The sequence below is a fragment of the Neoarius graeffei genome, chromosome 13 (assembly GCF_027579695.1).
Source record: "Neoarius graeffei isolate fNeoGra1 chromosome 13, fNeoGra1.pri, whole genome shotgun sequence".
In the NCBI taxonomy this organism is placed as follows: domain Eukaryota; kingdom Metazoa; phylum Chordata; class Actinopteri; order Siluriformes; family Ariidae; genus Neoarius; species Neoarius graeffei.
In genome coordinates this window covers 39,915,412-39,987,500 of record NC_083581.1, presented here as the reverse complement: position 1 = coordinate 39,987,500, position 72,089 = coordinate 39,915,412, and the positions used below count along the sequence as shown (strand labels likewise).

General features: G+C 40.5%; 1 protein-coding gene across 1 annotated transcript; it reads right to left on the bottom strand.

Moving 5' to 3' along the window:
• Positions 1-34,883: 34,883 nt before the first annotated feature.
• On the bottom strand, positions 34,884-63,063 carry stk35 (serine/threonine kinase 35). The gene is made up of 3 exons (XM_060937715.1): positions 62,420-63,063; positions 56,873-57,621; positions 34,884-37,753 (listed from the first exon to the last, which is right to left on the bottom strand). Exons 1-2 carry the CDS (start codon positions 62,928-62,930, stop codon positions 56,906-56,908), a joined length of 1,227 nt encoding a protein of 408 aa, XP_060793698.1. The 5' UTR covers positions 62,931-63,063; the 3' UTR covers positions 34,884-37,753; positions 56,873-56,905.
• Between the last annotated feature and the right edge of the window lie 9,026 nt (positions 63,064-72,089).

Genomic DNA, 72,089 nt, shown 5'->3' with positions numbered 1-72,089 from the left:
GGATAAAGCGGCTAGAGATAATGAGATTAGATGAGATAATTCCATATATGTATATTCCATGCAGGGCTTTGAACCGGAATTTTTTTCCTATTGGTTCGTTCCGAACAGAAACGGAATTTTAACGTTTCCCGGAACGGTTAATTACGTTCCCTCTCAGCTGTTTAACAAATGGCTATAAAATTATGTCTCTGTCTCATCCAGCTTAAGCCAAATGTAGGCTAATTCTATTACAACCTTCATTAAATAAGACAAGAAATAATTCAAAATTATTATTTCAAATGTTGGCGATTTGGATTCTCAGTATGTCTTCCCATCTACACAAACAGAAAAAGTGCCAAAAATGAAAGATAATTCGTTTAGTGTGTTACCAAAGGCTAGTCAGGCCCTATAGAGGGCTACCGCATGACGTCACCGCGCCGCGAGATTTTGTTAGGCGCCATATTGGAAGACCAAGTACACATCTATGCAAGTACATACATTCATAAAACAAACTACACCTGAAATGTAGCCAGGGCCGGTTCTGCCCTAATCTGGACCCGGGTGCAACATCGCGCAACCCCCCCCCAAAAAAAAAACAGTCTAAATCAGGACAACCATCACATAACTATAACTATAAACATTTTATATCAACTATTTTAACTAAATGGGCTATAATAAATAAGCCTGCAGGCAGCCACGGCGGGCTGCCTCAGAAAAGTAACCATTCAGTGACACAACTGAAGGCCTGCAGCCACGGCGGGCTGCCTCAGAAAAGTAACCATTTGTCCTACCTTAAAACTCGTTTTGCATTTTCTGCCTCCTTTTTTGTATTTTCGACCCTCCGTTTATTTTCTTTCCTTTTCTGAAAACCCGATTTGTGTCCAGACATTTTGTTCTGCTACCAACGAACTAACTCGTCAGGTCTCGTCTCTCGAGCCCGCGATGATTCCCGTGGGAGGGGCAACAATTGATACATTTTTACAAACAGCCAATAGGGAGGTTGCAACGTTCAGGCTCTTCTTTGCTCAGACACTCAGTAATGCATTTACTCACTAGTAGTCCACCTTCCCGCTCTCTCCATTCAGTCAGCGAACGTCACACAGGAAGTGAACCCCAGCGGGTCATAGAAACTTGCGCAGGAGAAGAATGACTATTTGTAGGCTACAGAAACTTTGAGGAACGAAATAAAAACCGGTATTAACCGGTTACCATTATTTTTAATAAGCGTTTCTGTTCCGGAACATAAAAAGTAATAAAGTTTCTGGTTTCGTTTCTGTTCCATGTGAAATAGAAAAAGTTCCCGGTTTTCGTTTTCGTTCCTTGAACCGGTTCAAAGCCCTGATTCCATGTGTTATTTCAATTAAATTCAATTCAAGTCAATGATATTGTCATATGTACTCGAGACAGTGTCACACAGTACAATGAAATTCTTATTCTGTGAGTCCTCAACATTACCTAAACACAAATAAAGACATTAAAAACGAGATAAAGTTATTAAAATTAAATAATAAAGTAATTAAAATGGGCGGCACGGTGATGTAGTGGTTAGCACTGTCGCCTCACAGCAAGAAGGTCCTGGGTTCGAGCCCCGGGGCTGGCGAGGGCCTTTCTGTGTGGAGTTTGCATGTTCTCCCCGTGTCCGCGTGGGTTTCCTCCGGGTGCTCCGGTTTCCCCCACAGTCCAAAGACATGCAGGTTAGGTTAACTGGTGACTCTAAATTGACCGTAGGTGTGAATGTGAATGTGAATGGTTGTCTGTGTCTATGTGTCAGCCCTGTGATAACCTGGCGACTTGTCCAGGGTGTACCCCGCCTTTCGCCTGTAGTCAGCTGGGATAGGCTCCAGCTTGCCTGCGACCCTGTAGAACAGGATAAAGCGGCTAGAGATGATGAGATGAGATGAGATGAGTAATTAAAATAAAGTAATTAAAGAGATAGCAAATAATTAAAAACAAGGACATGAAATAGTATAAAAAAGATGCAGCAAAGTGTGTAAGGTGTCAGTGCAAATAAATAAGTAGTTCAGTACAAACTCTACAGGACTTGGGGGAGAGGCAATGGCCTGATGGCATGGGGAAAAAACAACAACTGTCTTTCAGCCTAGTTGTTTTGGCTGCAATGCTCCTGTAGCGTCTCCCTGATGGCAGCAGCATGAACAGTTTGTGTTGTGGATGGGTGGTGTCCTTGATAATGTTAAGGGCCCTCTTGAGAACTCTGGTGTTATAAATGTCCTCCGGTGCAGGGAGTGCTGCAGTGGAGGACATTTATAACACAGTTATATTTATATTTCCTAGTGTTTGATGTCTTCAGTACTGTTCTACAATGTAGAAAAAAGTCACAATACACAAAAACCTATGAATGAGTAGGGGTGGCCAAACTTTTGACCAGTGGTGGCTGGTTCAAAAAGAAAAAAAAAAGAAAGAAGGAGGGGGGAGTTATTGTAGGTTTGAAATTGTCATTAGTTTATATGATTGAGTCTTTCAATTTGTTTTTTTTTATTTTTTTTATTTCAGTCTAGTTTTAGGAGTGCATAAGTAGTTTTTATTTTTGAGGAATCAAGAGCCAGTTTTAGTTGAGTTTTTATTTAGTTTGTGTTAAGAGATATTCACATTAAGAGGAAAGCCTTTACTTAAAGAAGCCAAAAAAGTTTGGATGAAAGAATGGATGCCATTAAATATGATCTCCAAAATCTACATCATCACATTCTTCATCATCATGACACGCATAATCGTGAAGCATTTCAATTTTTTTTTGGTGGCACGGTGGTGTAGTGGTTAGTACAGTCGCCTCACCGCAAGAAGGTTCTGGATTCGAGCCCAGCGGCTGGCGGAGGCCTTTCTGTGTGGAGCTTGCATGTTCTCCCCATGTCTGCTTGGGTTTCCTCTGGGTGCTCCAGTTTCCCCCACAGTTCAAAGACATGCAGTTAGGTTAATATGGGATGGCCTTGGGCTGAGGTGCCCTTGAGCGAGGCACCTAACTCCCAACTGCTCCCCGGGCACTGTTAGCATGGCTGCCCACTGCTCTGGGTATGTGTGTGTGCTCATTGCTCACGTGTGTGAATGTGTGTGTTCACTGCTTCAGATGGGTTAAATGCAGAGAGGAAATTTCACAAGTGTGTGATGAATAAAATTGTGCTTTCTTTCTTTCTTTCTTTCTTTCTTTCTTTCTTTCTTTCTTTCTTTCTTTCTCGCCAGCTCCATTTGTCATAACAAGAGAGGGAGGAGCCTCGAGTGCAAACCTGCCCCGTCACCTGCCTCTTAATGTTTAAACTGGGTTAGTCCAGTCCAAGCTCCTTTATTGGCTTTTTTTTTCTGGTTTCATGAGAAGTAGTGAGTGACAGCCGCAAATATGAAGGAACGTAGAAAACTGTCCAATCATGTGACTTAAAAACAATTTCAATTGGCTGCTCATGAAATAAGGCGTGTCTGGGGCGCACTTTGCTGTGCTCCTGGCCAAATCGTGAATCCGCCAATTAAAATGCAGTCTTGGGTCATCTGATCTCCAAAAGTTTGTGTTGCCACATACACACTCATTCAGTCGGTGCCCTGGCAGGCGGAAGTATACAGTAAGTGTAGGTGTTCACATAAAATTTAAATAAATCCAGTTTGAAAACGAGTTAAAAATAATTAGATGGATACAGAGTGAAGGAGGTTGAGTAAACAATTTTGACTTAATAAATACTTTTGTTTAATTAATTTATATTTAATATCACATAGTCTTTCTCATCTGGATAATTAGAAGGTGGACGGCACCCCAGTGCCCCTTATTGACCAGCCGCCACTGGCTGGCATGCATCTATAAAATGAGACCCATGTAAACACAAACAGGCACTCTGGACCAGAAGACAGTTTTTAAAAATAGTTTTCTCATCCACGTAATACACTTATGCTGAGGATAGGGCTTAAACAATGTTTCTTTAATCATGTATTTTATTAGGTCATTTATAGTAGTAAGAAATAAAAAAAAATGTATTGCAGCTTTAAAGCAAGCTGTAAGTGAGCAGATGAGCGCTTGACCAGCTTATTGGATAAACCATGTTAATTTTCTTCAGAAATTCAACTTAAGTATGTGAGTAACCCATCTCTGAATAAGAGTAATTTAGTCAGAGAGCAAACATGTTTTGACAGATTGACTACGTTTGGAGAAAATGATATCAATTTAATTTCATTTTTGTCCGCACTATTCCTTTAAGTCCATTTTACACAGCAGCTACAAATCCAAACAGTGAGTTTGTAGCTGCTAGATGCATTCTTAAGCTTCACGGAGTTCTCCATCATAATTCTTCTTTGTTTTATAAGCGCTGAGTGTTTTGACACCTCGGGGTTGTTGGGTTGCAGTGCGTGGGTGTGTTGGTGTCTCAGTATACACACACGACTGATGTTCTGGCATTTAGAGAGCTGTGGGACAGATCCGAGTCAGACTCACAAAGGGAGAACTCACCTCAGTGAGAATCATAGATCAGACCTCATCCTGAGGCCTCGTGCTGCGGCTGTGACATCATCATCAGCACCAGTACTACATGATGTTAAAGATACAGTATTATAATGGCAACTCATCACATCAGTGTTGGAACAACCCTAATTTCAAAATGCTTGTAATTGTGCACATTTGCTATACTACAATTGTTACCATTTAATTAAAAAATTAAATACTTGTATTGCAGATAAAATAAAGAAAGTCAGACTTGGTTGCATCAGGAAGTTTAAATAAGCAATAAAAAAATATTAACTAGATAGAACTCGACGCCAACGGCGTCGATGGGGATGCCTCCACCCGGTAGACTACACGCCTTATTAAGCTGTGATTTGGGGATGGACATTTGACCTCACAGTAATCTTGACCTGGTGAAATAACTTGTATTAGCCTTGGAAATAGTGTGTTCACAAGGTTTTCGGACAGACATTTGACCTCACAATGACCTTGACCTTAGACCTTTTGATCTCAAAATTTAATCAGTTTATCTTTGTCCCCAAATGCACAAATGGTGAAAGTTTGGTGAAATTCCTTTGATTTGCCTTAGAGATATTTTCACAAGGTTCTCGGACAGACGTTTGACCTCACAGTGACCTTGACCTTAGACCTTTTGACCTCAAAATCTAATCAGTTTATCTTTGTCCCCAAATGCACAAATGGTGAAAGTTTGGTGAAATTCCTTTGATTTGCCGTGGAGATATTTTCACAAGGTTTTCGGACAGACATTTGACCTCACAGTGACCTTGACCTTAGACCTTTTGACCTCAAAATCTAAGCATTTTATCTTTGTCCCCAAATGCACAAATGGTGAAAGTTTGGTGAAATTCCTTTCATCTGCCTTGGAGATATTGTGCTCACAAAGTTTTTGGACAGACATTTGACTTCACGACTATGGAACCAACTGCCAGAGGACATTAAAAATGCTCCTGCTGTTGGCAGCTTCAAATCTAGGTTAAAGACCAAGCTGTTTTCAGATGCTTTCTGTTAAATAATTAATATTTTTACATTTTTTATAATCTTTACTTTCTCTGCATGTTTTAAATTTACTTTAACTTTATTCTATTTTATTCTGCTAGTTTCTTTTTTTTTCTTTCTTTCTTTTTCTCCTTTTTCTTTTTGGCATTTTAATATTTTATTTCTACTATTGTTTTTCTTATTATTTTCTTTTAATTCTTTTAATTAATTATTTTAGAATAAAGATAAAATTATTTTATGTAATTTTATTTCTCTATTGTTTACTGTTTTTGTTTTTACTTCTGTAAAGCACATTGAACTGCCATTGTGTATGAAATGTGCTATATAAATAAACTTGCCTTGCCTTGCCTTCACAGTGACCTTGACCTTAGACCTTTTGATCTCAAAATCTAATCAGTTCATGTTTGTCCCAAAGCGCACAAATGGTGAAAGTTTGGTGAAATTCCTTTCATTAGCCTTTGAGATATCGTGTTCACAAGGTTTCGGGACGGAAGGACGGACGCACGCACGGACAGACGGACAACCCGAAAACATAATGCCTCCTGCACCTTACGGTGGCAGAGGCATAAAAAGATGACATCACTTTTCAATATATTTTAAGTACTGTAATTGGAAAATTGCAATAAATCACTTTGGCACATGCTGTTGTAAGAAAATATTTCATGATGGACTGGTGTGATGAAGCAATTACCAACATGAAGTTAATTATTTTCCAACAGCAGCTTGTCTATTCTTCTCATACCACAGCAACTTGGCAATTACAATTTTTTATTTATTAAGAAACAATATTTCATACCTTTGACCCATTTATACTGTAGTTACATTTAATGTTCATGAAATAAGTTAGTTTCTGTTCTCACTGATGTTATAGCAACTATAAACATTTCTTCACTCACCAGCTTGTCATGTTACTAAGAAACCAAAAAGCATAAACTCCTATGTTGAAAAAAGTGATTTTTACAAAAATGCTTATAAAAAAGTCTCCTTGCAGAACACTTCACCAGTCATCTAATCTCATTATCTCTAGCTGCTTTATCCTGTTCTACAGGGTCGCAGGCAAGCTGGAGCCTATCCCAGCTGACTACGGGCGAAAGGCGGGGTACACCCTGGACAAGTCGCCAGGTCATCACAGGGCTGACACATAGACACAGACAACCATTCACACTCACATTCACACCTACGCTCAATTTAGAGTCACCAGTTAACCTAACCTGCATGTCTTTGGACTGTGGGGGAAACCGGAGCACCCGGAGGAAACCCACGCAGACACGGGGAGAACATGCAAACTCCGCACAGAAAGGCCCTCGCCAGCCACGGGGCTCGAACCCAGACCTTCTTGCTGTGAGGCGACAGCGCTAACCACTACACCACCATGCTGCCCACTTCACCATTATTATTATTAAAAAATAATACTTTTTAATATAATGTGAATAATGGCTCAGTTTCTTGTGAATGATCTGTTACTGTAGAAATGATAACGTATTACAACGAAGGCATTAATATAAACCTGTCAGAGCTATTGTTATAAAAAATGAATCAACACCTTCTGACCAATCAACACCGTGGTGTAAATGTTAATAGGCAGTTCAGTAAATGCTATGTTCTACTAACAGCATGGTGACAGGCTAATTCAGCTGTCAAAATAATCGCGTGTAGTTACTGAAATCGAAACTTTCTTGACATTAGGTGTCATTCCTCTTGGTCACCCACCCGTTAATGATGCACAGTGGATTATGACATGCATTCATTAACAACGCTCAGCTTCACAGTTATGCAACTCATGAGACATAATCTTTTCTTATTGTTATTGCTCTCTCTCTCTCTCTCTCTCTCTCTCTCTCTCTCTACCTCTCTCTCTCTCTCCCTCTCTGATTCAGATCCTATGCTATGACTCTCAAACTAAGTGCATCCTTCAAATGTTCAAAAATTACAATTAAAATTAAAGTTAACATGTGTTAAATCCAGTTGCTGTTGTCCATATTTAATATTTAAACCCACAACAGCTGATGATGCTGGAAATAAAAAAAAACCCTGAGAACAAAATAATCACAGCAGAAAACCCTCAGATGTAATACAATTACATTATTTCATGGATTTATACTAGACCTTGGGATGTTTCCTATATGATTTCATTACCTTAACTGATGAATAATGTCAAAAATAGTTATTAACAGAGATTTACTCCATTCATATAATATATTTTACATTTTATACACAGTGGTGCTTGAAAGTTTGTGAACCCTTTAGAATTTTCTATATTTCTGCATAAATATGACATAAAACATCATCAGATTTTCACACAAGTCCTAAAAGTAGATAAAGAGAACCCAGTTAAACAAGTGAGACAAAAATATTATACTTGGTCATTTATTTATTGAGGGAAATGATCCAATATGACATATCTGTGAGTGGCAAAAGTATGTGAACCTTTGCTTTCAGTATCTGGTGTGACCCCCTTGCGCAGCAATAACTGCAACTAAACGTTTCAGGTAACTGTTGATCAGTCCTGCACACCATCTTGGAGGAATTTTAGCCAGATTCCTCCATACAGAACAGCTTCAACTCTGGGATGTTGGTGGGTTTCCTCACATGAACTGCAAACTGCAAGCCGTCCTGGACAAGATGCAGCAAAATGAGCCCAAACCATGATACTACCACTACCATGTTTCACAGATAGGAAAAGGTTCTTATGCTGGAATGCAGTATTTTCCTTTCTCCAAACATAATGCTGCTCATTTAAACCAAAAAGATCTATTTTGGTCTCATCCGTCCACAAAACATTTTTCCGATAGCTTTCTGGCTTGTCCACGTGATCTTTAGCAAACTGCAGACGAGCAGCAATGTTCTTTTTGGAGAGCAGTGGCTTTCTCCTTGCAACCCTGCCATGCACACCATTGTTCAGTGTTCTCCTGATGGTGGACTCATGAACATTAGCCAATGTGAGAGAGGCCTTCAGTTGCTTAGAAGTTACCCTGGGGTCCTTTGTGACCTCGCCGACTATTATATGCCTTGCTCTTGGAGTGATCTTTGTTGGGCGACCACTCCTGGGGAGGGTAACAGTGGTCTTGAATTTCCTCCATTTGTACACCATCTGTCTGACTGTGGATTGGTGGAGTCCAAACTCTTTAGAGATGGTTTTGTAACCTTTTCCAGCCTGATGAGCATCAACAATGCTTTTTCTGAGGTCCTCAGAAATCTCCTTTGTTCGTGCCATGATACACTTCCACAAACTTGTGTTGTGAAGATCAGACTTTGATAGATCCCTGTTCTTTAAATAAAACAGGGTGCCCACTTACACCTGACTGTCATCCCATTGATTGAAAACAGCTGACTCGAATTTCACTTTCAAATTAAGTGCAAATCCTAGAGGTTCACATACTTTTGCCACTCACAGATATGTAATATTGGATCATTTTCCTCAATAAATAAATGCCCAAGTATAATATTTTTGTCTCATTTGTTTAACTGAGTTCTCTTTATCTACTTTTAGGACTTGTGTGAAAATCTGATGATGTTTTAGGTCATATTTATGCAGAAATATAGAAAATTCTACAACCCCGATTCCAAAAAAGTTGGGACAAAGTACAAGTTGTAAATAAAAATAGAATGCAATAATATACAAATCTCAAAAACTGATATTGTATTCACAATAGAACATAGACAACATATCAAATGTCGAAAGTGAGACATTTTGAAATTTCATGACAGCAACACATCTCAAAAAAGTTGGGACAGGGGCAATAAGAGGCTGGAAAAGTTAAAGGTACAAAAAAGGAGCAGCTGGAGGACCAAATTGCAACTCATTAGGTCAATTGGCAATAGGTCATTAACATGACTGGATATAAAAAGAGCATCTTGGAGTGGCAGTGGCTCTCAGAAGTAAAGATGGGAAGAGGATCACCAATCCTCCTAATTCTGTGCCGAAAAATGGTGGAGCAATATCAGAAAGGAATTTGACAGTGTAAAATTGCAGAGTTTGAACATATCATCATCTACAGTGCATAATATCATCAAAAGATTCAGAGAATCTGGAAGAATCTCTGTGCGTAAGGGTCAAGGCCGGAAAACCATACTGGGTGCCCGTGATCTTCGGGCCCTTAGACCGCACTGCATCACATACAGGCATGCTTCTGCATTGGAAATCACAAAATGGGCTCAGGAATATTTCCAGAGAACATTATCTGTGAACACAATTCACCGTGCCATCCGCCGTTGCCAGCTAAAACTCTATAGTTCAAACAAGAAGCCGTATCTAAACATGATCCAGAAGCGCAGATGTCTTCTCTGGGCCAAGGCTCATTTAAAACGGACTGTGGCAAAGTGGAAAACTGTTCTGTGGTCAAACGAATCAAAATTGGAAGTTCTTTATGGAAATCAGGGACGCCGTGTCATTTGGACTAAAGAGGAGAAGGACGACCTGAGTTGTTATCAGCGCTCAGTTCAGAAGCCTGCATCTCTGATGGTATGGGGTTGCATTAGTGCGTGTGGCATGGGCAGCTTACACATCTGGAAGGACACCATCAATGCTGAAAGGTATATCCAAGTTCTAGAGCAGCATATGCTCCCATCCAGACAACGTCTCTTTCAGGGAAGACCCTGCATTTTCCAACATGACAATGCCAAACCAAATACTGCATCAATTACAGCATCATGGCTGTGTAGAAGAAGGGTCCGGGTACTGAACTGGCCAGCCTGCAGTCCAGATCTTTCACCCATAGAAAACATTTGGCGCATCATAAAATGGAAGATATGACAAAAAAGATCTAAGACAGTTGAGCAACTAGAATCCTACATTAGACAAGAATGGGTTAACATTCCTATCCCTAAACTTGAGCAACTTGTCTCCTCAGTCCCCAGACGTTTACAGACTGTTGTAAAGAGAAAAGGGGATGTCTCAGTGGTAAACATGGCCTTGTCCCAACTTTTTTGAGATGTGTTGTTGCCATGAAATTTAAAATCACCTAATTTTTTCTCTTAAATGATACATTTTCTCAGTTTAAACATTTGATATGTCATCTATGTTCTATTCTGAATAAAATATGGAATTTTGAAACTTCCACATCATTGCATTCCGTTTTTATTTACAATTTGTACTTTGTCCCAATTTTTTTGGAATCGGGGTTGTAAAGGGTTCACAAACTTTCAAGCACCACTGTATATGGTGGCACGGTGGTTAGCACTGTTGCCTCACAGCAAAAAGGTTATGGGTTCAAACCCAACAGCTGACAGGGCCCTTTCTGTGTGGAGTTTGCATGTTCTCCCTGTGTCTTTGTGGGGGTGCTCCGGTTTCCCCCACAGTCCAAAGAAATGCAGGTTAGGCTAATTGGTGGCTGTAAATTGACCGTAGGTGTGAATGGTTGTTTGTCTCTATGTGTCAGCCCTGCAATGATCTGGTGACTTGTCCAGGGTGTACCCCACCTCTCGCCCATAGTCAGGATAAAGCGGCTAGAGATAATGAGATGATATATATATATATATATATATATATATATATATATATATATATATATATAAGACATTATGTTTAAACATCATTTCTACACAAATGTGGTAACGTCTGTAAATATTTTAAAATATTTTGATGTGATGTTATAAGTTTGTAAGAGGTTTTATTTAAAATGACTATTCCTTTGTTTCTATTTATTGTCTTTATGTTAATAAAATACAAAAACAAAGCCTGACTATAAAAAAAGCACTAAAATCTATTTGCATATAAAGTAGAAATATTTTCTGCTGTGGAAAAAAATCCTCATTTTATTGATGAAATAAATAAATTTGCTCAATGTAAAAGATTCCTGCACTCAAGGCCAGAGGGGAAAAAACCCCACAGTCAGGCAGCAGATATTCTCACAAGAAACAGCACCTCAGTGTAAATGCAACACACAGAACGGATCGGATGGCTGTATGAACAGATAAAACATATTTATTTAGTCGTAAAGATGACTGCATTGCATTTCCACATGGAGAAATACGCTAATCCGACATCGTAAACATGCCACGGAATTAATTCTGCTGCAGGGGGAAAGATATAGCTCTTGTTGGATGGAGGAAAATAAAAGACAGGGGGTGTTTGGATGGATGAAATGTTACAGATGGTGTGGTATGGTAAGAGAATCTGAAATAAGAGATAATTGCGGCAAAATGAACATCATTTCTTGAAATATGGTGTGAGAATTTAATTCCAGGCAAGCTGACTTTCTACAGAACAAAGCAAATGAGAGAAATCATGTTTTAGAGTTTATTTTTATGAATTTCTCTGAGCGAAGAGCTTTGTTTGTTTGTTTGAAACCAAGAGTCAGCAGACACTTTTATCAAAAATGAAGCAAACTCCAATTCAAACACTTTGGGTTTTTGCTTAGGGCAGCACGGTAGTGTAGTGCTTAGCACTGTCGCCTCACAGCAAGAAGGTCCTGGGTTTGCGGCCATAAATGGTTAAATACAGAAAACATGTTGGACATATTTTGGGTGCTATAGTCATGATAGTAAGTATATTTGTTTTCAATACTCATACACCAAGTTGCCAAGTTTTCCAATATATTATTATTTGTTGATATTATATTATGGTGCGGGGCGGCACGGTGGTGTAGTGGTTAGTGCTGTCGCCTCACAGCAAGAAGGTCCGGGTTCGATCCCCGTGGCCGGCGAGGGCCTTTCTGTGCGGAGTTTGCATGTTCTCCCCGTGTCCGCGTGGGTTTCCTCCGGGTGCTCCGGTTTCCCCCACAGTCCAAAGACATGCAGGTTAGGTTAACTGGTGACTCTAAATTGACCGTAGGTGTGAATGTGAGTGTGAATGGTGTCTGTGTCTATGTGTCAGCCCTGTGATGACCTGGCGACTTGTCCAGGGTGTACCCCGCCTTCCGCCCGTAGTCAGCTGGGATAGGCTCCAGCTTGCCTGCAACCCTGTAGAACAGGATAAAGCGGCTAGAGATAATGAGATGAGATATTATGGTGCAGGGGCGGCACGGTGGTGTAGTAGTTAGCGCTGTCACCTCACAGCAAGAAGGTCCGGGTTCGAGCCCCGTGGCCGGTGAGGGCCTTTCTGTGTGGAGTTTGCATGTTCTCCCCGTGTCTGTGTGGGTTTCCTCCGGGTGCTCCAGTTTCCCCCACAGTCCAAAGACATGCAGGTTAGGTTAACTGGTGACTCTAAATTGACCGTAGGTGTGAATGTGAGTGTGAATGGTTGTTTGTCTCTCTGTCAGCCCTGCGATGATCTGGCGACTTGTCCAGGGTGTACCCCGCCTCTCGCCCATAGTCAGCTGGGATAGGCTCCAGGTTGCCTGCAACCCTGTAGAACAGCATAAGCAGCTACAGGTAATGGATGGATGGCTTTTTGCTTCACTATGCTTTGAACTGAGAATCTTCTGCTCATAATTAAGCAATTTTCATGTCAGTGAATTTTAAAACCCAGTGAAGGACCAGTAAACCCTACCTCCATCTCCACAAGGCACTGCACTGCAAAACAACTCTCTCTCTCTCTCTCTCACTTTCTGTAAGCTCTTTATTCTGGTCAGGGTTGAGATGAATCCTTAGAACATGAGGCAGGAATACATCCTCACTGAGATGCAATTTCAGTGCAGGACATCATACACATTCACACCAAGCAGCTAATAAAATGACTGGCATGTTTTCGGGAGGTGGGAGGAAACTGGTGAACCTGGAGGAAACCTATACAGACACAGGGAAACACACAGGAACTCGAGCTCAGGATTGAACCTTGGATAAAGAAGCTTTGTGTTTTATTTTTCATGATCTAAATACTGTATAATAGCTTTTTTTATTATTGAAATGATCCAACAGTATGATAGACAGCAGTGACAAGCCACGAAAGAGAAAAGAGAAAAAAGAAAATAAGATCAAACCAGTAAATATGATGAACACCCTCTGTGGTAGTTTTGAGAAGCTTTGAGTCTCTAAGGGGCGCTGTTGCACTTGTCTTTCTTTCTTTCTTTCTTTCATGCTCAGGGACGAGTCATGCTCAAGGCTCAGGTCTTCAGATGGTCATGTGAGGGAAGTTCACTCGTCAAGATATCACGATTTTCTTTGCTTGGAGAGGTTTTTTTTTTTTTTTTTTTTTAATCACAACAACAGCATCACCTTGAAATCAGTGTCTAGTCCTCCCACGAACTGATATTCCTTAAAGCCAAGTCAGAGTCATGGCTCAGAGAGATGAAGAGATGCCCCAAGTCTGCTGTTTGGAGCAGAGAGGAGAGGAGAGAAGAGGTGGGTGGAAAAGGTGATAAAGATGGCAAATATGGAGCTATGGGGCAGATGTGTAACTGCAGGGTGGGGGGCATGAAGCCTCCTACAAGTGTGAAAGTGCTAAAGGATTCAACAACACAGTGGAGTGACCCTCATCAGACCATACATATTACATACAACCTCACTGTCAAAGCAATCTCTCATACGAAATCACAACAATACACTGTACTGTTACAATACAGCTTACACATAAATGTATTTGTTTAATATCTAATTACTTATCAATGTGTTCAACATCCATCCATTATCCGCAAGCGCTTATCCTGTGCAGGGTCATGGGCAAGCTGGAGCCTGTCCCAGTTGACTATGGGTGAGAGGTAGGGTACACCCTGGACAAGTCACCAGATCATTCATATATATATATATATATATATATACACACAGTACTGTGCAAAAGTGCAAAAAATCTTAAAGGTCCCATGGCATGGTGGTTTGTTGATGCTTTAAATGGGCTCGTGGAGGTTTCCGGATGTTATATCCGCAGCCTTTCTCAAAATGAACCCTCGGCACGTAGATATAGCCTCCTGGGAGAAAGCCCCATTTCAGCGCTTTTCCCAGTGTGTCGTTTTGCTAATGAGAAGCAGGAGGCGGGGAAGGGTAGAGGGTGGGGGCGGGTCTTATCATTAATATTCATGACATGTAAACGTGTTACCTCTGATTGGCTAACAGCACTGTGACGCTACCTCCAGTGGGTCAGAACAAGCGGATGTGGGTGTCTTACTATGGCGAGAGAGAAGGAACAAACTGCGAAGGGAAAAATACCGCACGCTGACGTAATTAAGGTGCGACACGAGGAAATAAAATAAATTCAACAAATGTTTGGGTTTTTACTGAACAAACAAACAAATAAAATGAACGAGTGACTTTAAAAAAAAGAATGTGGGTGTCTTTGTAAAAACTGTTTTGATTGGCTATTATAACAGAGCATGCTGCATGCTTTTTGGTTTTGTAGCGCAGATTACCTGGCTAACTGCAGGAAGCGGTTAGCTGCACAGCTAATGTAGCCATTGCAAGGCTAACGTGGCACCGATTTTAAAACACGGCAAAACATAAACTCATAAGTTACAGTCAATTTCCAGACTAAACTCAGTTTAACAGAGCATGCTGCATGCTTTTTGGTTTTGTAGCGCAGAGTACCTGGCTAACTGCAGGAAGCGGTTAGCTGCACAGCTAATGTAGCCATTGCAAGGCTAACGTGGCACCGATTTTAAAACACGGCAAAATGACTTAACAGTTATACACTTACTTGTTCGGTGTTTGTGGCTGATGCGGCAGGGATGCTTGGTACGGACCCAGGCTTCAGTGACAGTTGATGTGCAAAACCTGCCCTGTACTGTCCCAAGTTGTGGAAACATTCATCAGGAAAATGCTTCTGACAAACATACACCGTCTTAGGTAGACTCGACGGCGTATTATTGAAGTAAATAAAATTAAGCCACTGCGTCTTCAGGGGCTCTCCCGTCGGCAGTAAAACCAGACTCCTTTCTGTGTTGTCACATCCATGTACAGCGCAACTTCCATGTTTGGTGGCAACTTTTGAGCTGGGCGGGCAATCCATACAGTGGGTGGGAATCCAGAGGGGGGCGTGGGGATCATCTCCCTTGCTGACGTAGGCAAGGGAAGAGTTTATCAACGCGCCGTTTTGACGCGCCATTCTCAAATGTTGGGCATAGTTTGGTTTACACATTATGAAATTTCTAGCCACTGGGGTGACTTAAGAAGGTCAGAGGAACTCATTTTAACATTAAAAAACCTCAGAAAGTGAAAATTTCATGCCATAGGACCTTTAACAATAATGAAATGCCTTAACAATAATGAAATTATAAATGCCATAATAAATGAAACAAAGTCAATATTTGGTGTAAGATGACCATTTGCTTAAAAAAATAGTGTCACATACAATGAGTGCAGTTTTATAAGGAAATGAGCTGTAGGTTTTATTGAGCATCTTACGGAATCTGGCTGATTCCGTAAGATGCTCAATAAAACCTACAGCTCATTTCCTTATAAAACTGCACTCATTGTATGTGACACTATTTTTTTAAGCAAATGGTCATCTTACACCAAATATTGACTTTGTTTCAGTTCTTCTGGACGCTTTGTCACACTTGCTTCTTAATTTTGCACCAAAACCCAGCAGCCTTCATTATGTTTTCTTTGTAATCTGAAAAGTGCTCTCTTATGTAATATGCAAAGTTTGTATGAAAAAATAGGGTGCCTAAGACTTTTGCACAGTACTCTGTGTGTGTGTGTGTGTGTGTGTGTGTGTGTGTGTGCGCGCGCGCACAAAACCACTGCTATGGTCATCACTGTCCTCTTGCAATATAACGGCAAAAACAGTGCTAGCAGTACTTTAAATTTAATTGGAATACAAAATTATCTATTCATCATGCCAAAGGGGATAAAAAGAAAAGTTTTGAGTGAGAAAAAGAAGGGTTCAATTCTGGTTTTACTGGCAGAGGGATACAGTGAGTGTAAGGTTGCTTCTATCCTCAAAATTTCAAAAATAAGAAGAAGGTCAAGCAGCAGACATTGGAGACAACAAATTTACAGACTGGCAGAGGGCAAAAATGACTCTCCATTGACTGGGATGATCGTCAATGCCTTTGAAAGTCACTCAACAACCATAGAATGACATCAAGTGACCTACGTAAAGAATGGCAAATGGCAGTTGGAGTTAAGTACCTGGCAAGGATAGTTTGAGACAGGCTCCTCCATGCAGGGTTGAAGTCATACAAAGTGAGAAAAAAGCCCTTCATCAATGAGAAGCAAAGCAGAGCCAGGCTGAGGTTTGCTAAGACCATAAGGATTACACCGTAGAGGACTGGAGTAAGGTCATCTTCTCTGATGAGTTCAATTTTTAGCTTTTCCCATCACCTGGTCATCTAATGGTTAGACAGAGACCTGGAGAGGCCTACAAGCCACAGTGTCTCGCACCTGTTGTGAAATCTGGTGGAGGATCCATGATGATCTGGAGGTTCTTTGGCAAGGTTGGAATGGGGCAGATTTTTGTTTGTGAAGGACGCATAAATCAAGCCATGTACAAGGTTATCCTGGAAGAAAACTTGCTTCCTTCTGCTCTGACAATGTTCTCTATAACTCTGAGGATTGGGTTTTCCAGCAGGACAATGCTCCATGCTACACAGCCAGGTCAACCAGGTGTGGATGGAGGACTACAAGACCCTGTCATGGCCAGCCCAATCTCCAGACCTGAACCTCATTGAAAACCTCTGGAATGTGATGAAGAGGAAGATGGATGGTCACAAGCCATCAAACAAAGCTGAACCGATTGAATTTTTGTGCCAGGAGTGGCATAAAGTCACCCAAGAGCAACATAAAAGACTTGTGGGGTATACCAAGACACATGAAAGCTGTGATTAAATGTCAAGGTTATTCCACCAAATATTGATTTCTGATTCATCCTAAGCTCAAACATTCGTATTGTGTTGTTTAAAATTGAATATGATCTTGATTTCTATGCATTATTCGAGGTCTGAAAACACTTCTTTTTTTGTTATTTTGACTGTCTGTCATTTTCTGCAATTAAATGCTCTAAATGACAATATTTTATGTGGAATTTGGGGAAAATGTCGTCAGAAGTTTATGAAATAAAACAAAAATATTCATGTTCGTCAAACACATAGCTATAAATAGTAAAACTAGAGAAACTAAATAATTTTGAAACTGATAATTTTGTAGTGGTCTCTTAATTTTTTTTCTAGACCTGTATATGTATGTATGTATGTATGTATGTATGTATGTATGTAGTCTCTCCTTCAGTTTGGCTGTATCCAAATAAGCATACCTCCATACTATTAATATGCAAAAAGCACTATGTAGAGTGTATGAATACTTAGTAATCAAATGGTACTTTTGTGTCTCAAAACCCAACACTGTGTGGCAAGGGAAACAAAAATTATAAAGATAACGATTTTAAAGACAATATCTGGGAAAAAAATCAGAGAGGAGCTGTGCAACGAAAATGGTGTGAGTACAGTCCATGGTCTGTAGCCTACTTTGTGATGTGGTGAAGCTTGCTATCGGTCTCAGCAGCTCCTGAAACAAGCAGTAAACTCCCCATGTTCTCAATTACTGCTCAGGACGGGATGTAACCAAAATTGTCTCCCCCATCCTCCTCCTAAAACATAAGCACCAGCTCACCACCACTTGACGACTCCATTGTGGAATGCTCGCATAATTGCATCACATTCAATGTGAATATTAATGTTGCGTTAAATTCGTCAATAATTTTTTCACACTTTTGCATTGTTTATTCGCATTGTGTTGTATGTGTAGAGACCTTAGCACACATTAGCCTTGGTTTGTGTTTTTGGGGTATGGCTTTGAAAGTAATAATGAAGGAATGAGCTATGTTATTTGTTTTGGATTTTGAGTTTCAAACCAGCTAGTTTTAGCAAACCTATGCTAAAATCACTGAATGCACCTTTAATATTGCTAATGGTTAGAATTATGTAGGTAAAGTGATTATTTTGGTGGTATTGTCTGGTATTTTATTAGTCTTATTATCAGAATACTATGAGGATATGATACAATATCTAAACCCACTGTGACTCGAGTGAAATAGGAGAAGCTTGAATCCAGAATTCAAACACAACACCGAATTTAAAATTGAGTGAAAAACCAAAATTAACAGTGAGGAATTCTGGGTTTTTGTGTAGTTGTATTGTGTTTGTTTTGTATAATTGTATTGTAGGGGAGAGTGGGGTAAGATGAGCCACTTTTTACATTTTTCATCATAACTACATGTTAAAGCCATTTTTGCTTCCAGTCTACACACCATACCAAATTTCAAAGTGTACTGTTACTATCTGAGCAAAACATAATTGATAAGCTCTTATGGTTAGAGTGATATTACCTCTTGAAAAAAAAATGTCAAGTGGCTCAACTTACCCCATGCACGGGGTAAGATGAGCCACTGTGTGGGGTAAATTGAGCCAACACAAAACATGTTAGGTTAACAAAGTAAACAACTTTTATTATTAGAAATGCAATCAATGAATCAAGTCAAGTCAATCAAGTGGGGGATAGGGCCGTTGCATAGAGAAGGGGAGATGAAGAGAGGTGATAGAACAAGATGGGATAGGGAGGGATAGATAGATGGATAGAGAGAGAGAGATATGCGTAGATAGATAGAAAGAGGGCTGGTTAGAGAGGGAATGAGAGATATACTATATTATAGAAATTACTAAAACAGTAGAACAGTGCCAAAAAAATCTTATTTCTTTCAGTAGGTTAAAACATTGCTAAAACATGCAGCAATCATTCCATCAATCATTCAATCATTTCATCATTATTCAATGTTCCAAGCGTTCAAATGGCAAGGGAACACCATTTGCCTCTCCCTCTGTGCTGTCCCCCCAACAGTAAAGGGGCGGGGCAATTTTTTCACAATATCCTGTCTTGACAGGACAGCCTCATCTTTCTCTTTGAAGACAAAGGTTGGCTTTCTTGCAGAGCCATGGCATGACCGGCTTCTTTTGAGAAATCTTGCCTCTATTTCGAAGACATCCAATTTGATTATCTGGCCAATGAAGAAATGCACTTTCTTCTTCCCCATGTATTTTGCCACAACATAATCCCCCACATCTGACAACTGGTCTTCCTCATCTGATGTCATATATATGTTGTTGTCATATATGACCAGTAAATGTGAAAACTTAAGTGTCATCCATATTGGGTAAGCTCAGCCACCAATGGGGTAAGTTGGCCACCATTTTGTAGAAAAATGCTAATAAAGGGGATTAGGCTAATCAAAATTATTTTTATTAGCATTCATATCATAGCTTAGAAAGCCACTAACTTAACCCTAATGTGTCTAAATATTATTCTACTTTTGTCTTCTCTAAATCATCTTCACTGTGGACAAACATGGAATTGACTTAGAAAGCACAAAAACACATTTTTATAAATATGTCCCTCACCTAGTTTGACATGTGGTGCTCCTCTCCACAAGTGTAAGTAAATGGTCCTGGCCCCCTTTGAATGTGGTCACATGGTCACATTTGTTTACTGTTTCTTAGAAACAGGGGGTGGCTCATCTTACCCCCTGGCTCATCTTACCCCGCTCTCCCCTATACGAATTTAAAAATAAATAAATAAATAAATAAATAAAGGGAGAAGCTTAGGCTCACACTCTTGTTCTTCACGATCTCATGAATGCCATGGAAGTGTATGAGGATTATAGGAGTGTGTGAGCACCAGGACTTTTTTTGGAAAGTAAAAAAAAAAAAGTGCAGTTTGATTTATCATCTCATTATCTCTAGCCACTTTATCCTATTCTACAGGGTCGCAGGCAAGCTGGAGCCTATCCCAGCTGACTACGGGTGAAAGGCGGGGTACACCCTGGACAAGTCGCCAGGTCATCACAGGGCTGACACATAGACACAGACAACCATTCACACTCACATTCACACCCACGGTTAATTTAGGCTACATCCACATGACAACGGCAACGAGATTTTTTTTTTTTTTTTAAATATCGCGTCCAGATGGGCAATGGATCAGTAAAATATCAGGTTCATATGGCAACGCAACACTTGCTGAAAACAATGCAATACACATGCCACACCTCTACGTGCGCTGTAAGACGGTCCCATCGGAGACACCAGAACAATAGAAGTAGACGCATGCGCATAAACCCCTTCTTCTGTAGCATTAGCCACATAAAGTTTTGATTATTAATCAGTAGTGTAAAATGAAAAGACGCGGAAAGAGGAATGAATGGGGGTAGATGGAAGCCGGTACGCCAACATTCTGATATCCTCCAGAATTCTTTAATGGTCCGGAATAAATTGAATGCTACTTGTTGATGGATTACTTTGTTTTTCTACGCCTTTTTGAGGAATGTATTGTCGGACTTAAACCAACATCTGAAGAGGTGAGATCGCTCCTTTTTTCCCCCATTTTTGCTGGCGGGATTGTTTTTGGAAAGTGCACAGGCGGTGTGCGGTTTGGTACTGCTTCTGCAGTGTTTGGACTAAAGACTCTGCCCTAAGGGCTATTCTCTCACTCTCTCTCACTTTGCACCATTACACAATAAATATTCACAGTGAAAATATTTTGTAAGCGCATTTCATGAACCAAGTTATAGGATTTGTTGACAACTTGCATCGAGTTCGTTACACTTCTTCCCGGCGTGAAGCACTGACAGTCATGTGGTTGTGACGTCATCGTAAATAAATCTGTTCTACTCATCCAGACGACTTCGCAACGGCGCCGTTGCCAGATTTTTTCACTCTGGAACCCGTTCTCAAAAGATTTCGTTTTGGGGCACCCAAAACGCCGGTGCCATGTGGACGCCAGGCTGAAATGATAAACAATTTTATCAGATTCACCTGAATCCGTTGCCGTGTGGACAGGGCCATAGAGTCACCAGTTAACCTAACCTGCAGGTCTTTGGGGGAAACCGGAGCACCCTGAGGAAACGCACGTGGACACGGGGAGAACATGCAAACTCAGCACAGAAAGGCCCTCGCCAGCCACGGGGCTCAAACCCGGACCTTCTTACTGTGAGGTGACAGCGCTACACCACTGTGCCGCCCTAGTTTGATTTATTCCTCTGATATTTAAACAAAAGTGTTGACAGTTCTAGAAAGTTATTCAACACCTTCAGACTAATCAGAATCCATAATTTAACAGCACTGTAATATTAATCAATTACAATTTCAGCTCCTGTGGCTAAACATTCTCGCTTGACCCTTTCTTCTTATCAAGCTGCATCACACCATGCTGTTGTTGATTATTTACCTCTAACTCCACAACCCCAAGTGGTTTTTTTCTTAACTTACAGAGTTTATAGAGATTCTTCGAGGTTACATTTAAAAAAAAAAAAAAAAAAAAAACCACACATTATCTGCTTTGAAGTTCTGTCAGGATCCAAACAGATAGTTAGACACGTAGCTCTCTGACCTCTTTTTTTTTTTAAATCTCCATGTGTTTCAAATGGTGAAGTTTCTTTTCCCTTGTGCTACCATTGAGAAAGCGGTGCTTGAGAACGTGGCAGTTCTGGATAATACACATGTTCCATTAGGTTGGCTCCTTTTCAGTTTCAGTGCACTGCTCATCTCTTTTAGAAAGCTTCTCTTTTTATGATTCATTCTGACTTTGATAAGCTTCAAACTGATACACAGGTTTTATTTAATGGATTAAAAAAGAGAGGGAGAGAGAAAGAGCATCACCTTTCACACCTTTTCTTCTTTTCACGACTTGTGAGAGCTCACTTTTTTTTTTTTTACTTGACTTGAAAGAGATATTCATTAAGAACACAATGCCCTGAAGGATATATGTAACTGGGCCTTATTCTTTCTTCTTTTGGAAGATGGAGATTGAAAAAAATCTCTCCGTCCTGCCCTAATTGATATCGTGATTAGGTAAGACAACAGGATAAAGCGGCTAGAGATAAATGAGATGAGCGTGGACATAACAGAGTCACGGTGACAGCGACATCTAATCCATTACCATCCAATTATTACCATTTCCATTTCCACTTAGAAGGCTTTATCCAACTGTGAGGCAAAATGTGATTCGAATGCAGACTTGAAATAATAAAGAGAGAGTCACTGAAGTGGGACCTGATTTTAGTCAAGGAGCTCATATGAGACACTTTAAAATTAAAAGAAGTCACTAAGTTTACAAGCCTTTTTAGGAATAGTACTGATTTTTTTTAGTACTTTAATACTAAACACTATTCATTACTGAAAAATTTAACATTGAAAGTAGGGCTATAGGACTCAGAATTCAGTCTTAAGGCATTTTGTGTATTGACGTGTCAGTCTTGGTTACGAATCTCTAAATATGATCTTTACCTGTGAGTTTTTAATAATAGGCAGCACAGTGGTTAGCGCTGTCGCCTCACAGCAAGAAGGTCCAGGTTCGAGCCCCATGGCCAGCAAGGGCCTTTCTGTGCGGAGTTCGCATGTTCTCCCCGTGGGTTTCCTCCGGGTGCTCTGGTTTCCCCCACAGTCCAAATGTTAGGGTTTTGCTGGGATTTGAACCTGGTTCGCTGGTGTGATAATCCAGCAAACCCCCACTAGGCCACCAGGGGGATGACTCAAATGCAGAGGCGTGAGGCGGAAGTAGAAAAAAGTATCAAAAGGTTTATTTACAATATTTACAAAAAATCCAAAAAGTATTATAATCCAAAATGCTCAGAAGATCTTAAGGGAAAAAATAAAAAATCCAAAAGTTCAAAGTCAATACAAAAGCCAAAAAAACTAGAAAAGAAAAGGCAAAAATACCAAACGCTCAGAAGATTCACAAAGTCAAAAAACAAAATCCACAAAGTCCAAAAGAAAGCAAAAATACAAAGAACACAAGGACATGGACAAGGAAATCGGAACAGAGGTAACTGGAGCTTAAACATAGCACAAAGACTCCGTGACAAGAGGACTGAACTCAGGGGGTATAAATACAAAAAATAAATTGGAAACAGGTGACACTAATGAAAACAGGCAATCAACACCAACCCAAAACACAGGACACAGTGGCGACCTCTAGAGGCCAAAACAAACATAGACAAAAAACAGGAAATAACAGCGGCCTCTAGAGGCCAAAACAGTCCCAGTCCTAACACCAAAGACATGCAGGTTAGGTTAACTGGTGACTCTAAATTGACCGTAGGTGTGAATGGTTGTCTGTGTCTATGGTGGGGTTTACATTAGACCGTATCAGCGGATCATCAGATTAACGTTTTTAAAACGATTAGCGTGCACACAGCAACGCCAATACACGATTCGCGTGTACACAGCAACGCCAATACACGGATACGCTCGGCTCCGCAGGCATCCTGCGCTCCAAATCACTCTGCCCTGAACAGCAAGTGCCCTCTGGAGGGTGCGCACTCCGGCCCTGCGCAGCTCACAGAGCGCACGAGTGAAGCTCATGAGCAGTGATTCGGGATTGAGCCGCTGTGTGTGTGATCCCAGTCCATATCGGGCATTCGCGTCACTTACCACTTGCAAGTGGAAGGATGGCAAGCCTAAAAACAATCATAACTACACAATGGGCAGTATTTGCATCAGTATTTGCAGTATTTTCATACTTTTATACTCTTTAATGAAAGGTGATACAAGGCGGAAGTCCGCCCCGTTTTTCAGCAGTCGCGTCACATGACCAACGCCAGCGAATCAGGAAGGTGGATGTCACAGTGACGTTGTCCAATGACGACGCCAGCTAGAGCTCAGCACAGCGTATCCGCGTATTCTCAATGTTTACACAGCACCAGATCAGACACAATCTGGATTGAATACGTGGACCCTGGCGGATTCCCGTTTCCCGGCGTTTTAATGTAAACAGACAGTGCATCCGCGAAGAAAACGAGACAGATACGGTCTAATGTAAACTTGGCCTATGTCTCAGCCCTGTGATGACCTGGTGACTTGTCCAGGGTGTACCCCGTCTTTCGCCCGTAGTCAGCTGGGATAGGCTCCAGCTTGCCTGTGACCCTGTAGAACAGGATAAAGCGGCTAGAGATAATGAGATGAGATAATAATAATAATGTTTGTATTGGCTTTTCTTTTTGCATGTACAGAGTTTGAAAACAGCAAACTCATTGGTGTAATGAATGAAAAAAGCCACTTAGCTGAAGTAAACACTTTGTTGTTTTTTCATCTTGATCTTGACTTGTCCTCAACCCCATTAATGCTGTGTTCAGCTTAAGTAGGAAGTTAGAATTACACTATTTTTGACCTTCATATGTTCAAGTTTCAAAACTGGAAACAAACATCAATTCATCCATGTTTGTCTTTTGCTAGCATTAAGCTAGCCGGCTAACTGTGATGAGTACTTCCTCAAAACAGTGAACAGAGTTAACAAGCAAATATGCTACTTTTATATTGATTGATCTTAAGAGTACACAGCATAAATCATTTACAGGTAAGAAGTGCTGCTGTGTTTACTATGTGTACTGTGAACAGTCATGCTGATTTAACGTCACTTGCTGAACTCGAGTTTGATGAGACTTTCCCAAGTTTATGGGAAGAAATTCAAAAATCTGAAGTGTTTTTCCCCCTAACTGGAGGTCAGAATTTCCAAGTTACAAGCGTTAATTGAAGGTAACGTTGGATTCTTGACTCAATCTAAGCTAGTCCTGGTCTTTGTCTTATTTTGAACTTGACAGTTTCAGTCTTCGTCACAACCCTGTATGAGATTGATCTCAGCCAGTCCAATTACTGGTATGCTTTTGGGAGGAAACTGGAAAACATGGAGGAAAACTATTAACTCCATTTCCAGAAAAGTTGGGATATTTTCCATAATGCAATAAAAAAAAAATCTGTGATTTGTTAATTCACATGAACCTTTATTTAACTGACAAAAGTACAAAGAAAATGTTTTTCAATAGACCAACTTAATTGCATTTTGTAAATATAAACAAAGTTAGAATTTGATGCCTGCAAAACACTCAAAAAAGTTGGGACAGAGGCATTATTACCATTGTATTGCATCACTGTTCTTTTAATAATACTTTTTAATCACAAGGGAACTGAGCTAACTAATTGTTGCAGTTTTGCAGTTGGAATTTTTGTCAATTGTTGCTTGATACAAGACTTCAGCTGCTCAACAGTCCGTGGTCACCGTTGTCTGATTCTCCTTTTCATGATGTGCCAGACATTCTCAATAGGAGACAGATCGGGACTGGCAGCAGGCCAGTCAAGCACACACACTCTCTGTAGCCCGTTCAGAATGAGGCCTGGCATTGTCCTGCTCAAAAAAGTATGAACTTCCCGGGAAGAGACATTGCCGTGATGAATATGTCTCAATAAAATCCCAATAAATGCCCCAATATATCAATGGTACATTCACATACCCATGCAACTCACCCATGCTGTGAGCACTGAAGCTCCCCATACCATCAGAGATGCTGGCTTTTGCACCTTTCTTTGATAACAAACTGGATGGTTGTGTTCACCTTGGGCACAGAGAACTTGATGTCTGGTTTTCCCGAAAACAAACTGAAATATGGACTCATCTGACCACAGCACATGTTTCCACTGTCTTTTGGGCCATCTGAGATGATTTTGGGCTCAGAGAAATCGGTGGCGTTTCTGCATAGAATTGATGAATGGCTTCCTCCTTGCATAATGCAGTTTCAGGTTGCATTCCTGGATGCAGCAGCGGACTGTGTTAAGTGACAGTGGTTTTCCGAAGTACTCCCGAGCCCATGTGGCTATATTTGTTACATTAGCATGACTGTTTCTCAGGCAGTAACACCTGAGGGCTCAAAGATCATGCACATTCAACAGTGGTTTCTGTCCTTACCCTTTACGTTCCAAGATGTCTTGTTATAGTTGTTTTTCTTCCTGACCAGAAATAAAAAAATCATTATATTATTTTTAGTGAAAACTCCACAGCTTCATTTTAAAATGTTTTGATATATTTCACTGTTGCAGGACAGTTTGACTTGTACAGTATGTCAAAACACCCACAACAATAAAGTATACAATTTTGATATGATTACACAAAGAAACTTTTCTATAATACTGTTAATGAATAAATGAAGGAACTGTATTATAATGCTTATTTACGTACTTACTTATTTACTAATACTTATAATAAAAATATGAGTGGACTTTACACTTTAAAAGATTAAATGAAGGAATTTAAAAGTTAAAAAAAAAAGGAATTAAGTTAAAAGCTAGCCCCAAACTCCTGTAATGATGTTAAGTGTTTATAGTGGCTGTGTGAGTTGGAAATGGGGTCCTGTACAGTCTCATTGGTGTAGTTTCCACCCCCTGCCATTTTGGTACACTTATGCCGCTTTTCCACTACAAACGCGGCTGAGCCGTGCCGTGCCGAGTCGAGTTGAGTCGAGCTGAGCGGGGCTGTTGAAGTTGCATTTCGACTACAACCGCGCTGAACCGTGCTGGCTGGAAGTGGGTGGACACATTGGGTGGAGTTAGCGAAAGTGGGTGGACGTCATGTGATGTCGTTAAGCAGCGCAAACAGTGACATCAGTGACAGTGGCGGAACAAGTCAGAGCCGGGCCGGGGGCGGGGCAAATGACCGGGCCCTTTATTAAAGCTTATCATAACATCATTTTAGGCTACAAAATGTCCGCAACTGCGGTGTTTACCAATTTCAACACTACCGGGTGCAACTATGTTATTTAGTACATCAAGTCCTTCAAACGAACATGTAACTCAGAAACAAAAAACATTAGGATACTGTACATGGCTCATAATAAAACATCAATAGCCTATACTGCGCACATTATTTGAAGGGCATACGAATGAGCGCTCAGAGTGGTGACAGGAAGAGTCAGAAATAAAAGGAGGGCGGTGCAAACCTCACTGAATGCACTGTGTTTACCAATTTCAACACTACGGGGTGCAACTATGTTATTTTGTACATTAAGTCCTTCAAACGAACATGTAACTCAAACAAAAAAAACATTAGGCGACATACTGTACATGGCTCATAATAAAACATCAATAGCCTACTGCGCGCATTATTTGAAGGGCATACGGCGAGCCTTGCGCTCCGCGAACTCGTCCACGATGCTCTGTATGTCACTGATTCAGTGACCTTTTAAGCGGTAGTCTCACGACCCGAATAGTAAACAATAAACATGGAGGACATGGAGTCGTTAGTGTTGCTGGTCTCGGTGCTGTGGCTTGTTGTCACCGACAACGCCAACAGATACTTGCAAGAGCGTATAGATGAGGCGAGGCGCATAAGGCTTCAGAAATTCTCGTAATTCATAATTATTCTCCTTCCGGGTTTGCGGTGTTTACAGATCCCAGCGCGCTCGCGGGGCGTGTGTGGGCATGTGAGGACACGCCTCCTCACCAATCAGTGCACAGGGGAGTGTCTGCTCACGCCTCCAGCCTCAGTCGGCTCGCTTTGGCTCGCTTCAGCCCCACTCCAAAACGGTGCGAGTTTTAGGGGCTAAGCAGGGCTGAAACGAGCTGAGTCGTGCTGGTTTTTGGTAGTCGAAACGCGAGCCGTGTCGGGCTGAAGTGAGCTGAAGCGAGCTGAAGTGAGCTGAAAAAGGGTAGTGGAAAAGGGCCAAAAGTTGGAGGACATGGATAGTCAGTCACACACACAATAGCTGACACAGCACTTTATACGAGTACACACACACGTGTTTTTGTTGAAAATTATTATGTCTTGATGAGGGATTTGTTTTTCTCTGAATAAATTGATTTAAATTAAAGTTCAGATTTCTCTCATTCTTTCAGTGAGATGAAGCTACTTCACCAAGAGGTGGATTTTGAAAAAAAAAAATTTAACAAATCTTTGGATTTTTTTTTAAAACTACTCTTTACAAGGGGTGCCAATAATTGTTGCGGGCACTGGAGAATCAATACCATTCAAATGTTTGCATCCACCTATTCATTCACATGTTTTTTCTGTATTTTGACTATTTTCTACATTGTCGAACAATACTGAAGACATCAACTAATGAAATAACACATGGAACATATATGGTTTGAAAAAAAAGCTTCATATTTTAGATTATTCAAAGTAGCCAGCATTTACCTTGATGACACTTTACACACTATTAGCATTATCTTAACAAGCTTCATGAAGCTCCTTGGACTTTCCCATTGTATTGTGTGTTGGTCAGTCCAATGAGTGCTGACAAACAAACACTTTTTATGCCTTTGGCACAGAGAAGCTACCAGCTGTAGTCAATCATGAACACCAACAGGAAATTAAGAGGCCATGGCCTTGGCAAGTTAAGACATTTTGGAAAATTCCATATGACTTAATTAATAATCTATGTGGATGTATATACAGTGGTGCTTGAAAGTTTGTGAACCCTTTAGAATTTTCTATATTTCTGCATAAATATGACCTAAAACATCATCAGATTTTCACACAAGTCCTAAGAGTAGATAAAGAGAACCCAGTTAAACAAATGAGACAAAAATATTATACTTGGTCATTTATTTACTGAGGAAAATGAATCCAATATTACATATCTGTGAGTGGCAAAAGTATGTAAACCTTTGCTTTCAGTATCTGGTGTGACCCTCTTGTGCAGCAATAACTGCAACTAAACGTTTCCGGTAGCTGTTGATCAGTCCTGCACACCAGCTTGGAGGAATTTTAGCCCATTCCTTCATACAGAACAGCTTCAACTCTGGGATGTTGGTGAGTTTCCTCACATGAACTGCTCCCATCAGGTCCTTCCACAAGATTTCGATTGGATTTAGGTCAGGACTTTGACTTGGCCATTCCAAAACATTAACTTTATTCTTCTTTAACCATTCTTTGGTAGAACGACTTGTGTGCTTAGAGTTGTTGTCTTGCTGTATGACCCACCGTCTCTTGAGATTCACTTCATGGACAGATGTCCTGACATTTTCCTTTAGAATTCGCTGGTATAATTCAGAATTCATTGTTCCATCAATGATGGCAAGCCATCCTGGCCCAGATGCAGCAAAACAGGCCCAAACCACGACACTACTACCACCATGTTTCACAGATGGGATAAGGTTCTTATGCTGGAATGCAGTATTTTCCTTTCGCCAAACATAACGCTGCTCATTTAAACCAAAAAGATCTATTTTGGTCTCATCCGTCCACAAAACATTTTTCCGATAGCTTTCTGGCTTGTCCACATGATCTTTAGCAAACTGCAGATGAGCAGCAATGTTCTTTTTGGAGAGCAGTGGCTTTCTCCTTGCAACCCTGCCATGCACACCATTGTTGTTCAGTGTTCTCCTGATGGTGGACTCATGAACATTAACATTAGCCAATGTGAGAGAGGCCTTCAGTTGCTTAGAAGTTACCCTGGGGTCCTTTGTGACGTCACCAACTATTACACGCCTTGCTCTTCGAGTGATCTTTGTTGGTCGACCACTCCTGGGGAGGGTAACAATGGTCTTGAATTTCCTCCATTTGTACACAATCTGTCTGACTGTGGATTGGTGGAGTCCAAACTCTTTAGCTTTGTAACCTTTTCCAGCTGATGAGCATCAACAACGCGTTTTCTGAGGTCCTCAGAAATCTCCTTTGTTCGTGCCATGATACACTTCCACAAACTTGTGTTGTGAAGATTAGACTTTGATCGATCCCTGTTCTTTAAATAAAACAGGGTGCCCACTCGCACCTGATTGTCATCCCATTGATTAAAAACACCTGACTCTAATTTCACCTTCAAATTAAGTGCAAATCCTAGAGGTTCACATACTTTTGCCACTCACAGATATATAATATTGGATCATTTTCCTCAATAAATAAATGACCAAGTATAATATTTTTGTTTCATTTGTTTAACTGGGTTCTCTTTATCTACTTTTAGGACTTGTGTGAAAATCTGATGATGTTTTAGGCCATATTTATGCAGAAATATAGAAAATTCTAAAGGGTTCACAAACTTTCAAGCACCACTGTAAATTATTGACCCTGTATGTATAACCCTGATCCTGTCCCAAACCCAAATGCATTAAAAAAGCAAGAAATTCCACTAAGTTTTGACGAGGCACAGCTGTTACAGTGCTCAGTGTAAATGAGTACACCCCCTTTAAAAAGTAACATTTTAAACAATCAATGAGCACAAACAATTTCCAAAATGTTGACAAGACAAAGTTTAATATAATATCTGTTTAACTTATAATGGGAAAAAGTAAGGTTAATAATATAACTTAGATTACACATTTTTCAGTTTTACTCAAATTAGGGTGGTGCAAAAATGAGTACACCCCACAACAAAAACTACTACATCTAGTACTTTGTATGGCCTCCATGATTTTTAATGACAGCACCAAGTCTTCTAGGCATGGCGACATTTTGCAACATCAATCTTTTTCCATTCTTCAACAATGACCTCTTTTAGTGACTGGATGCTGGATGGAGAGTGATGCTCAACTTGCCTCTTCAGAATTCCCCAAAGAAAATAATTTCTTTACACCACAAAGGTGAAGGCTACAAGAAGATCAGCAAAGGTTTACTTATCAGTCAGAATACTGTCGCAAAAGTGGTACAAAAATTTAAGAAAGATGGAACTGCAACCATCTCACAGAGACATCCAGGTCGTCCACGGAAGTTAACACCTCGACAGGAGCGTCTTCTGATGAGAAGGGTTGAAGAAAATCGGCATGCAAGTTCACTGCAGTTATCTAAAGAAGTAGAAAGCCAAACTGGGGTGACTATTTCCCATGACACAATACGGCGTACACTGCAGAGGAATGGCATGCATGGATGCCGTCCATGAAAGAAGCCTCTCCTAAAGCCCAGGCACAAAAAAGCCCACCTAGAGTTTGCCAGGGCCCATGCTGACAAAGATGAAGACTACTGGGACTCTATACTCTGGAGTGATGAGACCAAGATAAATGTTTTTGGAACTGATGGCTTCAAAACTGTATGACGTCGCAAAGGTGAGGAATATAAAGAAAAATGCATGGTGCCTACAGTGAAACATGGTGGTGGCAGTGTCCTTATGTGGGGCTGCATGAGTGCTGCTGGTGTCGGGCAGCTGCATTTCATTGATGGCATCATGAATTCACAGATGTATTGCTCTATACTGAAAGAGAAGATGCTACCATCACTCCATGCCCTTGGTCGTCGTGCACTTTTCCAACATGACTAAACACACATCTAAGGCTACTGTTGGATTTCTGAAGAAGAACAGGGTGAAAGTGATTCAGTGGCCAAATATGTCTCCTGATCTGAACCCAATCGAACACCTATGGGGAATTCTGAAGAGACAAGTTGAGCATCACTCTCCATCCAGCATCCAGTCACTAAAAGAGGTCATTGTTGAAGAATGGAAAAAGATTGATGTTGCAAAATGTCGCCAACTTGTTCATTCCATGCCTAGAAGACTTGGTGCTGTCATTAAAAATCATGGAGGCCATACAAAGTACTAGATGTAGTAGTTTTTTTGTGGCGTGTACTCATTTTTGCACCACCCTAATTTGAATAAAACTGAAAAATGTGAACAATCTGAACAATCTGAAGATCTGAACAAAAGATTCACCGATTTATACAAATTGGAAATGTCTCTTGGAGCCATATATAAATAACTGCGGGTTCCAAGATCACCAGTTCAAACAATTGTCCATAAGTATGAGTTATTGGGAGGTGTAGCCACTTTGCTGGAAGAAGACACAAACTGTCACACTCAGTTGAGAGGAAATTGGTTTGGATAGTCAGGAACAACCCAGGAAACATCAAGGCACAGGCTTGTCATGAACTGGAAGCTGCTAAAACATCTCTGTCACTGTGTAAAGTCAAGAGAGTTTTATACGTCCATGGACTAAGAGGCTGCTGTCCAAGAAAGATGGCAAAGAAACAAAAAAACACTTTCAGGCTCAACTAAAGTTTTCAGTTGACCACATGGACAAAGAAAAAAGTATTCTGAAGGAAAGTTTTATGCTTAGATGAAACAAAGCTTGAGGAGTTTGGCCACAGTGACCAGAGGTACAGAGGAACATTGTCCCAACTGTTAAGCATGATGGTGGTAGCATCCTGCTCTGGGGCTGTTTTGCTGCCAGTAGAACTGGCAGTGGATGGAATAATGAAAAAGGATTACCTCAGAATTATTCAGCATAACCTTAAATCATCAGAAATTTGGACAGAGTTGGGTGTTTCAACAGGATAATGACCCCAAATACACATCAAAGCTGGTTATGGAATGGATAAGGCAGACTAACATTAAGCTGAAAACATGACCTGACCTCAACCCTATTGAAAGTATATGTGGACTGTGCTTAAAATTCAGGTCCGTGCCAGGAAACACAGATTTAATTGAACTCTTCCATTTCTGCCAAGAAGAGTGGTCCAATTTCCAACTAGAATTCTGTGAGAAGCTTGTTGATGACTACCATGGCATCTGGTCAAGGTGAAACATACTAAGGGACATTTAACCAAATACTGTGTGCAGTATGTATATCTTTAACCCTGTTATATATAATTTTGTCCCTGTGTTGATTTCATAAAAACCAAAATAAATTAAGACTTGTGCACCAAATTCATGCTTTATCTATTGAAATGTATGCTGTACAATGATCCTGCTACAGAAAAAGAAATAATTGAAAACCCAATATTGCCATGACATTCATGTCCCTGTATGTAAACTTCTGATCGCAACTGTACTTTTTTTTTGCTATTTAATAATGTTTGTGTAACATTAATACTTTTCTTGAGCATTTTGAGCTCCATTTTAAATGCCTGGAGCTATATAAATAACAGTTCTTCCAATTATAATGAAATTTATTTTGACTCTTCAGTTCAAGGATGGATAATCTCATTATGATTCTGATGTGTCATGACCTCGCCGATTCCCTTCCCGCTGGTGTTTACGGGGTTGTTGACCAACATGGTGAACATGGTGACTGAACATGAAGATCACACTGATTTAGCACCGACACTGCTGCTGCGTTCAAGCATGCAACAGTAAATCTGAGCTTCAGAGAATAACAAGATGCAACTGTAGAGTGTCACCATGGCAACAGGTCACTGACAAATTAGAAATAAATAATAATAATAATAATTTGGGCAAAGCTGTGGGGGATCTTTAGACACTTGTATAACAAATCAATGATTAATTTAAACCAGAAATTGTCATTTTAATTTGCTTTTGCTTGTTTGTTTTTCATTTTATACAACAACAGTAATAACATCCTCCTCCTCCTCATTTATAATAATAATAATATTGATGTACTGCACTATATTTCATTGTATCATGCTATATTATTAATATTGATATTACAATTGTTTTTATTGTTGTATGTTTGTTGCCAATATTATTATTTAGATTTTTCAAGTTAAATGTTTGTTTTATCTTGATTTCACATCTGCCATTTTTAATAAATTTATCAGCTTTTAACTTCTAAACTAGTGCATGTACAGTCCAGGGCAAAAGTTTTCACACCTCTAAGCGGTGTGTTGTTTCTCTCATTCTTTCAGCAATATATACAGTATATTATGATTAAAAAAAGATCTAAATAAATAAAAAAGTAGATATGTGGAAAAGATAGACTAATAGATACCAGTTCAAATTGTCAAGCGAACTTTCAGGCTAATTGTTAAATTCATTAAAAGAGAGATGTGGGCTAACTATATACAGTATATATAAATAAAAAGCCCTGAAGTATGAATTAAAGAATTAATGCAAGTGCAAAATTTTTTATTCAATTATTCATTTATTTAGAAAAGAAATATGTCCATGATAGAACAAATATTTCATAAAACCTTGTGTTGTAGCATTACTACTAAAACAACTTACTGACATGAAAATCTTAATAAAGTACGTTATGCCACGATTTTATGAACAGAAATATCCATAGGTGAAGTGCCAAGTTCTCTGTTCATATCAGTTTATATGAAATGTCTGGAAATTTCCCCATTTTTTTCTTTTCACCCACTGAATAGCTGTGCAAGCTAATTGTGTTTGACCTGCAAACATTTTATCAGAGGAATTTGATGTAAAGAAAAGGCAGATGAGAACGCAATGTTACAATGGGTTGAGGTATTCTGAACTTCAGTTACTGATGCAGTAAAAGACTAATGAAGATGAAAGACACCGGGCCTCCCAGTAACCGTAATCTGTCGTGAATTTTCCTTTCTTCAGGAGTTATGAAGAGCAGGAGGTGGCCTCAGGTGTTTATATTAAAAAAAAAAAAAAGGTCAAAATGTCAAATCATCAGATTATGTTAAAGTAACTCCAAAAATTTAATTTATTAAAAGAAAAAAAAAAAATCTCTTTCCAGAACTATTGCTCATCCAGGTCATGTGTGGTGGCATTTATTTATTTATCTAGTTACATAACTAGCACAGGAGCTACAAAACTAAAATAGCTCAAATCTATCATGCCATTATAGCAAAATAATCCCTGTTGATTATTTTCCTAAAACAGCATGCCCCTGAGTGTTTTATTCTTACAAATTCAATACAGTCCATGCACTTGATTGAAGAGAAGGCAGCCTTAGATGAGTTTTTACACCTGACATAACTTTTCTGCTGAGACGGCCTGCTTTAAGGGGACAATTTGAAAAAGCCTTTTGCATAATTAAGTTCATCAGATGAAAGAGCAACAGATGTTGCGCAACACTAACTCAGAATGAGTGGACATGTATACAAATGGGGAATCATAGTATCATAACCTTGGAAACTAGGATATTGTTCCTATATACAGCTTTAGAACACGCCCCACCATTCTGCTCCTCATATCTTCATTGTCAAAAATAAACATGGAAAATGTTTCACTTTATAAGATCACATTGAACTGTACATTTGCACCAAAATCCTTTAATAACCTTTAAGAGACAAATGACACTCTGTAATGAAAACCAACATCAAGATAATTATAAAGAAAAAAAATGAGGTAGAACCATTGAACAAGTAAACCAGGAAAATAAGCATGATCATAAAATAACTTGGAAACCAAATATTTTAGGAAGATTGCTGTGAAAGTGTACAGCTGAGGAAAGCGAACCACATGGCCTCAGAAATGATATAAAACGTGACTGGATGTAAAACAGCATCTGGCATGTTCAGTGCAGTAGTGTATACTGATCTAGAGCTTCGGTTATCTAATCAGGCTAAAAACTTCTCCTTTCCTACTCTCTCGGTTTCCCATGAATCCCCACTATTTAAAATTTTAACAGAAGTGTCCAATTTCATCTCGCTGTTTACTTCAACAGTGTGTGTGTGTTCCCAAACCAAAGGTGAGATTTGTTTACATAACAGCTAATAAACCAAATCCCCAAAAATGGTGTTCCCTTTTAATACATTATACAGTTTTTATACACTATACAGCCAAAAGTATGTGGACCCCAAACCATCACAATCATGTGCTTGTTGAACATCCCATTCCAGATTTACTCCCCCTTTGCTGTGATAATAACCTCCATGCTTCTGCCAAGTCTTTCCACTAGATTTTTTTTTTTTTTGGGGGGGGGCATTGCTGTGGGGATTTGTGATCATTCAGCTACAAGAGCTTCTGTGAGATCAGGCACTGATGTCGGGATTTTGAGGAGGTCTGGGGTACAGGCGGTGTTTCAGTTCATCCTAAATGTATTTGGTGGGGCTGAGGTCAGAGCTCTGTGCAGGATACTCGAGTTCTTCCACTCCAACCTTAAACACACCATGTTTTCATGGCACTCGCTTTATGCAAGGGGGCATTGTCATATTGGAACAGGTTTGGGACTCTTGAAGGGAAACTGTAATACTACAGCATACAGAGACGTTCTATACAATTGTGCGTTTCTAACTTCGTGGCAACAGTTTGAGGAAGAACCACATAAGGGTGTGACAGTCAGGTGTCCACATACATTTGGCCATATAGTGTATCTTGAAAGGCTGGTCAACATGACCTGACATGGATATCATTAAATTATAAATCATACATTAATTTTATGGAAGCTTTTGCAACACTAATAGACTAACTCAACACATAACTGAATGGATGTTGAAGTCTACATGTATATGGATATTTTTGAATATTTTTTACTCCTCCGTTTTCAAAAACATTTTGGTCCACATGCATAACTTTTTGAAAAATATCCACAATAAACTGCAAAAACATGAGCAGTAGATGGTGATATCATCCCCCCCCCAAAAAAAAACAACCTCTAGAATAATGTAAATCCCTGCGTAGAGAAGGCGAAATGCAGAAAAACAACATGGCTGACAGTTCTAACAGGAAATATACATGAGAACTGATGATGAGGAGCTGGATTTTATTACACCTAAACGAGTGCCCAATCTCCATTAACGGTGCGGCCTGTAGTGCCGGAGCGATGGATTCAGATTCAGTTGCATCCATATGACACTGAAGTTGAAACAAAGCGGAAATAAATTAGAAACATGTCACCAGATAAGAAATTAGACAGCACAAACTAACAAACTGATCAGCAGAGTCCTGGCATGGTTATGCAAAACAAACAATGACTGTGCATAGGCTCCTGCGGTGATGGCAACATTTTTGAAAGCAAGTGTTTCCCCGAGATTTAAAAACAAATTTCATCTGTTTTCAAAAAGCTTCATTTTCAGTGATTCAAAGTTTTCATGTGGATGAAAAAAGTAGAAAAAATTTTTTTTTTCAAAACTTTCCCTATGCATGTGGATTACTGTTTCGATAACTTGTTTATTTTTCCTGATTGTGACACAGATATATACCTTACTTTTGAAAGGTTTAAAAATTCAGTGCTACTATTTGCACTTTGTGAGCAAATTTAATTATAATCGTATATTTTTGCCATATATAAGCAGGCATCCATGATGTCTGGGTCAAGCCTCTGTTTTTGACCAAATATATCTTCTGAGTTTTGAAACCAGAACTTTGACTATCTTATCTGGATTATTATTTTGGACAATGAACATATAATTAACATATTGCATATTTTACAATATGCAATTTTTTTATACATGAAAAAAACAAACAAAAAACTAAAGTTGTACATAAAAATAAAAATGTCCTCAAGTATTGAAACCTGGCCCTCTTTTAAAGCATCATCCTTTTTTGCATGTAAGGAAACAAGTGAGGAATCTGTTCAAAACGTATCAAATTGCCAAATCTGTCTTTAATTTAAAAAAAAAGAAAGAATAATAAGGCACAGGAGTAAGTTCATGAAACAGGAGGCTGTTGCTAGGCTACACACACACACCAAAGCACACACACGGAAGTGTTCACATTTTTTCATTCACAGTACATCTTTCAAAGACGATTGTTATTCCTGTGCTGACTCCGGAACATTCCTCAACATCCGGAACGTTGTCTACAGATGCTCTTTAAGGCTGTGAGAAGTGCAGAGGTGAGGAGAACAAAGTGCAACATGTCTGTGGTCCTGAACAACAGCACGATCGATGTGACAGAGAAACAAAAGAAAATAATTAAAGAAAAAAAAAATCCACAAAACCTATAGACAGTGCTGGTAAGACTTAAAAGGAAGAAAACCAGAAAAACAACTGAAGACCAGACATACAGAAATGTCAGGCACAATTGTTTATTGGATGCGTGTGACCAGGACTGATTTCCATCACTTCCTGAAGAATTTAATTTCCTGTCCTTACATGGACACATGCTTCACAGTTCTGATATTCCGAGTTCCTGTTCTCCGTCTCTCTGAGCGACTGGACACTCGTATGCCATCAAACCTGAGGAAACACAAAAACAGTGATTGTGAAGACAGAATTAAGACTAAAAGTTGGAATTAGAATCAGAAGCATATTTTCTGAATTAGGCCCTGTTTATATTATTTCGAATCAGCGGATCATTGTTTTTAAAACGATTCGCGTACACACAAAATTTCTGTGCCCGCAACAAAACCGTTCCCCGTGCACACAGCAACGCCAATACACGGATACGATAATCACATGACTAATTAGACGGCACGTCACATGATCCCAGTGCATATTGGGCATGCGCAAGTCACTCACCACTTGCAAGTGGAAGGATGTCGTTGTAAACAATGAAGTATGCCAGTCTGTTATCGGCGGTACTGGTACTACAATGACGCCGTTTTTACACCGTGTATGGCCTTCGTGTTTATGCTAGAAGGATCTAACAGTGTTCGGTACACTCTTCACCTCGCAGAACGGCCGTTTTTTTGCGATTACAACAAGACTATTTAGTACGGTAACCAACACACTTCCTGTATTGCTCATTCACTTCCTCAACACACTTCCTGTATTGCTCATTCACATGACCAACGTGGCATGACCAATGCCAGCGAATCAGGAAGGTGGATGTCACAGTGACGTTGTCCAATGACGACGTCAGCTAGAGATCAGCACTGCGTATCCTCGTTCCTCAATGTTTACACAGCACCGGATCAGATACGAACTGGGTTGAATACGTGGGCCCTGGCGGATTCAAACTGTTCCGCCTGTGGAGTAGTTTTCTGGCGTTTTAATGTGCACGGATAGTGCATCTGCAATGAAAACGATACGGATACGGTCTAATGTAAACACCACCTTGAAGTTTGAGTCAATCCAAGAATCAGGACTACTAGAGCATCTCAAATAATTAGAATATTGTGAAAAAGTTCATTTTTTTCGTAATTTAATTTGAAAAGGAAAACTTTCATATATTTTATATTCATTCGACATAAAGTGAATATTTCAAGCCTTTTTTGTTTTAATTTTGATGATTACGGCTTATAGCTCATGAAAACCAGAAACCCAGTATCTCAAATTATTAGAATATTTCCTAAATTCAATCAGAAAAGGATTTACAACACAGAAAATGTCCAACTTATGAAAAGTATGTTCATTTATACACTCAATACTTGGTTGGGGCTCCTTTATCACGAATTGCTGCATCAATGCAGCATGGCATGGAGGCAGTCAGCCTGTGGCACTGCTGAGGTGTTACTGAAGCCCAGGTTGCTTTTATAGTGGCTTGACAATATTCCATAGATTCTCCATGGTGTTCTGGTCAGCCAGCTCGCCTGACCTATCAAGCATAGTAATATAGTCAGCAAACCATCTGGTAGGGCGGCACGGTGGTGTAGTGGTTAGCGCTGTCGCCTCACAGCAAGAAGGTCCTGGGTTCGAGCCCCGGGTCCGGCGAGGGCCTTTCTGTGTGGAGTTTGCATGTTCTCCCCGTGTCCGCGTGGGTTTCCTCCGGGTGCTCTGGTTTCCCCCACAGTCCAAAGACATGCAGGTTAGGTTAACTGGTGACTCTAAATTGACCGTAGGTGTGAATGTGAGTGTGAATGGTTGTCTGTGTCTATGTATCAGCCCTGTGATGACCTGGCGACTTGTCCAGGGTGTACCCCGCCTTTCGCCCGTAGTCAGCTGGGATAGGCTCCAGCTTGCCTGCGACCCTGTAGAAGGATAAAGCGGCTAGAGATAATGAGATGAGAACCATCTGGTAGTAGTTTTAGCGCTATGGGCAGGTGCCAAGTCCTGCTGGAAAAGGAAATCAGTATCTCCATAAACCTTGTCAGCAGATGGAAGCCTGAAGTGCTCTAAAATCTCCTGGTAGACCTACACATTGACTTTGGACTTGATAAAACACAGTGGCCCAACACCAGCAGATGACATGGCACCTCAAACCATCACAGACTGCAGAAACTTCACACTGGGCTTCAAATACCTTGGATTCTGTGCCTCTCCATGCTTCCTCCAGACTCTAAGACCTTGATTTCTAAATGAAATGCAAAATTTACTTTCATCTGAAAAGAGGACTTTGGACCACTGAGCAACAGTCCAGTTCTTTCTCTCCTTAGCCCAGGTAAGATGCTTCTGACATTGTCTCTAGTTCAGGAGTGGCTTGATATTAGGAATGCGACAGTTGTAGCCCCTTTCCTGAAGATGTCTGTGCGTGGTGGCTTTTGATGCACTGACACCAGCCTCAGTCCACTCCTTGTGAAGCTCTCCCAAGTTCTTGAATTTACTTTTCTTGACAATCCTCTCAATGCTCCGGTCATCACTTTTGCTTGCGCACCTTTTCCAGCCAGCCTTTTCAGCAATGACCTTTTGTGGCTTATCCTCCTTGTGGAGGGAGTCGATGATTGTTTTCTGGACAACTGTCAAGTCAGCAGTCTTCCCCATGATTGTGGTTGCGTGTACTGAACTAGACTGAGAGATACATGCTATTTACACTGTTTTACTCAAACTCAAAATGAAATATTCTCATAATTTGATACTGGATTTCTGATTTTCATGAGCTATAAGCCATAATCATTAATATTAAAACAAAACAAAAAGGCTTGAAATATTTCAGTTTACATGTAATGAATCCAGAATACATGAACGTTTACCTTTTTGAATTAAATAATGAAAGAAAAAAAAACTTTCATAATATTCTACTTTTTTGAGATATACTCGTACAGTTAGGTCCATATATATTTGGACACTGACACAATTTTTGTTTTTTTTACCTGTTTACTGAAACAAATTCAAGTTATAGTTATATAATGGACATGGACATAAAGTCCAGACTTTCAGCTTTCATTTGAGGGTATCCACATTAAAATTGGATGAAGGGTTTAGGAGTTTCAGCTCCTTAACATGTGCCACCCTGTTTTTAAAGGGACCAAAGGTAATTGGACAATTGACTCAAAGGCTATTTCATGGGCAGGTGTGGGCAATTCCTTCGTTATGTCATTCTCAATTAAGCAGATAAAAGGCCTGGAGTTGATCTGAGGTGTGGTGCTTGCATTTGGAAGATTTTGCTGTGAAGAAACCATGCGGTCAAAGGAGCTCTCCATGCAGGTGAAACAAGCCATCCTTAAGCTGCGAAAACAGGAAAAAACCCATCCGAGAAATTGCTACAATATTAGGAGTGGCAAAATCTACAGTTTGGTACATCCTGAGAAAGAAAGAAAGCACTGGTGAACTCATCAATGCAAAAAGACCTGGACACTCACAGAAGACAACAGTAGTGGATGATCGCAGAATAATTTTTATGGTGAAGAGAAACCCCTTCACAACAGCCAACCAAGTGAACAACACTCTCCAGGAGGTAGGCGTATCAATATCCAAATCTACCATAAAGAGAAGACTGCATGAAAGTAAATACAGAGGGTTCACTGCACAGTACAAGCCACTCATAAGCCTCAAGAATAAAAAGGCTAGATTGGACTTTGCTAAAAACATCTAAAAAAGCCAGCACAGTTCTGGAAGAACATTCTTTGGACAGATGAAACCAAGATCAACCTCTACCAGAATGATGGAAAGAAAAAAGTATGGTGAAGGCGTGGTACAGCTCATGATCCAAAGCATACCACATCATCTGTAAAACACGGCGGAGGCAGCGTGATGGCTTGGGCATGCATGGCTGCCAGTGGCACTGGGTCACTAGTGTTTATTGATGATGTGACACAGGACAGAAGCAGCCGGATGTATGAGGGGCGGCATAAGACTTTATCTATTCTGACCCTCTCACACGCATACATTCTCCTCTCACATACATATATTCTCCTCTCACATGCGTACATTCTCCTCTAACATACGTACATTCTTTCACATGCGTATATTCTCCTCTCACATACGTACATTCTCCTCTCACATACGTATATTCTCCTTTCACATGCATACATTCTCCTCCCACATACACACATTCTCCTCTCACATACATATATTCTCCTCTTACATACGTATATTCTCCTCTCATCTACATCTATTGTCCTCTACGTAGATTCTGCATACTTTCTCCTCAACTGGACTGACTGATGCCAAAGTCTAAAGCCAAGCCTTGCAAATTTACAGTGGTGCCTCACTCCATGTTCCTTTGTATTGTTTATCACTAGGCATTTGCATTTCTGTTTATTTTGAAGACAGTCCACCTGTCTGCATTGGAGACTGAGCAGCTTTTAATCTCAGTCTAAAGTCATCTGTATTGCTGTATCCCTATTTCTCCTCCATCCTTTTCCCTTTCCTTTATTTCTTTCAGGCAAAGCGCCTCTTTATCTCTCTCTGTATTGTAGTGTTGCACAGCTATTCTGAACAGGGAAGCCATGTCAATAAGTTTCACATTGTGCACTAATGTACAGTATGGTAAGCATGATAATTATCGGTTAAGCTAGGCTATTTTAATGCCAGCCTCACTGTGTGTTTTGCCTAATCAAATGAGAACATCATAAAGCAGCATCGCTATAGCCTTCAGATAAGTTGTTGGAACAAGGTAGCATTGTAGGCCAATTTAGGCCAGGTTAATAAACAGAGGACTGGCATGACTTTTTGTAATACAACGATGCGGCACCTCTTTCTAGACAACAACAATAATAGAGGGTGACTGACTCCAGGTTGGAGTCTGGCCTGGGACATTTCCCGACCCTACACTATCTCTCTCTCCCTGTCATCTCCCTCTAGGCTACCCTATCTCACTGTCCCTTTTCTGTCCTCCTGTCATGATCTCTGGTGAAAACCTTTAGATTTTTTTCAATAATAGTAATTTAGTCAAAATATAGCCTATTTACATTTTATTTTTATTTATAGTTATTAGGCCGGGGCGGCACGGTGGTGTAGTGGTTAGCGCTGTCGCCTCACAGCAAGAAGGTCCTGGGTTCGAGCCCCGGGGCCGTCGAGGGCCTTTCTGTGTGGAGTTTGCATGTTCTCCCCGTGTCCGCGTGGGTTTCCTCCGGGTGCTCCGGTTTCCCCCACAGTCCAAAGACATGCAGGTTAGGTTAACTGGTGACTCTAAATTGACCGTAGGTGTGAATGTGAGTGTGAATGGTTGTCTGTGTCTATGTGTCAGCCCTGTGATGACCTGGCGACTTGTCCAGGGTGTACCCCGCCTTTCGCCCGTAGTCAGCTGGGATAGGCTCCAGCTTGCCTGCGACCCTGTAGAAGGATAAAGCGGCTACAGATAATGAGATGAGATGAGTTATTAGGCCTATCAAGTACAAAAATTCAAGCCAAACCAACAATAGGGTTCCCTAAAATTATATAGGCCTATATACCTATATATCGAGGGTTTGGAGCCAGAGGGAAGTAAGTGGCATTTTTGGCGAAAATGAGTTCTATATATATCAAATGAAAGGTCTTGATGAGCTCTATCTAACTGTACCGAAAAGACACATCAGAAATCAACCTATATTGAATAAAACAACAAAGACCTTACTGAGAAGTGGGCATCGGTGTTGGAGCCAAAAGGGCGTATGTCCCATTTACACCTATGGCTTAGATAGGCTTAGAAGGCCTAGCTTAAGTGAAGTCATAACAACAAGATAACTGAACAACATAACTGAAATTGAACTGCTTGAAAGTACAGTAGATGTTAAACTGTTCAAGTGTTTGAAATGAAAGACATAAATGTGAAGTCATAAATGAGAATGGAGCAAAGGGATGCGAAAAGGGGGATGAGAATTGAATTGTGTACTTGGATAGGAAGGAAATGGCCAGGCTACATTGCAATTAAACTAAATAGAGAAGTGGAGAGACCAACACATCAGAATGTGTTTGTTGTATACAGTATTTGAAATAAAATGAAAAAAAAAAATTACTTGTTAATCACATTGTTTTTAACCAAGGATGAGCAGATACGCCTATTTTCCTTTCAAAACATTAGAAATGTTTGGTGCCCAAAAGGCGTATCCTATCTTTTTTGTCATATTTTTAAGATTTTACAAGATTTTTGAATATGTTAATATCATATTTTTATTTAATGACTACCTCATTTAAGCATGTTTATGGCTATAATGTTGTGGTTAAAGGTAAATAAATTTTGTTGATTAAAGGGTGGTCAAAATTTTGTTTTGGCTCTCCTGTAAAGTTGGTCAAATGTGACTTACGCCCCTCTGGCTCCAAACCCTCGATATAATTATGTAATTTTATATGTACGTATGTGACAGGAGAATATGCCTATGTGACAGGACAATGTATGCATGTGAGAGTGAGAATGTATGTATGTATGTATGTATGTATGTGAGAGGAGAATGTATGTACAGTCGGAGGAAAATGTTTGTACACCCTTTGGAATTTTTTACATTTCTGCCTAAACTGGTCATAAAACATCGCCTGAACTCTCCAGCAATCTTAAGAATGAACAAACAGTGTCTGCTTGAACTAAAACCACTCAAACAATTACATGTTATCATATTTTTATTGGCCATAAAATGGAAATACTGACAGGATAGGGAGGCATAAGTAAGTACACCCTTAGCTAAGGCTCATCCAAGAGCTAATTAGACTAATTAGATGATTAAACAATTTGACTCAGGTGTGAGCCAACCTGATGTCCAATCACTGAGGTGTGTCGTAAGCTACCCACCCCACTGGAAAACCAGTTAAAAGGTGTGTTTTGATGAGAGGCATGTTCTGTGCATCATGCCTCGCTCAAAGGAGCTATCTGAAGACTTAAGACACAAAATAATTGATTTGTATAAAGCTAAAAAGGGTTACAAAACCATCTCTAAGACCCTTGGTGTTCATGTGTCTACAATTAGAAAAATTGTGTATAAATGGAGACAATTTGGAACGGTTGTTACTCTGCCAAGGAGTGGCCGCCCTGCGAAGATCACTCCAAAGGCACTGCGAGTCATCATCAATGAGGTAAAAAAGAATCCAAGAGTGTCCACTGAAGACTTGAGGAAATCACTGAAACATGCAGACATCTCTGTGGACACATCTACTATAAGAAAGACACTGAACAAGAATGGGATTCATGGGAGAAGGCCACGGAGGAAGCCATTGCTGTCCAGAAAGAACATTTCTGCTCGTTTGGAGCTTGTGAAAAAGCATTTGGATGCTCCTCAGCGCCACTGGAAAAACATATTGTGGTCTGATGAAAACAAAGTTGAATTGTTTGGGGGGAACACACATCATGTGTGGAGGAAAGTCGGTACAGCACACCATCAGCAAAACCTCATCCCCACCGTCAAGTACGGTGGCGGTAGCATCATGGTGTGGGGGTGCTTTGCTGCCTCTGGGCCTGGACAACTGGCTATAATCAATGGGAAAATGAATTCTCAAGTATATCAAGCTATTTTGCAGAAAAACCTGAGGCAATCTGTCAAAAAGTTGAAACTCAAGAGAGGATGGGTCCTGCAACAGGACAATGACCCTAAACACAGAAGCAGGTCGACATTAGAATGGTTTCAGAAGAACAAAATTCACGTTCTGGAATGGCCCAGTCAAAGCCCCGACCTCAATCCAATCGAGATGTTGTGGAATGACCTCAAGAAAGCCATCCATCCCAGGCATCCCAGGAATCTTGCTGAATTGCAACAGTTTTGCAAAGAGGAATGGTGCAAGATTTCTCCTGATCGTTGTGCCCGTCTAGTCTGCAACTACAGGAAACGTCTGGTTGAAGTTATTGCAGCCAGAGGAGGGTCAACCAGCTACTAAATCAAAGGGTGTACTTACTTATGCCTCCCTATCCTGTGAATAATTCCATCTTATGGTCAATAAAAATATGATAAAATGCAAATGTTTGGGTGGTTTTAGTTCAAGCAGACACTGTTTGTTCATTCTTAAGATTGCTGGAGAGTTCAGATGATGTTTTATGACCAATTTAGGCAGAAATGTAAAAAATTCCAAAGGGTGTACAAACATTTTCCTCCGACTGTATGTATGTGAGTATGTGAGAGGAGAACGTATGTATGCATGTGAGAGGACAATGTATGTATGTGCAAATAATATATGCATGTGAGAGTAAGAATGTATGCATGTGAGAGGACAATGTATGCATGTGAGAGCGAGTATATATGTATGTGAGAGCGAGAATGTATGTATGTGAGAGTGAGTATATATGTATGTATGTGAGTGAGAATGTATGTATGCATGTGAGAGGACAATGTATGCATGTGAGAGTGAGAATGTATGCATGTGCAAATAACAATATATGCATGTGAGAGTGAGAATGTATGTATGTGAGAGCGAGTGAGTGTATATATATGTGAGAGGAGAATATATGCATGTGAGAGTGAGAATGTATGTATGTAAGAGGAGAATGTATGCATGTGAGAGGAGAATATGCATGTGAGAGGACAATGTATGCATGTGAGAGTGAGAATGTATGTATGTGAGAGCGAATATGTATGTATGTATGTGAGAGTGAGAATGTATGTATGTGCAAATAACAATATATGCATGTGAGAATGTATGTATGTGAGAGCGAGTATATATATATATATATATATATATATATATATATATATATATATATATATATGTGTGTGTGTGTGTGTGTGTGTGTGTATGTATGTGTGTGAGAGTGAGAATGTATGTATGTATGTATGTATGTGTGTGAGAGTGAGAATGTATGCATGTGCAAATAACAATATATGCATGTGAGAGTGAGAATGTATGTATGTATGTATGTATGTGAGAGCGAGTATATATGTATGTATGTGAGAGTGAGAATGTATGTGAGAGAGTGAGAATGCATGTATGTGAGAGAGCGAGTATATATGTATGTAAAAGGGCCAGTATGGATAATGTCTTGTATGGCCCCTCATACGGATGAATTCTGAGGTATTCAGAGACGTACTGTGTGCTCAAATCCAGCCAAATGCAGCCAAACTGATTGGTCGGCGTTTCATAATACAGATGGACAATGACCCAGAACATAAAGCCAAAGCAACCCAGGAGTTTATTAAAGCAAAGAAGTGGAATATTCTTGAATGGCCAAGTCAGGTCACCTGATCTCAACCCAATTGAGCATGCATTTCACTTGTTAAAGACTAAACTTCAGACAGAAAGGCCCACAAACAAACAACAACTGAAAACCGCTGCAGTAAAGGCCTGGCAGAGCATTAAAAAGGAGGAAACACAGCGTCTGGTGATGTCCATGAGTTCAAGACTTCAGACAGTCATTGCCAACAAAGGGTTTTCAACCAAGTATTAGAAATGAACATTTTATTTACAATTATTTCATTTGTCCAATTACTTTTGAGCCCCTGAAATGAAGGGATTGTGTTTAAAAAAATGCTTTAGTTCCTCACATTTTTATGCAATCATTTTGTTCAACCCACTGAATTAAAGCTGAAAGTCTGAACTTCAATTGCATCTGAATTGTTTTGTTCACAATTCATTGTGGTAATGTACAGAACCAAAATTAGAAAAATGTTGCCTCTGTCCAAATATTTATGGACCTAACTGTATATAGTCTAGATCAAAGTTAGAATCAGAATTATACAGCGATAGAAAAAAAAATGAAAAGACCACTTTTAATGGATATTTTCCCCATAGTTGTATGCTCCAAAGCAAAATCAGAATCATTTGATTATCATTTTCATTTTAAATAAGCCCAGACACAGTCCAGAGCTTGGACATGTTGCGTGGGCTATACGTGACAAACATAGCTGCGTGAGGACAAAATGTTCCAGGCGCAAGTGCTCAGTGTTCTGTGGCATCTCACAGTGCTGGAGCAGCAGCAACAGTGTTTAGAAAAGGGGGAGGGGCTTCAGCAATCCTCTCTCCTTCACTCGCCACCCTATCCTAATCCTATTATCTGAAACCGGAGAGAAATAACACGAGTCAAAAAGTCTCAGGACCCCTCCCTGTCCTCGCACGCACGAGCCAGCTGATGACTGGTTCCATCTTAGTACAGAGGGACATGAAGGCAAGGAAGTGGGGAAGTTGAAAGTGGCTCCATATACCAGAGTGTGAGTGAAGGAACTCTACTGTGCAAACACACCAGCATGTTCTATAACCACAGTGGAACAGGATTTGTCAACATGCTACTGATGATAAATACAAACAACTCGCGCCACTCTTTTGCAATTTCACAGATAATCATTATCAAAGAATTCTTTCATTGTGACTTAAGATTGATGCTCTTAGAAAGCAGAATGTGATACTCATGTTATCAGCAGATGATTTAGCACCGTTGTGAACACAGACAGCTGACAAAAGTTCTACAATTGCTACTATACTCACCAAAAATCCGATAGATAGTTTTCACTGACGTCACGGCATTCCGGGGAACGCCCTCCAGCCGCCATCTTGTGGGGCTAACAAAACGGACCATCGCTATTACCGGCTACGTTGCTTATTTAGTAATTTTAATACAGAATTTACTTTGAAATTATAATCAGACACTCCAACGCCCCCCCTAAAAAAAAAAAAAAATCGGATCTGCGCGATTCAGCCGTGAAAAAGGCGGCATCCGCCAAAAGGCGCGCTGTTTGCATCCCTGCATACAGAATAGACCTAAAATGTTTTTCAAAAATGACCCTTGCGTGAGTGAAGTGACAAGTGTCAAATAGAAACGTGACAAACGAGCGATATTAAGTGTACATTATAATGTAAACGTACACTCAGTGGTTCCAGTTAGGCATCCTCCAGAGATTGTTAACACGATGTTTTGGTTTCCAAAAACAAACTTAAAACACAATTGATTGTTTATTTAAACAACTTACCACTTATAAAATTATCGGAGCAGACTTTGCTATTTGGAAGGCTGATAATCCTTGCGGTTGATTCTTGCAAGCCATAGATTTCTCCTTTGTATGCTGAGTTTCTTTGTTTGCTCGCCTTCGTGCTCCCGTACAGTGGGGATTCCATAAAAGCTCCGCTTGACGTCATCATCTGACCTATTATGACAGCCGTGAATACAACAGGTGTGCACCATTGCTAGCTTTAAATAGCCTGCTTGGGTCAGGCATGCAAACTGGTCAGGGGTGAAAAAGGTGAGAAGGATGCACGGGGACACGGCACGCGCGCAAAAGTACATTTCGTAGTCTACGTTACAAAAATACGTATTACAGACATGTATATATACTGAATTTAATCACAGTTTGACGACAAATAGTATGTACACACTACAAAAGGGCACAGACTGCCATTTACAAACTCATACAGATAAACTTAATCTCATGCCTTTATTGTTCACGAAGAACACACATTCTCAGATGAGGTCTATACCGTTTCTGGACAGTTTTATACTGTATATGCAAAAGAACAGACACTAAAAAACAACAATAACAACACTGCTTCAAGTTCAGCATGATTTAAACCATTTACACCAGTGTCACATTTTATAGTTTTTTTCCTCACGCTTTGTAAAGGCTCACCAGTGAGCATAACATGAACTTGTCATGCCTACAACAGCTGAATGCGGCGATTTCCATGTTGCTCAGCAAAACGCTTCACAAATTTATCAAGATCTAATGCTTTTGTGCGCTTTTTATTCAATGCTGAGTACAGCCAAACTTGATAGTCTCTTTTCTGTCATAGTCGACCGCAAATAAGTCTTTATGAGCCTGAGAGATGAAAAACTTCGTTCACAGGATGCACTGCTCACAGGCAAGACAACCGCTATTTTACACAACCTGAACAACTCAAAAAAAACCAACATCATCATCTTGGTATGGGTCCAAAAACAGTGAACTCCATGAGAGTGGTAGGACTCTCCTGTTCCCCTTTTTTCTGTCTAGTACTCTCCTCGTCTGATGTAACTCATGTTTAAGATCCTCAATATTTGAATCATAAGCTTCAGCCAATAGCAATGTTTTCCTTGACAGACGGTGAATCAATATTAACTTTTGTGGCCGACTTTACACAAAACTAATGTCAGACCTAGCTAACATTAGGCCAAAAAAAAAAAAAAAAAGTGTGTTTCAGGTAACATGAAATACTAAAATAAGGTCGGTAGGTAGGAAAATTTTTTTCTTAATTTGTTTTATTTTGTTCGAAAAAATTAACACAAGTAAACATCTTACAAAATAGTATTTTGGCACAGAATCCTTTATACCACACATCATAATAAAATGTTTTAAATCTTTAAACGAATAAAAAAAATATCGCAAGAGTTTGAGTTATGATCTGCGGAAGCGTATTGCTGCCACACTCAAAAAAAAAAAATTGGCTTAGACTCAAGTAATTACGTGAAAAGATATTGTTAACAGAGTTATCACGTTTTTACAATATATTTATCATGTAATAACATAACACGTAATTTCATGATATTTTCATGTGATAATGTGAAAACACCTTATCAGGAAATAACGTGAAAATATGGTTTAACGTCCTAGGCTAGGCTACTTCCATTAAAAGCAGCCGGCCTCGCCTAGCCTACTGTAGAACTTGGGTCGAGCAAAAACACGGAGCAAAAACATGGCTGAATCCTGAATGACTCCTATTTGTATAAATAGGGGACTACATAGGCGGCAAAATGTAGTGTTTTTCCCTGCCATGGAAGTGCACTTGTATACTGAAGAGGAAGCAATTTGCATTACAGCCAGGAGGGCTGAGAGAAGTGGCAAAACATTTTACTTTTTATCGTTTCTTTCACAACTTGAATGCGTTGAAACAAAAAATTATGACAAACTAACGCCGCTTACACTAAAATATCGAGGGAAATTTGTAATAAAAACTTTACGGTCGGCAATTTCGACGCTGAAATTCTCGATCGGTCGGGTTACCGGAAACACACTTTTTTTTTGCCTTACATGTATAGTTAGCTAAATAACCTTCTCCAACCTGATTTTTATCCTCTCAAAATCAGCATCGCAACTATACTAGCACTGTTCATTCATTATAATTTCATTTTTTGATAGATAGTTAATCAGCTTTTACCCCTTTCCTCCCGTGTCTCCTTTCCTCGCGACTCCTGGCTCCCTCGCTTCGCGCCTCTCAATTTTCCAAAACAACCAATCTCTGGCGTTATCTCGTGCTGCATTCGCCGCAGTCGGACATTGGAAATTCGCGCACGTAAATGTCAAATTGGCCATAATTTTTCTTTGAATTCGTCGCTGCCAACTGGGGTAGCAGCAGGGGTGGCAAGGCTTTCTTTTAGAGTGGCATATGCCACCCCGGTAGAGCCGCCCATGGTTATTCACCCCCGAGCGCGCTGGAAACTGTTCCATTGGTATTCAGATTCAGTCGCAAGATGAGGTTGCCAGATCTCTCTATAAAAAGGTGACTTTGCGGTCTGAATCTGTGGAATATTCGTAAGCGAGGACTGGCAACCAGCAGTGGGTTGTGCACCAGCTGATCAGAACTCCAATGGAAAAGAAGCGTGTTAGTAACTGTTTATCTTGATTGGCTGTAACCTTGTAAGTGAAATGTTTGGCAACAATAGCGTTGTAGCCTGCCTACCCCCCCCAAAAAAACTCTTCGGATCTACACGATTCACACAAGTGACCTATTTTGGGACCAAAACGGCGAATTTCGCCGAAAGGTGAGGAGTTTGCATGTGTGTTGGGTTCTTTTGAAGACTTTGTACTCGCGCGTTACAATGTGTGCTCAGTGACCCGTACGGTAAGCTGGACCCCCAAGATGGCCGCCACTAGGGAATCCCCGACTCTGTGACGTCATGTGAAAACTATCTATTGGAGGCATAGAATAACGGCAAACTCACAGACAGCTACAAACAGTAGCAGCAATGGCAAAACTGAAATGAAACACGTTAACAGGCAGAAAAGTATCCTTATAACCACCAACTCTTTACATGTTTTCCATCATCACGAGTCTACTGTGAGAGCATCTTCATCAAGTAACACATCATCACACACACAATGTTGTTGGGATGTTGTACAGTGTGACAAGTAGGAATCTTAAAAGAACGCCCCAATCGCAGTCTAAAACTGGCTTTAGAAAACATAGCATCAACCTGAAGTTGACTGCACTCCCTTTAAAGCAGCAAGAAGCAAAATTGGAGTTTGTTGGTAAAAAAAAAAATTTAAGGCTGTTTATTCATTGGCCACCATGCACCATCCACACCCATGTAAGTAAAACCCACTTATGCCCCTTTTCCACCAAAGCAGTTCCAGGGCTGGTTCGGGGCCAGTGCTTAGTTTGGAACCGGGTTTTCTGTTTCCACTGACAAAGAACTGGCTCTGAGGCCAGAAAAACCGGTTCCAGGCTAGCACCAACTCTCTGCTGGGGCAGAAGAAAGAACCGCTTACGTCAGCGGGGGGGGAGTTGTTAAGACCAACAACAATAACAAGACCGCGAAAGATCGCCATTTTTAAGCGACGAGAAGCAGCAGCTGTACAAACGCGAAGTCATCCATTATTATTGTTGTTGTTGTTGCTGCTTCCGTGTTGTTTTTGCTTCGATATTCGTGCCAAGGTTTATGCAAACGTAGCGATGTAACTGACGTATACAGTGACGTAACTGATGTGGCTCCCCTTAGCACTGCAAGCTATGGAAAAGCAAACTGGTTCTCAGCTGGCTCGCAAGTTGAACGAGTTGTGAACCAGCACCAGCACTGGCCCCGAACCAGCCCTGGAACTGATTTGGTGGAAAAGGGATATGAGCTCTATAAAATCTGGAGAGCTCATAGGCTCGTCAGAGTGAAGCCAGCTGACCGCCATCTTACCACTCCCATTGCAGAGTGGAACTGTCATTTAAACTACTGGAAGGTACACAAAATTGGACAAGTTATTTATGTAGTTGGTGAGAAAAATTAGAAGAAAAATGCCTACATGTGCAGCAGTGAACTGTACAAATCGTCAGGTCAAAGGTTGTGGATGGACATTTCACCTGTGTAAGTAATATAACATACACACAGGGTGGCACGGTGGTGTAGTGGTTAGCACTGTTGCCTCACAGCAAGGTGGTTCTGGGTTCGAGTCCAGTGGCCGACAGGGGGCCTTTCTGTGTGGAGTTTGCATGTTCTCCCCGTGTGTGCGTGGGTTTCCCCCGGGTGCTCCGGTTTCCCCCACAGTCCAAAGAGATGCAATTAGGTTAACATAGGGGGCCTTGGGCTGAAGTGCCCTTCAGCAAGGTACCTAACCCCTAACTGCTCCCCGGGCCCTGTAGTATGGCTGCTCTGTGTGTGTGTTCAGATAGGTTAAATGCAGAGGATGAATTTCACTGTGCTTGAGTATGAATGTGACAAATAAAGGCTTCTTTTATTTACACACACACACACACACACACACACACACACACACACACACACACACACACACACACACAGGTGCTTGAAAGTTTGTGAACCCTGTAGAATTTTCCATATTTCTGCATAAATATGACCTAAAACATCATCAGATTTTTACACAAGTCCTAAAAGTAGATAAAGAGAACCCAGTTAAACAAATGAGACAGAAATATTATACTTGGTCATTTATTTATTGAGGAAAATGATCCAATATTACATATCTGTGAGTGGCAAAAGTATTTGAACCTCTAGGATTAGCAGTTAATTTGAAGGTGAAATTAGAGTCAGGTGTTTTCAATCAATGGGATGACAATCAGGTGTGAGTGGGCACCCTGTTTTATTTAAAGAACAGGGATCAATCAAAGTCTGATCTTCACAACACATGTTTGTGGAAGTGTCATGGTACAAGCAAAGCAGATTTCTGAGGACCTCAGGAAAAGCGTTGTTGATGCTCATCACGCTGGAAAAGGTTATAAAACCATCTCTAAAGAGTTTGGACTCCACCAATCCACGGTCAGACAGATTGTGTACAAATGGAGGAAATTCAAGACCATTGTTACCCTTACCAGGAGTGGTCGACCAACAAAGATCACTCCAAGAGCAAGGCGTGTAATAGTCGGCGAGATCACAAAGGACCCCAGGGTAACTTCTAAGCAACTGAAGGCCTCTCTCACATTGGCTAATGTTAATGTTCATGAGTCCACCATCAGGAGAACACTGAACAACAATGGTGTGCATGGCAGGGTTGCAAGGAGAAAGCCACTGCTCTCCAAAAAGAACATTGCTGCTCGTCTGCAGTTTGCTAAAGATCACGTGGACAAGCCAGAAGGCTATTGGAAAAATGTTTTGTGGACGGATGAGAACAAAATAGAACTTTTTGGTTTAAATGAGAAGCATTATGTTTGGAGAAAGGAAAACACTGCATTCCAGCAGAAGAACCTTATCCCATCTGTGAAACATGGTGGTGGTAGTATCATGGTTTGGGGCTGTTTTGCTGCATCTGGGCCAGGATGGCTTGCCATTACTGATGGAAAAATGAATTGTGAATTATACCAGCGAATTCTAAAGGAAAATGTCAGGACATCTGTCCATGAACTGAATCTCAAGAGAAGGTGGGTCATGCAGCAAAACAACGACCCTAAGCACACAAGTCGTTCTACCAAAGAATGGTTAAAGAAGAATAAAGTTAATGCTTTGGAATGGCCAAGTCAAAGTCCTGACCTTAATCCAATCAAAATGTTGTGGAAGGACCTGAAGCGAGCAGTTCATGTGAGGAAACCCACCAACATCCCAGAGTTGAAGCTGTTCTGTACGGAGGAATGGGCTAAAATTCCTCCAAGCCGGTGTGCAAGACTGATCAACAGTTACCGGAAACGTTTAGTTGCAGTTATTGCTGCAAAAAGGGGGTCACACCAGATACTGAAAGCAAAGGTTCACATACTTTTGCCACTCACAGATGTGTCATATTTCATCATTTTCCTCAATAAATAAATGACCAAGTATAATATTTTTGTCTCATTTGTTTAACTGGGTTCTCTTTATCTACTTTTTGGACTTGTGTGAAAATTTGATTATGTTACAGGTCACATTTATGTAGAAATATAGAAAATTCTAAAGGGTTCACAAACTTTCAAGCACCACTGTACACGTGTATGTATGTAAGGAAGAAATATGAAAAAGAAAGGTACACTGTATAGGAGAAAAATTTAAATAATGTCTATAAAAATAATTATAGTCGTAAAAAAGAGCCATTCCAACAAAAAAAACAAAGATCAGAGACTGAACTGGAAAAGGAAAAAACAATAACAGTGAAGGGGCACACTATAAAGATATGTAAGGAATGTGGGTAAAATTGAGGAGGAGGTAACGAAAGGGGGAAAAAAGTCAGGATATACTTTTCTTGGGGCAAATTTGATCAGATACCATGTTTTAACACACAGGGAGTGGTAATATGGCGGCCAGATGGCTTCACTCATCTCTACAGCGGGGCATAGGCTACGTGCTCTCCAGATTTTATATTGAGCTCAGTGGTAAAACCCAATCCATGAAGGTGGTGCATTCAAAACTAATGTTTTTAGAGTTTGCTAGCATTCAAAGAGCCAGCCAGTCAAAGAAAAACAATTTCCTCCTTTATACTAATCCAGATCGAAGTTAACTCAGCGTTCAGTAAGCCTCCTCTATCTTGGAAATGCATGTCCAAGATTTTCAGTATCAGATACATCTGGAAGCTAGCAAGTTGATTCCACCATACGTGATCCATGCTGTGGATCAAGAAGCATGCCCCAGACCTCTCAGAACATGAATTCTTCCTCATGTTAAATAGGTATAATTCATAGTAGCACTCACTGTAAGGAGAGTGAAAGTCAGTCTGTCCTGATCAAGTGTGATGTTGTTAGAAACATCAGCATACTTGAGCAATGAACACACTGAATGACTCTACACCGTACAACTTGTTCTTCCATAAAATAAAACACACGCAAAATGTTCCCATGTCATATGTAGGCTCATAACGCTAATTTAGCTCAAGTATGTAGCGTCGTAATAAGTTTTCTGGGAGTCTGTTTTTCTCTGCAAAAGGTGTCAGAGCCTGTTTATCTAATGACATGTGAAATGTCTTCAGGTTCAAACATCCAAAGGAGTTGGCCAAAGACTGGCACGCACACATTGCCCCTGCAGCCATAAACGCTCCGAATTTAATTAAGGCGATACATAACAGAGGGTGGCACCAGAAATTCCTGAATAGGCAAAGAATAAAAAGACATAGGACGCACATTTCAAAATGAAGTCAGGCAGTAAACCTTGGGCAGACATGTGAAGCCTGGCACAAATTAAAAGTTACTCTGCTACCGCAGAAATGTGACATGTCAAGTCCCAGCCATGCCTTAAGGCCTCTGTATGCTCTTGCGACAAGGCTTTCGCAGACAGCTTTTCGCAGACAGTTGTAATTTATCGTTGAGCGGGGAGTAATAGGCGTGCGCGATGTTATTCACCGCTACAACGCAAGGGGGCGCGAAGTCGCGAAATCGCTAGGAGTAGTTGGTGGGTGTGGTTAGTGGAGTGTTTATCCTCCGGTTACTTATAATGACTAGAACTGGAGTCGTATAGATGTACGTACTTCCTCACTTCCTCGATCAACCGCTATTTGTGCTGCTCCATCTTCGCTCGTGTTTTTAAAAATGGCAGTCGTGAAAACAAACCCAACCGGGAAAGTAGGGAAGCGGAAGTGCGTGTACAGCGGATGTAGAGTGGACCAATCAGAGCCCTCTTGTCTGCGACGCTGTCTGCGAGGCTTCTGCGGTGGTCACAATTTTTGGGAGGTGCGCACAGAGCGTCTGCGAAGGTGGGGGGGCTACGCAGACGCTATCTGCGACACTGTCTGCGAGGACTGCGTTGTCAGCATAAATTGGCCTTTAGGCCTACACAGAATGGCTAACCTTACAGGAACTGAATAGTTTGTGAAGGGGTGGAGCACAACCTACTCTGGAAGTGGTCTGACCTTCTAGAAGACTTTTAACAGGGTTGCAAGTGTCACTCAAGTGTGTAGAAGGCTAAAAATGATGGTCGGACAAACATTCACGGGGGTCCAAGCAAGGCATAGTTCGTACTTTCGTTGTTTATGATAATTGGGAGCCGTATAAATGGCATGTTTCAATGAGGTTCAATAAGAACGGTGCTTTCAGGGCTCCACAGTCAAATCTTGGTGATGCTGGACATCCAAAAGAACATAATTGGCTCTGGGTTCTGAGTGCAAAGGATGGCACGGAGTAGAAACATCAATTATTCTGAAAGGTTTATTGAGAGATTTAAGGAGGTTCCAGTAAACTGTGTAGTACTAGATCTCAATCTGACTGACCCTACTTGAACAGAACCTTTCTGAAACCAATTTAAGAACTGTGTCCCACTCACCAAACACCTCAAATACAGAAAATGATAAAACTTCAGATGTCTATCCAGTACCTGATAATCACATGACAAAGTCTCAGAAAACTCACCTGAAATTCAGCTTGGAATTAATTTCTTCTAGTTCATGTGGCACACGTGACTTGGTCCATCCTGTGCTCAAGCTGGAAGGCGTCCGGTCGGTCCTCCGGATTAACAGCCAACATGTCATGCAGAAGCGTGCGGATAGCGTTGGACATTGAGCTGCGTGGCTTCTGTGGGATATGCAGGACCATCCTGGGGTTCTCAAGCAGCGCCTCGCCCACTGGCACGATCTCGCTGCCTTGACGGATGTACGTGCCCAAGAGCTCACGCTTCGACTCCCCATCGATAAACGTGATCCGCTCAAGCATAGCCCAAATGATGATGCCAAGCGCAAAGATGTCTGCCTTCGCTGTGTAGTGGCCCTCCCATACCTCGGGTGCCATGTAGAAGTCCGAACCGCATGCTGACGACAACCAGAACTTGTTGATGTTGACATTCTTTTCGATGTGTCCTTCAGACCCACGTTCTATGCATCCAAGACCAGCGCACACCTTGCTCAGACCGAAGTCGGCCACCTTGATGATGGGCGTGCCGCACTTCTGCGAGATCAGGATGTTGTCAGGTTTGAGGTCACGGTGGACTATCTTGTTTTTGTGCAGGAAGGCCACAGCGCTGGTCAGCTGCTTCATGAAGCTCCTGTTGGTTCGTGGGTCGGGCCGTCGTGACAGGATATACTGGTTTAGGTCACCACCTTCGCAGAACTCCATTACAAACCAGAGATAACATGGTTCCTCAGGATAACCAGGAATACGCTCACCTGTAAATGGCAAAATAATAATAATAATAATAATAATAATGGCGGCACGGTGGTGTAGTGGTTAGCACTGTCGCCTCACAGCAAGAAGGCCTGGGTTCGAGCCCCATGGCCGGTGAGGGCCTTTCCGTGCGGAGTTTGCATGTTCTCCCCGTGTCCGCGTGGGTTTCCCCCACAGTCCAAAGACATGCAGGTTAGGTTAACTGGTGACTCTAAATTGACCGTAGGTGTGAATGTGAATGTGAATGGTTGTCTGTGTCTATGTGTCAGCCCTGTGATGACCTGGCGACTTGTCCAGGGTGTACCCCGCCTTTCGCCCGTAGTCAGCTGGGATAGGCTCCAGCTTGCCTGCGACCCTGTAGAAGGATAAAGCGGCTAGAGATAATGAGATAATAATAATAATAATGGCATCTTTTCAGAAAGCATAAAAAATGAGCTGCTCTCCACAGTTCAGAATACATTCTTGCTTCATGATACTGTTGGCTTCTAGGTGTGTATCAAAATCCCCTTCAAATTAGCTGGCTTGCTAGACTAATTACATAATATAGAAAATGATAACAGCTGGAAATAGCTGGAAGCTTGGAAATAGCTGGGATTTTGGAATCAATCTGTCCTTCCTGTTGATATTTAAAGTATTATTTTGTTATTTAGAAAAGGAAATTGCATCTGCTCGGGCTTCTGTACATCGCCCGTCCCTCGGATCGCCAATGGGTCATGCAATAAAATTTAACTTGAACACGTGGGTCTTTAACATGGTGATTCACCCTTGGGAAAAATCACAAGGGAATGTTGGGAAGGGTGGAGGAACACTTTGGTAAACAATCCTATTGTATATAGTCAGCACGGCTGCAAGATCTACCAAGCTGTGTTTTGTCGAGTCAGAGAAACCCTTCCGAGGTTGTGTTAGAGCTGGTGTCAAACTGATGAGCAAGAATTTTAGGAAGTCTTGTGTGAATAAACCTGAAGAACACTCTGAAGATCTTTTGTTATACATATTTTTAAACATTATCCATATTGTTGGCTTTAAAAAAAAAAAAAATCAATGCGCTGGCGAAGCGCGCAGAAGGTGTTAGTACGCCTGTCATTATAGTGTGGACTTTCCATAGCATAGAAAATCGCTACGTTTCAATTTGTGTAACTGAACTTGTTTCATGTCACTGGTCATATAAACCTATGTAAACAGGAAAAACGCGGAAGAGTTTGGTCGCATCTAACTACAGCCCCAAAAAATACCGTTGGCCATGCTGAGCCTAGCTACATTGCTAACAGGAGTGACAGCGCGTCTGACTGCGTCTGACTGACTGGGAGGTCGCGCAAAGCTCAGAGAGGTACGGAGCAGCTCGTCTCAATTCAGATAAGAGCATATTTCATTATGGAAGTACGGTGGACTGTTCTTTTAATGAATGCTTTAGCAATGAAATAAGATGGAAGAGTGGTCTGGGTGACTTTTTTGGTTCTTTAGCTATTCAGTTTGACTACTGTGGACTGACTAATTTTTTTAGCGTGCAGCTTGTTTATTCATATCCCTGTCTTAACTCTGTCGGTATTACAACTTCGATCTGACAAAACACTACTAAGCCAACAACAATGACTGATATTGACACAGTGTGTTTGGACTTCTTCCAAAGAACACTGTACTGACATTGCTTATCTGTCAGAGCCTCGTAATAGCTTAGAAAGCTTAGCTAATGGATTTCAAAGTAGAACAGCCGGAGTGAACCAGGCACAGGGATGAAGATTTTTCTGATTTTCAAACTAATAAACAAATGTTTGGAAAAGGAAATCCATTTTATCCCCAGTAATAAAATAACAATAGACAAGTTTGGTACAGGGCGGCACAGTGGTGTAGTGGTTAGCGCTGTCACCTTACAGCAAGAGGGTCCGGGTTTGAGCCCCGTGGCCAGCGAGGGCCTAACATGCAGTTAGGTTAACTGGTGGCTCTAAATTGACCATAGGTGTGAATGTGAGTGTGAATGGTTGTCTGTGTCTATGGTGGGGTTTACATTAGACCGTATCAGCGGATCATCAGATTAACGTTTTTAAAAACGATTAGCGTGCACACAGCAACGCCAATACATAGATACGCTAATCACATGACTAATTCGGCACGCAAGTTGAAATGTGTCAGTGCGGCTCATCGCTTCCTCCTCAGCGGCTGCGCTCCAAATCACTCCGCCCTGAACAGCGAGTGCCCTCTGGAGGGTGCGCACTCCGGCCCTGCGCAGCTCACAGAGCGCGCGAGTGAAGCGCACGAGCAGTGATTCGGGACTGAGCCGCTGTGCGCAAGTCACTTACCACTTGCAAGTGGAAGGATGGCAAGCCTAAAGACAATCATAACTACACAATGGGCAGTATTTGCATCAGTATTTGCAGTATTTTCATACTTTTATACTCTTTAATGAAAGGTGATACAAGGCGGAAGTCCGCGCCGTTTTTCAGCAGTTGCGTCACATGACCAACGCCAGCGAATCAGGAAGGTGGATGTCACAGTGACGTTGTCCAATGACGACGCCAGCTAGAGCTCAGCACAGCGTATCCGCGTATTCTCAATGTTTACACAGCACCGGATCAGACACAATCTGGATTGAATACGTGGACCCTGGCGGATTCCCGTTTCCCGGCGTTTCAATGTAAACAGACAGTGCATCCGCGAAGAAAATGAGACAGATACGGTCTAATGTAAACTTGGCCTATGTGTCAGCCCTGTGATGACCTGGCGACTTGTCCAGGGTGTACCCCGCCTTTCGCCCGTAGTCAGCTGGGATAGGCTCCAGCTTGCCTGCGACCTTTTAGAACAGGATAAAGCGGCTAGAGATAATGAGATGAGAGCTACATTATAAATATTTTCTGCTTTACAATCCATCAAATACTGAAGTTATTTAAGCTGTGTTTGTCACTGCCTGAGGTCAGTTTAGGTTTAGACCAGGGCTGCAAAAATCGGATGCTTACATAACCCCATATAAGCACGAACAGCAGCTGCTAAAACACATACTTACAGAAGAGAGAGAGAGAACCAGGAAAGAAAAACGCATACAAAAGCCTCCACAACCATTTGATGAAGATCAAAAAGTATTTTTATCATCATCTGAAGACGGAGAAGTGACTGAACAGACAGCGAAACAACCCCAAAAGAAGAAAGGGTGAAGGGGATGGGAGGGTTAATGGGTGCCAGCTGGGAAGGAAAGGGTTAATGTGGGAAAGCTGGAACACCATGTTCCTTTACAGGCTGCAAGTTCAGTTTAGGAAGCTTGTACAACAACGCACCTCAAGTATTAAATATTTTTGCACAATTACTCATTAACACCACCACATGCATGAGACTTACAGGAGAACCTGGTGCAGGTTATTTGGATCGAGTTAACTGTTATTGGCTACCGCTCTGGCTCAGTGTCACTTCGACTATTTGTGTTCTTCTTGGTACAGTGGTCTTACTAAAAAAAACTAAGCACAAACTTCAAACGTGTCAAAATAAGTTAATTCGTGTTGTATTAAAACTCCATCCTCGTACCCACATTACTCCTGCCCACTTTATTCAACTTAATTGGTTATCAATAGAAAAACGTGTTGTCCAACTAAAGCTAAATCATGTTCATCAAATTGTAAATAATACCTCCCCTTCTTATCTCTCTTCGTTTTGTACCACTGTCAGCCAAGTCCATAACATCCGAACTCGAGCAAGTGTCGGGTCACTGGCCTTACCCAGATTTAAGACCACACTGGGTAAGAGTACATTCAGGTACACGGGAGCTGCAGACTGGAATAGCCTACCCACAAGTGTTCAAACGCTCACCAATAAACAAACGTTTAAGAAACAAGTCAAAAGGTTTTTATTAGAATCATTAAAAATGGACTCTCCCATGTACTTTTAATATGTTTGTAAATTGTTATTCAATTTCTGTGATAACAATTTGTGATATTTTGTGATATATAAAACTTGTGATAGTTATATTTCTTAAATTTATTTACTAATAATATTCATCTCATCTCATTATCTGTAGCCGCTTTATCCTGTTCTACAGGGTCGCAGGCAAGCTGGAGCCTATCCCAGCTGACTACAGGTGAAAGGCGGGGTACACCCTGGACAAGTCGCCAGGTCATCACAGGGCTGACACATAGACACAGACAACCATTCACATTCACACCTACGGCCAATTTAGAGTCACCAGTTAACCTAACCTTTGGACTGTAGGGGAAACCGGAGCACCCGGAGGAAACCCACGCGGACACGGGGAGAACATGCAAACTCCGCACAGAAAGGCCCTCGCCGGCCACGGGGCTCGAACCCGGACCTTCTTGCTGTGAGGCGACAGTGCTAACCACTACACCACCGTGCCGCCCACTAATAATATTATTAATGTTATTTTTATACACTTTGTTTACTTATACATTTTTTTGTAATTTTTGTCCTCTATCATATTGTCACCATTTTGTAATTTTTTATGAGGACCACAATGGAAATAAGTCATTTTATTAGACTTTTTTTGTGTCATCCTCGGTTTTTTTTTTACATGTCTTTACAATAATTAAATGTGTATTTTATTGTAAATGTACATGTGGAAAACCTAAATAAAATCAAATGCATCATATACCGGAAGTGAAGACACAGGAAGTTGATTTGTTCAGTGTTTTTAAACACATTAAGCGAATAATAATAATAATAATAATAATAATAATAATAAATGCACTAATATAGACATAGAGAAAGACAATGCATTCTGGTTTATTATTACAGAAAGTGTGTTTATGAATGAGTAGCTCACAGCTGTTTGAATAGCTGTGAAGTTGCATAAATTAGCTTCACCTTTTAATGAAGTCTCCACTAATCGTAAATACTGTTTGGATCTTTTGTTGCCGTGGCTCATTTTCTGCGCCATGCCATTCCTCTCCAGCACACACTCCTCCAACTGGACGACGTTTTCGTGTTTCTTCTCCAAGCTCGCCAAGGCCCAGAACTCAGCCAGGGCCAGCTCGACCTTCTCCGGCGCATCGCAGCGGAGCTTCTTGACCGCCACACGGGAGCCGGATTTTCGTGCCACGGCCTCGTAGACGATCCCGTAGCTTCCTCGACCCACCTCCCGGAGCAGGCTGTAGCGCGGTGCCATGACCACGCTTGCGTTCTCGAGGCTGCCATGTCCGGACAAGCCCAGGGAAAAGCAGGCCTCTTCGATGGGCACGTCTCCGGAGTCGTTGCCCTGCAGCGGGAGCGACCTCAGAACTTTCCTCGCATCCCGCTTCATGGTGGCGGATCTTTTGGAGCCTCGTGTCCCGCTCCTTAACACTGACTGTCTCCGTGTCGCGTTGCGTAACTCCATGAGTTTCCGAACAAATATGTTTTTAAGTACCAGTTTTCATCACTTACTTATTTTCATACATATTTTTGTCCTTCTCTTAAGTCTCACAAACGTAAACAATAACAGACCCATTCTCAACTATCGCGTTAGCAACCAAAAGTGGGCGTGACTTCACCAAGACGTACCATTTCACCCCAAGACGAGGGGACGCACGAAAACGCCGATTTTAAACTTCCACATGTATTACACTCATATTAATCCCTGATTAATATTATTAATTAAATACGGGCGTAGTAAATAAAATTACTAATCATTTCGAACTATTTAACACATGTCAAAATCTTTAGCGTGATAAATAAATAAAAAAAACCCCGTATCTACCTAAAAATGAATGAAGTCGTCCATTTGCAAAGAGGAAGGGTCAAGCTGACTTTCTGAGGGGGGCGTGGGAGGGCCACAGGGTGGAAGAAGGTATTCCAGTGCGAATTTAAACAAGACCCGCGGAAATGTAGTGGAAATGTATTTTATAAATAATTTAAAAACATTACAAGGATGAGTTTTGGTTTAAATGTGATATATGACATGTTTAATCAAGGCTCGTGCCAAACGTGAAATACAGAAGATGTTCTGTCTTTTCAGCAACATGGAAGTTTATGTGAGGCATGAGCACGTGCGGTACATGACGAAACCGCAATGAACATGTGGATATAAAATCACAAAATAGTGATTTTTTTTTAAAAGAAAACGCGTGCTTGTGCAAATTGTTTACCTCTGTGTTTTTCATATTTTTAAATCTGTATTTTAGGATGTACAGTGGTGCTTGAAAGTTTGTGAACCCTTTAGAACTTTCTATATTTCTGCATAAATATGACCTAAAACATCATCAGATTTTTACAAAGTCCTAAAAGTAGATAAAGAGAACCCAGTTAAACAAATGAGACAAAAATATTATACTTGGTCATTTATTTATTGAGGAAAATGATCCAATATTACATATCTGTGAGTGGCAAAAGTATGTGAACCTTTGCTTTCAGTATCTGGTGTGACCCCCTTGTGCAGCAATAACTGCAACTAAACGTTTCCGGTAACTGTTGATCAGTCCTGCACACCAGCTTGGAGGAATTTTAGCCCATTCCTCCATACAGAACAGCTTCAACTCTGGGATGTTGGTGGGTTTCCTCACATGAACTTCTCGCTTCAGGTCCTTCCACAACATTTCGATTGAATTAAGGTCAGGACTTTGACTTGGCCATTCCAAAACATTAACTTTATTCTTCTTTAACCATTCTTTGGTAGAACAACTTGTGTGCTTAGGGTCATTGTCTTGCTGCATGACCCACCTTCTCTTGAGATTCAGTTCATGGACAGATGTCCTGACATTTTCCTTTATAATTCGCTGGTATAATTCAGAATTCATTGTTCCATGAATGATGGCAAGCTGTCCTGGACAAGATGCAGCAAAACAGCCCCAAACCATAATACTACCACCACCATGTTTCACAGATGGGATAAGGTTCTGATGCTGGAATGCAGCATTTTCCTTTCTCCAAACATAACGCTTCTCATTTAAACCAAAAAGTTCTATTTTGGTCTCATCTGTCCACAAAACATTTTTCCAATAGCCTTCTGGCTTGTCCATGTGATCTTTAGCAAACTGCAGATGAGCAGCAATGTCCTTTTTGGAGAGCAGTGGCTTTCTCCTTGCAACCCTGCCATGCACACCAGTGTTGTTCAGTGTTCTCCTGATGGTGGACTCATGAACATTAACATTAGCCAATGTGAGAGAGGCCTTCAGTTGCTTAGAAGTTACCCTGGGGTCCTTTGTGACCTCGCTGACTATTACATGCCTTGCTCTTGGAGTGATCTTTGTTGGTCAACCACTCCTGGGGAGGGTAACAATGGTCTTGAATTTCCTCCATTTGTACACAATCTGTCTGAGTGTGGATTAGTGGAGTCCAAAGTCTTTAGAGATGGTTTTGTAACCTTTTCCAGCGTGATGAGCATCAACAACACTTTTTTTGAGGTCCTCAGAAATCTCCTTTGTTTGTGCCATGATACACTTCCACAAACATGTGTCATGAAGATCAGACTTTGATAGATCCCTGTTCTTTAAATACAACCCCGATTCCAAAAAAGTTGGGACAAAGTACAAATTGTAAATAAAAACAGAATGCAATGATGTGGAAGTTTCAAAATTCCATATTTTATTCAGAATAGAACATAGATGACATATCAAATGTTTAAACTGAGAAAATGTATCATTTAAAGAGAAAAATTAGGTGATTTAAAATTTCACGACAACAACACATCTCAAAAAAGTTGGGACAAGGCCATGTTTACCACTGTGAGACATCCCCTTTTCTCTTTACAACAGTCTGTGAATGTCTGGGGACTGAGGAGACAAGTTGCTCAAGTTTAGGGATAGGAATGTTAACCCATTCTTGTCTAATGTAGGATTCTAGTTGCTCAACTGTCTTCGGTCTTTTTTGTCGTATCTTCCGTTTTATGATGTGCCAAATGTTTTCTATGGGTGAAAGATCTGGACTGCAGGCTGGTCAGTTCAGTACCCCGACCCTTCTTCTACACTCAAAAAAACCAACATGGGTGTTCGTTACATGAACCTAAGTCTAACATGTCACGGTTGACATTTAGGTCACTCAACAAAATTGTTTCTGGCTAAGTTAACACATTTTACTTGGGTGGAAATACTTTCCATAATTTTATTATGTTCACTGAGCAAGTTATTTGCAAGTTATTTTTTTGAGTGTACGCAGCCATGATGCTGTAATTGATGCAGTATGTGGTTTGGCATTGTCATGTTGGAAAATGCAAGGTCTTCCCTGAAAGAGACGTCGTCTGGATGGGAGCATATGTTGCTCTAGAACCTGGATATACCTTTCAGCATTGATGGTGTCTTTCCAGATGTGTAAGCTGCCCATGCCACATGCACTAATGCAACCCCATACCATCAGAGATGCAGGCTTCTGAACTGAGCACTGATAACAACTTGGGTCGTCCTTCTCCTCTTTAGTCCGAATGACACGGCGTCCCTGATTTCCATAAAGAACTTCAAATTTTGATTCGTCTGACCACAGAACAGTTTTCCACTTTGCCACAGTCCATTTTAAATGAGCCTTGGCCCAGAGAAGACGTCTGCGCTTCTGGATCATGTTTAGATACGGCTTCTTCTTTGAACTTTCGAGTTTTAGCTGGCAACGGCGGATGGCACGGTGAATTGTGTTCACAGATAATGTTCTCTGGAAATATTCCTGAGCCCATTTTGTGATTTCCAATACAGAAGCATGCCTGTATGTGATGCAGTGCCGTCTAAGGGCCTGAAGATCACGGGCACCCAGTATGGTTTTCCGGCCTTGACCCTTACGCACAGAGATTCTTCCAGATTCTCTGAATCTTTTGAGGATATTATGCACTGTAGATGATATGTTCAAACTCTTTGCAATTTTACACTGTCAAACTCCTTTCTGATATTGCTCCACTATTTGTGGGTGCAGAATTAGGGGGATTGGTGATCCTCTTCCCATCTTTACTTCTGAGAGCCGCTGCCACTCCAAGATGCTCTTTTTATACCCAGTCATGTTAATGACCTATTGCCAATTGACCTAATGAGTTGCAATTTGGTCCTCCACCAGTTCCTTTTTTGTACCTTTAACTTTTCCAGCCTGTTATTGCCCCTGTCCCAACTTTTTTGAGATGTGTTGCTGTCATGAAATTTCAAATGAGCCAATATTTGGCATGAAATTTCAAAATGTCTCACTTTCGACATTTGATATGTTGTCTGTGTTCTATTGTGAATACAATATCAGTTTTTGAGATTTGTAAATTATTGCATTCCGTTTTTATTTACAATTTGTACTTTGTCCCAACTTTTTTGGAATCGGGGTTGTAAAACAGGGTGCCCACTCGCACCTGATTGTCATCCCATTGATTGAAAACACCTGAATCTATTTTCACCTTCAAATTAACTGCTAATCCTAGAGGTTCACATACTTTTGCTACTCACAGATATTTAATATTGGATCATTTTCCTCAATAAATAAATGACCAAGTATAATATTTTTGTCTCATTTGTTTAACTGGGTTCTCTTTATCTACTTTTAGGACTTGTGTGAAAATCTGATGATGTTTTAGGTCATATTTATGCAGAAATATAGAACATTCTAAAGGGTTCACAAACTTTCAAGCACCCCTGTAAATGATTTTTGCTGCTTTAGAAGATTTAATTCAAAGCTCATGGTTTCAAATGCACCAGTTAAGATAATGCTGAAATTTCTGGTTGTAATAAAATATATAATTAGAGAAAAGCTTTCCATTTCTTTCATCCTGTTTCTGATATCAAGGTGGAACTTCTACATGATTGAATAATGATAAGAATGCAGTATGTGCTACAGCAGCAGTAATATAAAATAAGGTCATATCATACATATATAATTGTAACACTTATAACAATCAGAGAAGAAGAAGCCTTTATTTGTCACATGCACACTCAAGCACAGTGAAATTCATCCTCTGCATTTAACCCATTTGAAGCAGTGAACACACACACGTGAGCAATGAGCACACACACATTCCCAGAGCAGTGGGCAGCTATGCTACAGCACCCAGGGAGCAGTTGGGAGTTAGGTGCCTTGCTTAAGGCAACTTCAGCCCAAGGCCGCCCCATATTAACCTACCGCATTTCTTTGGACCGTGGGGGAAACCAGAGCACCCGGAGGAAACCCACGTACACACAGGGAGAACATGCAAACTCCACACAGAAAGGCCCCCGTCAGCCACTGGGCTCGAACCCAGAACCTTCTTGCTGTGAGGCGACAGTGCTAGCCACTACACCACCGTGCCACCCACTACCTTTTTTCGTCAATGTTCCAGAACATTAATGTAGTAACCATGAACAGATAAAATTACAATGTTTCATTCTTTAATAAATAAACATTGTAAATGCCAGCACAATTGCTAAACCACTTCAGGATGTAATGTTAGGATAAATTGGTGGTAACAAAAAGTCCACTTCATCACAACACCACATCATTGGCTATTTTTTTCTATAATGTCACATCCCATCATGCTTTCTTCCTTAGTTAGTGTTTACTGACACTATTATAAACAAGTTTTCCATGACAGTTTAATTAAACGTCAATAAACGTGCTGATATGATTGTGGTAATTACACATACATTATAGATTCACTGCATAGAAATTAGAATCTAAAATACTTAAATATTTATTTATATTACAATTTGTAAAACTATAATTACTGTTTATCACTTCAGTTGATTTTTCTATGGACTTCAGCTGCCATATTGAACAATGAAGAATCTTTCTTGTACAATATTACTGTATTGTCTTTGCTATAATTTTCAAAAACATGTAAGCAATGCCAAAAAGTTATATAAATGCCAACGATGTGTGTGTGTGTGTGTGTGTGTGTGTGTGTGTGTGTGTGTGCAGCAGATTACCGATGAACAAAAATTTGAGGCTAGATACATGATATGTTGTCAAACATAAACAAGGTTCAGTAGAGGTTTAAAGCTAGGGGAGGCTAATTATTTTAGAAGCATTTTGTCATATTTCTTGAAATTCTCTTCCCATCCAAACAACAAATAATAATTCAAATGCTCTGACAATAAAAAGAAGGAAAAAAAACTCAGAAAGCTGTGGCAGTTGCAGGGCTGTAAGTCCCATCCAATCATTTCTTTTGGACTGAATTAAATGGTTGGATGTTTGTTTGTTTTTAACAGCCCCGCAACTGCCAAAGATGATTGATTTTTTTTTCTTTTTTATTGTCACAGCATTTTATATATATATATATATATATATATATATATATATATATATATATATATATATATATACACACACTCAAAAAAATAAAACATTGGATTTACTTAACCGAGTTATGGCAACCAGTCCCACGAAACTGTGTTAATTTAAATGTATTGAATACAATTATGTTGAGTTATTCAAAACATAACTGTATTCAATACATCTAAATTAACACAGTTTCGTGGGACCGCTTGCCATAACTCGGTTAAGTAAATCCAATGTTTTATTTTTTTGAGTGTATATATATATATATATATATATATATATATATATACACACACACACACACACACACACACACATATATACTGCCAAAAGTGCATCTAAAATTAAATTATGTATTAAATATCTTTTAGACTCACGGATAATCCATAGTTTTCAAACATACAAGGCTCACAACTCTTCTGATTAGTTAAATACTACTCAGAAATGCCTAACTTTAACTTTACTTAATTTTGCACTTTAAGCATCATGGGAATAGCAAATAAACAAAATGATAACTATCATGTGACATGATAGAGTGAGTGTGCCTGACTGGCCTGCTGCCAGTCCTGATCTGTCTCCTATTGAGAATGTACGGCACATCATGAAGAGGAGAATCAGACAATGGTGACCACGGACTGTTGAGCAGCTGAAGTCTTGTATCAAGCAAGAAGGGACACAAATTCCCACTGCACAACTGCAACAATTAGTATCCTCAGATCCCATATGATTAAAAAGTGTTATTAAAAGAAAAGGTGATGTAATACAATGGTAATAATGCCTCTGTCCCAACTTTTTTGACTGTCTTGGAGGCATTACATTCTAACTTTGTTTATATTTACAAAATGCAATTAAGCTGGTCAGTAAAACTATTGAAAATCTTTTCTATGTACTTTTGTCAGTTAAATAAAGTTTCACATGAATTAACAAATCACAGATTGTTGTTTTTATTGCATTTTGGAAAATATCCCAACTTTTCTGGAAATGGGGTTAATATACTAACAGCTTACACAGGGATTAATATGCCAGATGTTCCATGTAAAATAATTAGAAATGAGTTTACCTGTTGATGTGGTGAAGATTTCTGTTCAGGGACATTTATTTAACATTTATGGAAGGAGTCTCCAGTGTCAGCACTTTTTCAGCCAGTCAGAAATGAGGAAATGATTGTTTTTGCTGCTATAATGTAAGTCAGAACAGGAGCTAACTTGTTTGTGGATGTCAAAAACCTCAGCATCATCAATAAAACAGATTTCAAGGTTTTTCTTCATTTCATTTGCTCTTTTGGATTACATTCTCCCAGTAAAGATAGCATTCTGAGTTCCACAATTTTCAGCAAAGCCACACTGAGCTTTACAAATCTCATTCTGCTACAAGCTCTCATCATCAGCAATATACTAATGTCAATATTACATTAGTCTCAACATTACATTACTGGCATTTAGCAGACACTCTTATCCAGACCAACATACAACATACCCTGGCATTCAGGTGCCTTGCTTAAGGGCACTTCAACTACTCCTGCTGGCCTAGGGAATTGATCTGATGACCTTTTGGTCCCAAAGCTGCTTCTCTAACCATTAGGTCATGGTTTCCCTGTAGTTCATACTGTAGTTTATTTTCAACAGGATCTTTGTAATGTCACTCATCAAACTAATATATCAGTATATAAAAGGAATATAAATATACTTATAAACAGGCACATGCACACATAGGGCTTTAGGGGTGCTTGAGCCCCTGCCCTTTTTGCCTCAAATTAAATGTTGCCCTTTTAAAATAATAATAATAATAATAATAATAATAATAATAATAATAATAATAATAATAATAATAAATAATACAGTCCTGTTAGAAGTTTAAAGGTCCCATGGCATGGTGGTTTGTTGATGCTTTAAACGGGCTCGTGGAGGTTTCCGGATGTTATATCCGCAGCCTTTCTCGAAATGAACCCTCGGCACGTAGATATAGCCTCCTGGGAGAAAGCCCCATTTCAGCCCTTTTCCCAGTGCGTCGTTTTGCTAATGAGAAGCAGGAGGCGGGGAAAGTAGAGGATGGGGGCGGGTCTTATCATTAATATTCATGACATGTAAACGTGTTACCTCTGATTGGCTAACAGCACTGTGACGCTACCTCCAGTGGGTCAGAACAAGCGGATGTGGGTGTCTTACTATGGCGAGAGAGAAGGAACAAACCGCGAAGGGAAAAATACCGCGCGCTGACGTCATTAAAGGAACAGTCCACCGTACTTCCATAATGAAATATGCTCTTATCTGAATTGAGACGAGCTGCTCCGTACCTGTCCGAGCTTTGCGCGACCTCCCAGTCAGTCAGACGCAGTCAGATGCGCTGTCACTCCTGTTAGCAATGTAGCTAGGCTCAGTATGGCCAATGGTATTTTTTGGGGCTGTAGTTAGATGCGACCAAACTCTTCCGCGTTTTTCCTGTTTACATAGGTTTATATGACCAGTGATATGAAACAAGTTCAGTTACACAAATTGAAACGTAGCGATTTTCTATGCTATGGAAAATCCGCACTATAATGACAGGCGTACTAACACCTTCTGCGCGCTTCGGCAGCACATTGATACGGAGCTCAGATATCAATGCACTGCCGAAGCGCGCAGAAGGTGTTAGTACGCCTGTCATTATAGTGCGGACTTTCCATAGCATAGAAAATCGCTAAGTTTCAATTCGTGTAACTGAACTTGTTTCATATCATTGGTCATATAAACCTATGTAAACAGGAAAAACGCGGAAGAGTTTGGTTGCATCTAACTACAGCCCCAAAAAATACCATTGGCCATACTGAGCCTAGCTACATTGCTAACAGGAGTGACAGCGCGTCTGACTGACTGGGAGGTCGCGCAAAGCTCGGACAGGTACGGAGCAGCTCGTCTCAATTCAGATAAGAGCATATTTCATTATGGAAGTACGGTGGACTGTTCCTTTAAGGTGCGATGCGAGGAAATAAAATAAATTCAACAAATGTTTGGGTTTTTACTGAACAAACAAACAAATAAAATGAATGAGTGACTTAAAAAAAAGAATGTGGGTGTCTTTGTAAAAACTGTTTTGATTGGCTATTATAACAGAGCATGCTGCATGCTTTTTGGTTTTGTAGCGCAGAGTACCTGGCTAACTGCAGGAAGCGGTTAGCTGCACAGCTAATGTAGCCATTGCAAGGCTAACATGGCACCGATTTTAAAACACGGCAAAACATAAGCTCATAAGTTACAGTCAATTTCCAGACTAAACTCAGTTTAACAGAGCATGCTGCATGCTTTTTGGTTTTGTAGCGCAGAGTATCTGGCTAACTGCAGGAAGCGGTTAGCTGCACAGCTAATGTAGCCATTGCAAG

Bases quoted from the DNA above. Each gene is read 5' to 3' on its own strand.
- stk35 (XM_060937715.1), bottom strand. From the start codon at position 62,930: ATGGAGTTACGCAACGCGACACGGAGACAGTCAGTGTTAAGGAGCGGG. The intron at 57,622-62,419 runs GTGAAGCTAATT...TGCCATTTACAG, and splicing joins AGTGGAGACTTCATTAAAAG to GTGAGCGTATTCCTGGTTAT.